Source organism: Arvicola amphibius, chromosome X, assembly GCF_903992535.2.
Source record: "Arvicola amphibius chromosome X, mArvAmp1.2, whole genome shotgun sequence".
Lineage (NCBI taxonomy): Eukaryota > Metazoa > Chordata > Mammalia > Rodentia > Cricetidae > Arvicola > Arvicola amphibius.
The window spans coordinates 86975088-87030852 of record NC_052065.1 but is presented as its reverse complement, the minus strand read 5'-3'; the positions used below and the strand labels follow the sequence as shown (position 1 = coordinate 87030852).

At 42.8% G+C, this 55765-nt stretch overlaps 2 protein-coding genes across 4 annotated transcripts; both read right to left on the bottom strand.

Moving 5' to 3' along the window:
• Positions 1-9696: 9696 nt before the first annotated feature.
• LOC119804359 (protein ARMCX6-like) lies at positions 9697-10998 on the bottom strand. Its single transcript, XM_042054340.1, has 2 exons — positions 10716-10998; positions 9697-10250 (listed from the first exon to the last, which is right to left on the bottom strand). Exons 1-2 carry the CDS (start codon positions 10996-10998, stop codon positions 9697-9699), a joined length of 837 nt encoding a protein of 278 aa, XP_041910274.1.
• Positions 10999-31842: 20844 nt separating this feature from the next.
• Armcx1 (armadillo repeat containing X-linked 1) lies at positions 31843-35519 on the bottom strand. 3 transcript variants are annotated; one of them, XM_038316888.1, is made up of 4 exons: positions 35387-35519; positions 34441-34524; positions 33634-33721; positions 31843-33368 (listed from the first exon to the last, which is right to left on the bottom strand). In XM_038316888.1, the coding sequence occupies exon 4, from the start codon at positions 33235-33237 to the stop codon at positions 31846-31848; it is 1392 nt and encodes a 463-aa protein (XP_038172816.1). In that variant the 5' UTR covers positions 33238-33368; positions 33634-33721; positions 34441-34524; positions 35387-35519; the 3' UTR covers positions 31843-31845. The 3 variants fall into 3 exon arrangements, with proteins under 3 accessions (XP_038172816.1, XP_038172815.1, XP_038172818.1); XM_038316887.1 differs by having other exon boundaries at positions 34445-34524; XM_038316890.1 differs by lacking the exon at positions 35387-35519 and adding an exon at positions 34625-34709 and having other exon boundaries at positions 34445-34524.
• Positions 35520-55765: the final 20246 nt, after the last annotated feature.

The following is a 55765-nucleotide window of genomic DNA, read 5'->3' as shown; positions in this document are numbered from 1 at the left end:
ATATAGGTGTGCTTGTGCATCTCTGCTTATTGCACTATTCATTCACGGTAGTTAAGGAATGGACCCAGGGATGGTGAAGATAGCACAGTGGGTAAAGGCACTTGCTGCCAAGCATGACTACCTTAGTTCAATCCATAGGACTCATAAGGTGGAAGGACAGAATCAACTCTCACGAGTTGTTCTCTGACTGAAACATAAATGTTGCAGCACACATACATATGCAGAAAAAATTATGTTAAAAATTTTTAAAAAGAAATGGAACTATCCTAAATTTTCCTCAATAGTTGAATGAATAAAGAAAATGTGGTGAGTATACAAAACTGAATTTATTCAATGTGCTGGCTAGTTTTCTGGGCAATTTGACACAGACTGGAATCATTTTGTAAGAGGGAACCTCAATTAAGAAAATTCCCCCACCAGATTGGTCTGTGGGCAAGATGGTAGTGTGTTTCATTGATTGATGATTTGTGTGGGAGGGCCCAACTCACAGTGGCTGGTGCCACCCCTGGGTGGTGGGCCTGGGTGCTATAAAAAGCAGGCTGAGGGTTGGAGAGATGGGCTCAGAGGATAAGCACACTGACTACTTCTTTCAGAGATCCTGAGTTCAATTCCCAGCAATGATATGGTGGCTCACAACCACCTGTAATGAGATCTGGTGCCCTCTTCTGGCCTGCAGGGATACAGGCAGGCAGAACATTGTATACATACTAAATAAATAAATCTGAGAGAGAGAGAGAGAGAGAGAGAGAGAGAGAGAGAGAGAGAGAGAGAGAGAGAGAGAGAGAGAGAGAGAAGGCTGAGCAGGCATGAAGAACAATCATCTATGGCCTCTCCATGGCCTTGGCATTAGATACTGCCTCTCATTTCCTACCCTGCCCAAGTTCTTGCTCTGACTCCCCCAGTGGTGGGCTGTGATGTGGAACTGTGAGCGGAAAGAAACCCTTTCCTCATTTTTTTCTTTCCGAGACAGGGTTTCTCTGTGGCTTTGGAGCCTGTCCTGGAGCTAGCTCTTGTAGACCAGGCTGGCCTCGAACTCACAGAGATCTGCCTGCCTCTGCTTTCCAAGTGCTGGGATTAAAGGCGTGCGCCACCACTACCAGGTGAAACCCTTTCCTCTTGAAATTAATTTTGCCATAGTCTTTTATCAGAGCAAAACAGAAATCACAGAAACTCTAAGACATTCAGCCACAAAAGAAAATAAAATCATGACATTTGCGGTGAAATTAGGCTAAGCAAAATAAAACAGACCCAGAAAGACAGATGCCATGTATTTTCTCTTACGTTCAAAATGGATATTTAAATGTGTATTTGCGTCTGTCTGTGTATGATGATGTTTACTTATGAAAACTGAAAGGAGACCACAGGAAGGGAGTAAGTAACCTTAAGTGGGAAGATGCAAGAGACTATAATGGAATGTGTGTGTTATGAAAAAGATGATAATGGAATCTATGTGTCATGAAAGCAAAAGGGGAGAGTAATTTGAGCGAGTAGGAGACCAGCCTGAGGGGGAAGGGGGCATGAAAGTAAGCGGTGGGAGAGGAGATGAATAAGAAGAAAGTGCCATGGCATCCATGTGTGAAAATGCCATAATGAAATACATTACTTTGCATGCTGCCTTACAAAATAAAACAAATGGTTAAAATACTTGTCCACTGTATGATCAAACAAAAATAATGACACGAACATCAAGGAGAGGAGACGGGATGAATGGTGACAGTACAAATGAAAGGAATATATGTCACTTGTATATCAGGTCATTATCGGTATAAGTGGGGTTTTGGCATTTTTAAGAGTAATCTCAACAACAGGGTTACACAATTTCAAAACTATTAACATTTCTGAGTATAGAGAGATGGCTCAGTGGATAAAGCACTTGCCATGTAAGCAGAGGTGCCAGAGTTTTGATCCCCAGGACCCATTTAAAAGCTAGACAGGCGTGGTGGCCACCTATAATTCCAGTTTTTAAGAATATGTGCTGCTAGGAAGAGGGAAATTCAATAGTAAACACAATAAGTTCTATTCTTCCGTTCATAGGGCTTAATATACAGCAAGCAATGCAGTCAAACAGAAAATATAATGTAGTATGATAAATGCTATGAAAATTAAGATAGGAAAAATACTTCAAATAAAATTGCAGTGTGTGGTTTGAATACCTTTGATGGCATCTCTCTTGCTTTTACTTGGCAGAAACTCAGTTGCATGCACAGGAAGAAGCTGTTGTGATTACCTTTGTTCCTGTACCTTGTGGCAAGAAAGCTCAGGAAGACTGGTAGAAGATATGGATGGTGTTTGCCTTTCTGAGCCTAAATAGGGGTTTTGCCTGAACAAGGCCTCTCAGTATACTGGGCTCTGACTCCATCACAGTCTCCGTAGGTTTGTAAATTGGTTTCACGCTTGATAGTCTGTTCAGTTAATTTCCCAGAAATTCTCAAGCTGCATTCTCTGAGTCAACCACTAGACAACTACAGGGGCCTGAGAATGAGAGGGTGCTTGTACCTTTCGTTAATTAAAAAGAAAAAGAGGCATGCAGCAAGTTAACAACAGAAGTCGGATGGGCTCTGCTGGGTTACACAAGAAATAGAAATAAATTAGGCTAAATAAGGTATCAGAGAGACAGATCATATTTGCAGAAAGTAATTTGTCCACTTGATAACTTTAGAGAAGCAGGATTTAAAGAGAATACATTTCAGATAACCCCACAGCCACCTCTCAAAGCTGCTTCGTATCAGGTCCTTTGCCTTGATGAGCCCTCTTCAAGTACCTTCTTCAAAGCAAGGAATGAGCAGGGGATGCATATGAAGAAAGCAGAGGTACTGCATGAGCAAAGGGGAGCACGACCACAGGAAATGATGGCAGCTGAACGCATACCTGGAAAGGGTTACCTTAAAGTAGGTGAAACTGTCACTAAATAGCTCACACAAATGACGGAAGCAAGCCAGAGCTCAAGAAAGATGGTAAGAGAAGATTAAGATGACATCTTCAGGCCTTGGGGGAAAATGTGGGAAAGGACACTTAACAATCACGGAAATCATGGAGGCCAGATCAGCAGAAGCACAGGCAAGAAAGAACTACAGTAAAAATAAATGTGCCAGTTAGGCAGTTCTGAACACATATCACATATAATAAACATTACATGGACTCTGTGTGTGTGTGTATGTGTGTGAGACAGAGAGAGAGAGAGAGAGAGAGAGAGAGAGAGAGAGAGAGAGAGAGAGAGAGAGAGAGAGAGAGAGAGAGAGAAGTCTAAGGAAAAAGAAGCCATGAATTTGAAGGAGTGGGGTGTGTGTGTGCATAGAGGGGTTTAGAGGAAGGGAAGAGGCAAACAATGTACTTATAATATCAAATTACTTAAAATAAACCAATTAGTGTAAATTTTCTGTTAATAAAGTATTAAGACCAAACAAATGTCGTGATTATGACTACAGACTATGAAGCGATGCTAACCTCGATGAAGTATAAATTACATAATTAAAAGTAATTGATAGAAAGAAAAGATGAGAATTAATTCCCAATGTACTAATTTCATCTTTATAGTTGGGGTCAAGTGATGCCACATTTAGCAAATAAACATAGAAATAAAGATAGGAGTATACTGAATATTCCAAGGACAAGCACTAAGAAATAGAATGTTTAGTTGTTGTTCTTTTGAGACAGGGTTTCTCTGTGTAGCCTTAGCTATCATGGAATTTTTTCTGTAGACCAGTCTGTCCTTGAACTCATAGAGATCTGTCTGCTTCTGCTTCCCAAGTGCTGGGATTAAAGGCATTTGCCACCACCTCCAGGCAAGAAATATAATTTTAAAATTTAGATTGATTTGTTTTATTATTTTATGTGTATGAGTATTTTGTCTGATGCATGTGTGTGTGCTACATATGCACCTGGTGCCCTGGGTGTCAAATCCTCTGCAACTGAAGTTACAGATGGCTATGAGTCACCAGAGGGGTGCTGGGAACTGAACCTGAGTCCTCTGCAAGAGAAAAAAAATACTCTCAACTGCTGAGCTAACTCTCCAGCCCAAGAAATGGAATTTAATCAACTAAAACTGAGTGCATGAAAAGAGAATAGAAAGAAATAAACATATGATACCAATTATTAAAGCAGCATTTATAATAGGAAACAACATAAAGAAAGGAATTCTTAAGCATCTGCGAACGTGGTGGCTCAATCCTAGCACTTGGAGGCAGAGGTAGGCCAGTCTCTGTGAGTTTGAGGAAAGCCTGGTCTACAGAGTGAGTTCCAGGACAGCCAACAAACGGAGGGGAAAAAAAATCCACAAATAATCGAGTCACTAAATAATTAAGATATATTAATGCAATAAAACACAATTCAGCTATTAAAAATCAAGATGTTTAGCTATGCAGTGGTGGCGCACGCCTTTAATCCCAGGACTCGGAAGAGAGTGGCAGGCGGATCTCTGGGAGTTCGAGACCAGTCTGGTCGACAAGAGCTAGCTCCAGGGCAGCGAGAACTGTGACATAGAGAGCCCCTGTCTTGGCAAATAAAAATTAAACAAACAAATCAGTATGCTTGTATAGTGGGGTGAGGAATTGGCGAGGTTATTGACATACTTCTAAGTGTATGTGTTTGGCTGTGTGTGTCTAGAATGGGTATGGACACATACTGTGTCCTTTCTTTAAAAAGATGTATTTATTATGTATACAGTGTTCTGCCTGTGTGTATACCTTCAGGCCAGCAGAGGGCACCAGATCTCACTAGAGACAGCTGTGAGCCACCATGTGATTACCGAGGATTGAACTCAGGACCTTTGGAAGAGCACTGATTCATCTCTCCAACCCCATACTGTGTCTTTGAAATAATACACAAGACACTGTACAACAACATTGCCTCTTGTGGGGAAGAATTGTGGATTGCTGAAAGAAAGGAAATGGGAGATTTTGATGGATAACATGTTATTTGGGGAATTTTGAGCCATTAGGATGGTTGTGTAATTGGCATTCTTAGAGCAAATGAGGATAGTCTAAAAGAGTCCCTCACTCTGGCGATCTGGACCATTGAAAAAAGGCACCCCAGAGAACTAGACTAGACTTTTTCAGAAATCTCAAGCTGGGGGAAGGAAAAGGCTGAATGAAGCCTGGTGCTAGCCAGAGAGGGAGAAAAGGGATTTTTCATAGTGTGCACAATTTGTCAGACCATCTTATAAAAGAGAGTGAAACCCAGACAAAGGTGCTTCTATGATGGTTGGGACCACACCTTGACCAGGGCTGCTTGATTATGTGCATCCTTGCCTTCAACTTAAACTTTACTGTCATGTCAAGGCCCTGAAGAAAGATTTGGCAAAAGACCTTGTGTGTCTCTTTGTCACGCATTCCAGTGTGCTCACACCTGTTTCTGCTTTTCATTATTAATTTTGCTCTTTTAATTGGCTTGTTTAAGATGATTGGCAAGCTTGCCTTGTTAAGGCTGCCAGGGCAGAGGCTCTGGCTCTAATACAGGCAGCAAACTGTCTATTTAAACAAAAAGCACCTTTGAATTTAAAATGCAGTGGAAGGAGCTTCTTGATCTGTTATTGTCCAGGCGTGTTCATAACATGTTATGTGAAATGCCTGATCATGTTTCCTGATTATGATCATGGCTTCACATATATTTCTCCTTCTTAGGACTGAGATAAACATATAGTGCAATATCCTGATTGATGATGTGGCCCCCGTACCCCTCCTCATTCTTATTATTTATCATCAAGCATAAGTAAATAGACTAACACTCTTATAAAAACAGAAGACCTTGACTATATATCATCCATAACTTTTGAGTTCTCAAAAGTAATTTTTAAAATCCATAAATCATCAATTAGAAGTTTTTGTAATTTATAAAACCCGCCATATCTGAAACTGGCCTTGGCCCTCCTTTATTCTATAATAAGAATATTTTTCTTTATCTTATACAAGTCACAAATATTAAGAATTCAGCACTTAAAGGAAAATTCTGCCAGAGAGGAACTTTATGGACAGGAGAGAGGAAATAAAGGAAAACAGCCAATTTCATGTCTCCTGCCTCAAATCAATTTACAAATGGAAACCTTAGAAAATGTGGCTATTATATATGGCCATACATGTTCCTGAAAATTGAAGAGCATCATGGTAAGTTTTTCCAGACACAAAACTGAAATCTTGTAAGTCCAGCATGGGACAGCTCAAGCTGAGAGACAAGTCTGATGTCTTAGTTAGGGTCACTGTGGGGGCTGTGGCTTCTGGGGGAAGAGAACACTTGCAGACTAACTGAACCAAATGCATCTTTGTTACCACTTCCTTCCTCTTTGAGAGTAGCCATGTTGAAATATTTGGCCATTTCCAATTGTCACTTGCTGTTCCCATCAATAGCAATAAAAAGCACATGTATGCAAGTCTAAGAAACATAGGATTAGAGAACACATTCAAGAACATGTCAACATAAATAAAACAGGTAATTAAAAGCACTGGTCTTGTTCTTCCCTCAAGGAAGTTATTTTTATTCAAGGTAATAACAAAGTTACACCCCTTTCCCGCAAATACATTATCCCTGTTGCAACTGCATGTCTGAAGTCTTGTCTGTGTTTCCAGGAAATGGAGTGCAGGGGCCTCAATGCACCAAATCCCCAGGAGCAACAGGTGGCAGAGGAGGGCTCCAGAAGGAGGGTGGAGAAGCAGTGCCCTAGGGCACCACACAGGAAGGTACTCAGGAGCAGCAGCAGCAAGCCCAGGGCTCTTTCAGGAACTGAAGGCAATCTGCGGCAGGCTCACACGACAGAGGAGGTAGATCAGGCCAAGCAGGGTACAGATCTGTAGACGGGGGCGGCAAGGCAGCGTGGGTGACCTAGTTCAGTGTTTGTGGGGAAAAAGCCCAGCGACAGACAGGCACATTTTGTGATCCAGAGCTATTTTGGTCTTGCGTTGTCTGTACCTATAAGGATGGGGTCTCGGGGGTATTATTTCACGACTCCATTCGTTTTCCTCCTGAATCAGAAGCCCCCCCCCTTGAAACTGGCCTCCTACTTAGGCTCCACACCAGGACCACTCAAGGGATGAGGGGGCAGACAAGAAAGCTCTGCATGAACACTCAAGCAACGTTTTCTGGAAGGCACTACCAGCAAATGAACAGGAGGGGGCGACATGAGCCAGGACCATGTATGTGATGGAGCAGCTTTGGTCCCAGGTGGCTTTCCTGGGGCACAGCTGCTCACGAGGTGTGCTAGAAGCCTCCGAGGTCCTCCCTGGGTTAGGAGACAGCTGCACTGTTCAAGCCTCAAGTGCCTGGGAGATGCTTGACCACGGCACGCGATCGGGAACTGAGAGTCTGTGATGTGCAGAGATGTAGGGAAGCGCATGCTAATTTGGGCCAGAAGCTTCAGCAAGGACAGGAGCCTGTGCCCTGCCTCTGTGCTGAGGTTAAAGAGGCCTGGCAGTGAGCTGTCACTGAAGACAGCACTGGCAAGGCAGACTGGACCAGGACAAGAGGATGCAGGTGTGTGCACAAAATCCTCCTTCGATGCATATCACCCAGTCAAAACGTGGAACTCTAGGCTCAAAGGGGATGCAGATGGTTGTGGTGGGGATGCCTGCTGGGGGAAGAATCCTCCAGCAGCTGTTGAGAAGCAAGACAGTGTCCCTCAGCCAGCCGAGGCAGTCCAAGGCACGAACTGTGATGGCTGTGTGGTGTGGCAGTAATCACAGGCCATTGGCCTCATCCAGCTTCCCAGGACCTTGGAGATGGTCAGTATCCACTCCTGGTTGGACAACTTCCCAGAGTTGGTCCAGGGGCCTGGCAGGCACCCCAGCTTACTGGCCAGCATGGAATGCTGCTGGGAAGAGGATACAAACAGGAGACTTGGAACCTAAATGGTTTATGGAGGCAGAAGAAGAAATGGAAGCTATGAAGAGACGCACAGAGGAGAGCAGGCTGAAGGCAGGGCACTCTGCACACAGACCACTGGTGCACAGGGCACAATGACCCAGAACAGCACCCCATGGTCAACAACCAGTACATGACACCTGTTCTGCAGCAGCAGCAGCAGCAGCAGCAGCAGCAGCAGCAGCAGCAGCATGGCCTCACATAGGAAGCTCGTGGATCTCCTGCTTTACCATGGCTTTGGGAAGCTCTCTGCTGCCTCCTACATGGCAACCATGCAGGGAAGCTAGGCTTGGTGAGGCAGGAGCTAAGGGGAGTGAGACAGAGGTTTGGAAGTGGGCAGGGTGTCTGTGTGTGATTGTGTGTGTGTGTGTGTGTGTGTGTGTGTGTGAGAGAGAGAGAGAGAGAGAGAGAGAGAGAGAGAGAGAGAGAGAGACAGAGACAGACAGAGACAGACAGAGACAGAGAGACAGAGAGAGGACACAGAGAGACAGAGAGAGAGACAGAGAGAGACACACAAACGGGGGGGCAGGCCCAGATGCATGGCTCAGTGCACAGGGGCCTCTTCCTTGTAGAGCTGTGTGCATCTCAGAGGTGGAGCCTGGCTATGTGGATCTCAGTAGGCAAGTCATGAACTGCACTGACAGCATTTGCCTCACTATCCTTGTGGGGAGTTCCTGGATGCTCTACCTCTAGGGAAGGCTAGAGAAGAAAGGAGGTTCCCCCAAAGTAGAGCAGCTGCCAACCCTCTCTCCCTGCCAGGAAGCAGTGCTTGGGACCCCGGGGAAGGAAGGGGGCAGGAAGTGGTTTTGACAGCATCTTAAGGGGACAGATAGATACGAACCTAGCAGGGGCCAGTCAAGTGGCAATCCCTCCTGGGAGAAGCCTCCACTAGATAGGCACAGGTGGGTGGCACAGCCACTGCGGGGTACACAGGAGTCCAGTCAAGAAGACCTCTTGCTTAAGGGCTTCCTGTACTCAGGGCCCCAGGGTGACTGCTTCAAGGGTGTTGTCTCCCCTACATCTGCACACAGGCCTTGAATCTACCCCTGCCCTTGCCCCTCCCCTGAGCCCCTCTTGCAGCTCCTTCACCCCTGTGCAGCAATCCCTTTCTGCCCCTGCCTCCTTGAGCACTGGCAAGTGCACCTGTCAGGGAGCAGGGGCCCCAGGCAGCTGGACTCTATGGTGCATTTTGTCTTCCCTGCTTGTGCAGACCAAAGTCAAAGATGAGGCCCGTGCCCCCTTTCAATTTTCTTGCCAATCAAAGCACACGAGTTTATTGATGATACACACAGGTGGGGGCTTGGGTGGAACAGGGTCAGTAGGTACAACGGACAGGAGGGGGTGCATTTTTTTGATTAACATGCTAGCCATTCATCAGCTAGTGCAGGAAAGAGGAATGGGGGAAATACTTCAACCTTAGCAGCGGCAGCAGATGCAAGTTCGACACGAGCTCCCATGTGGGTGTCATTTCTGCTAAGTGGTCCTGCCTAGACAGGGAGATCACCACGGGCAACGACAGCACTGGTGATGCTGTGATTTGATGTGCGTTATCTGCAGCTAGCAGCCAGCGGTGATCCCTTTACCTTTTACCACAGGAGGAAGACTGCAAGGGAGCAATTTACAATGCACTTTTCCTGCAGACTACAAACCCCACAAGTTGCCCACAGTTCCGGGGAGCCGTTGCCTGGCCAAGAAGAGTGTGGCCCTCCTTTTAGCTATTGGAACTTTTGCCCAAGGAGGAGCTGACTGGCTAAGGCTGCATCCTTGCTTACACCCACTGCAGCTTCTCTGCCCTCAGTAAACTGCTGGGGCCCTGGGTGGATTCAGTCTCCTTCTGCTGGAGACAGCCGCTTATGTGGAGAGGGCTTCCACGAGCATCTCTCTAAAGGCCTCCAAGAGCATCTCTCTGTTCCCACCTCTCATAAACGGGAGCACGAAGGAGAACAGCATTTGGGCAGCCAGCACTTCCCCAGCCAACACTGGCTTCTCAGACAAACCCAGCAGTGCTTCCAAACCCTGAACCTTTGCACATCCACTGCCCTCGGATATCAAAGGAAACTTCAGGTCTAAAACCGGCTTGGCAAGCATGTTATTAATAACCGTCATGCTTATTAGCAGATTTAATCCGCCATGCTCCAGAAATGTCTTGCAGCAATGTAACACCGTGTCTCGACACACTTCATCGATGGACATCTCAATCTGGCCCTGATTTCCAATACTGGTGTTTGGGTTTTCTGGGACACACAAAGCCTTCTCCCTCACAGTGGTCTGTGGGGTGGGGATCCTGTTTGCAACCACTGAGAGGCTGGCCCAGTGCCTACTGACATTATGGCTAAGGGGAAAGCCAGCATTTGTGGGCTTGGTGAACATCTTTTTTCCTTGAATGAAAGCACACTTGGTCAGGTCTAGAGCTCAAGTAAAAATTTCTAGGGTTCAGAATTCCAAATATCAGCTTCTCGGTTGGTCAAGGGGTTGATTGTTCTTTATTGATAAAATAACTTCTTTGTCACTTTCTAAATCCTTTTCACAAATTATTTAATTCTACATCATCCTTGGGACTTTGGCTTTTTTTCATCCTTGTATTGAGACTAATGCCTTTCATCAGCCCTGCCTTAGCAACACAAGCTTTTGGTCTTTTTTATCCGATTAGTCCTTTGCTGAGGCTGTGGAACAGCATTCTAGCCACTTTAAGACCTGACCTGCAAACCAGCTTTTTGTAGTTCAGCAACCGAGCATATCTCATATCCATGGAAACTCACTGATAGGTCTCATTGACAATGTTATCTAGTGACAGTATTCTTGGTCCCATAATACTAGTCGTGTCTCCTGATCACAGTCTGTTAATGCCATAAAAGCAACACAGGACATGCCAACACTTAATCTCCCCGCTGCTCTCTCTCTCTCCCCATCCCTCTCCCTCTCGAGTTCTCCCTCCCTTGCTGCCTTCCTCCATTTCTCCCTTACTTGCTCCCTCATTTCACAATCTGAACTTGCAAATATTTCTCTCTGAAATTTCTTCTCACCTGTAACACCTGCCTTTTTCTGGTCCTTAAATAAAAAGGAGTGCTGGGTGAGGGAAGAAAAAGACTGAGCGAGGCATAAACAGAGTTGCCTCTGGGTCCTGTGCTCCAAGTTGTCATGACCAATTCCCATACTTTCTCCATGATGTCACACCAAATAAAGGAATTTACTTCCTCCCTTTTCTCAGATTATCTTCAGGAAAATGATCAAGAACGAGTCAAGTCTGGTTGTGCACAGAAGTCTCGGGGATGCCTCCTCTAGATTCCAGCTTTAGAAGTTGGCCATTTAAGCCCAGAGTGCTAGATGCCTGCATGAAGATATAACTAACTGTGGAGCCCATTATTTCTTACAACTAAAACACGCTCATAAAATGAGCAAGATCCAGTGATATATGTGAAAATCTCATAAGAAATACCGTTAATTTGTACACAAACTAACTAACTAAAATGAGATATTGTCAGCACACCGTCCACCTTGTCTCCCAGTGAGTTTTGGTCCTGTGTGCTCCTCCACCACTGCTGTGTTAGTTTGTTCTGCAGCTTCCCAACCCTCTTTCCATAGCTGATACTGCTTCTGTACTCACGAAACCAAAGGGAACCAGGATTAGTGGACACTAGATGTCGGTTCTGTCCTCAGAGAACCAAAGGAGACTAGGATTAGGGGACACTAGATGCCGGTTCTGTCCTCACAGAACCAAAGAGGACCAGGATTAGGGTCACAAGATGCCGGTTCTGTCCTCACAGAACCAAAGGAGACCAGGAATCGGAGACACTAGATTCCAGTTCTGACCTCACAGAATCAAAAGGGACCAGGATTAGGGGACACTAGATGCCGATTCTGTCCTCACAGAACCAAAAGGGACCGGGATGAGGGAACAATAGATGCCAGTTTTGTTCTCACAGAACCAAAGGGGACTAAGATTGGAGGACACTAGATGCTGGTACTGTCCTCAGAGAACCAAAGGGAACCAGGATTAGAGGACACTAGATGCCAGTTCTGTCCTCACAGAACCAAAAGGGATCAGGATTAGGGAACACTAGATGCAGGTTCTGTCCTCACAGAACCAAAGAAACCAGGATTGGGAGACACTAAATGCCGGTTCTGTCCTAACAGAAGCAAAGGGGACCAGGAGTAGGGAACACTAGATGCCAGTTATGTCTTGACAGAACCAAAGAGGACCAGGATTGGGGGACACTACTTGCCAGTTCTGTCCTCACAGAACCAAAGGCTGACAAGAAATCGGGAACACTAGATGCCGGTTCTGTCCTCACAGAAACAAAGGAACCCAGTATTTGAGGACACTAGATGCCAGTTCTGTCCTCAGAGAACCAAAACAGAGGAGGATTAGAGGACACTAGATGCTGGTTCTGTCTTCACAGAACAAAAGAGAACAAGGAATTGGGAGCACTAGATGCTGGTTCTGTCTTCACAGAAGCAAAAGGGACCAGGATTTAAATACACTACATGCATGAGGAGAGGGAGCCAGAAAAGGCCAGATCCTATAGCCATACTGATGAATATCTTGCATATCACCATAGAACCTTCATCTGATGATGGATGGAGATAGAGACAGAGCCCCACATTGGAGCACTGGACTGAGTTCCCAAGGTCCTGATGAGGAGCAGAAGGAGGGAGAACATGAGCAAGAAAGTCAGGACCGTGAGGGGTGCGTTCACCCACTAAGACGGTGGGACAGAACTAATGGGAGATCACCAAGTCCAGTTGGAATGGGACTGATGGAACATGAGACCAAACCAGACTCTCTGAATGTGGCTGACAGTGGAGGAGGATTGAAAAACCAAGGACAATGGTGATGGGCTTGGACTCTACGACAAGGACGGGCTCTGTGTGAGCCTTGTCAGTTTGGTTGCTCACCTTCCTGGACTTAGGGGAAGTTGGGAGGACCTTGGACTTAACATAGTGTAGAGAACCCTGATGGCTCTTTGGCCTGGAGAAAGAGGGAGTGGGGGTATGGGGGAGGGGATGGGAGGGAAGGGGGAGGAGGGGAGGAGATGGAAATTTTTAATAAAAAATGAGAAAAAATACACTGCATGCAGTTTCGGACCTCACAGAACCAACGGGGACCAGGATTAGGGGACACTAGATGCCGGTTGTGTCCTCAAAGAACCAAAGGGGACCAGGATTTGAGGACACTAGATGCCATTTCTGTCCTCACAGACCCAAAGGGGACCAGTATTAGGGGACACTAGATGCTGGTTCTGTCCTCACAGGACCAAAGGGGACTAGGATTAGAGGACACTAGATGCCGGTTCTGTCCTCACAGATCCAAAGGGGACCAGTATTAGGGGACACCAGATGCCGGTTCTGTCCTCACTGAATAAAAGCAAACTAAGATTTGAGGGCACATGATGCCGGTTTTGTCCTCACAGAACCAAAGGGGACCAGAAATCAGGGACACTAGATGCCGGTTCTGTCCTCACAGAACCAAAGGGAACCAATATTAGGGGACAATAGATACCGGTTCTGTCCTTGCAGAACCAAAGGAAACTAGGATTAGGAAACACTAGACGATGGTTCTGTCCTCACAGAACCAAATGGGATCAAGATTAGGGGACACTAGATGCTCATACTGTCCTCATAGAAACAAAGGGAAGTAGGAATTGGGGACACTAGATGCCGGTTCTGTCCTCACAGGACCAAAGGGGACTAGGATTAGAGGACACTAGATGCCGGCTCTGTCCTCACAGACCCAAAGGGGACCAGTATTAGGGGACACTAGATGCCGGTTCTGTCCTCACTGAATAAAAGCAGACTAAGATTTGAGGGCACATGATGCCGGTTCGGTCCTCACAGAAGCAAAGGGACCAGGATTAAGGGACACTTGAGGCCAGTTCTGTCCTCACAGAACCAAAGGGGACTAGGATTAGGGAACATTAGATGCCGCTTCTGTTCTCACTGAACCAAAGGGACCCAGTATGTGAGGACAGTAGATATTGGTTTTGTCCTCACATAATCAAAGTGAACCAGGATAAGGGGACACTAGATGTCGGTTCTGTCCTCAGAAAACCAAAGGGGACTAGGATTAGGACACACTAGATGCCGGTTCTGTCCTCACAAAACCAAAGGGAACCAGGATCAGTGACACTAGATGCTGATTCTGTCCTCACAGAACCAAAGTGAACCAGGAGTAGGGGACACTAGATGCCGGTACTGTCCTCACAGAACCAATCCAGACCATGATTGGGAGACACTAGATGCCGGTTCTGTCTTTACAGGACCAAAGTGAACCAGGATTAGTGGAAACTAGATCCAGGTTCTGTCCTCACAGGCCCAAAGGGGACTAGGATTAGGATACACTAGATGGCAGTTCTGTCCTCACAGAAACAAAGGGAACCACGATTTGGGGGCACTGGACTCTAGTTCTGTCCTCACAGAAACAAGGCAGACTAGGATTTGAGGACACTAGATGCTGTTTCTGTCCTCAGAGAACCAAAGGGGACCAGGATTAGGGGACACTACATGCCAGTTTTGTCCTCACAGAACCAAAGGGGACTAGGACTACGGTACACTGAATGCCTGTTCTGTCCTCAAATAATCAAAGCAGAATAGGATTTGAGAACACGTCATGCTGGTTCTTTCCTCACAGAAGCAAAGAGGACCAGGATTAGGGGACACTAGATGCCGGTTCTGTCCTCAGAGGACCAAAGCGGACTAAAATTAGAGGACACTAGGTTCTGGTTCTGTCCTCACAGAACCAAAGGGAACAAGGAATTGGGGGCACTAGTAGTTGTGTCAGTCCAGACAGAACCAAAGGGGACCAGAATTAGGGCACATTAGATGCCGATTCTGTCCTCAGAGAACCAAAGGAGACCAGGATTAGGACACACTACATGCCGGTTCTGTCCTCACAGAACCAAAGGGGACTATGATTAGGGAACACTTGAATCTGGTTCTGTCCTCACAGGACCAAAGGGGACTATGATTAGGGGACACTAGATGCCAGTTCTGTCCTCACAGAACCAAAGAGACCCAGTATTTGGGGATAGTAGATGCTTGTTCTGTCTTCACAGAACCAAAGTGAACCAGGATTAGTGGACATTAGATCCCAGTTCTGTCCTCAGAGAATGAAAGGGGACCAGGATTACGGGACATTTGATGCCAGTTCTGTTCTCACAGAACCATAGGGGACCTGGATTAGGGGACACTAGATGCCGGTTCTGTCCTCACAGAACCAACTCAGACCATGATTAGGAGATACTAGATGCCGGTTCTGTCTTTGCAGAATGAAAGTTAACGAGGATTAGGGGATATTAGATGCTGGTTCTGTCCTAACAGAACCAAAGGGGACTAGGATTAGGCAACACTAGATGCCAGTTCTCTCGTTACTGTACCAAAGTGGACCAGAATTAGGGGACACTAGATGCCAGTTCTGTCCTCAGAGAACCAAAAGGAACCAGGATTTTGGGACACTAGATGCCAGTTCTCTCCTCACAGAACCAAAGTAAACCAGGAATAGGGGACACTAGATGCCGGTTCTGTCCTCAAGGACCAAAGTAGACTAGGATTAGGGGACACTAGATGCTCGTACTATGCTCACAGAACCAAAGGGAACTAGGAATTGGGGGCACTAGATGCTTGTTCTTTCCTCATAGAACCAAGGGGACCAGGATTAGGGGACACTTGAGGCCAGTTCTGTCCTCATAGAACAGAAGAATACTAGGATTAGGGGAGACTAGATGCCGGTTCTTTCCTCACAGAACCAAAGGGAACCAGGATAAAGTTCACTAGATACCGGTTTTGTCCTCACAGAACCAGAGGAGACTAGGATTAGGGGACACTAGATGCTGGTTCTGTCCTCACAGAAGCAAAGGGAACCAGGATTTGGGGACACTAGATTCTGATTCCGTCCTTGCAGAATCAAATGAACCAGGATCAGGGGACACTAGATGCCGGTTCTGTCCTCAGAACCAAAGTGAGCAAGAATTTGGGACACTAGATGCCGGTTCTTTCCTTACAGAACCAAAAGGGGACCAGGAGTCGGGGACACTAGATGAGGATTCTGTCCTCACAGAACCAAAGGGAACTAATATTAGGGAATACAAAATGCCGGTTCTGTTTTCACAGAAGCAAAGGGGACCAGGCTTAGTGGACACTAGATGCCGGTTCTGTCCTCACAGAACCAAAGCGGACTAGGATTAGTGGATACTAGATGCTGGTTCTGTCCTTACAGAACCAAAGGGAACTAGGAATTGGGGGAACTAGATGCTGGTTTTTGTCATCACAGAACCAAATAGGACCAGAATTAGGGGACACTAGATGCCGGTTCTGTTCTCACAGAACCAAAGGGGACTAGGATTAGGAGACACTAGATACCGGTTCTGTTCTCACAGAAACAAAGGCGACTAGGACTGGGGGACCCTAAATGCTGATTCCGTCCTCATAGAGCCAAAGGGGAACAGGATTAGGGGACACTTGATGCTGGTTCTGTCCTCACAGGACCAAAGAGGTCTAGGATTAGGGGACACTAGATGCTGGTTCTGTCCTCACAGAACCAAAGGGAACCAGGATTATGGTGAAAGACCCCCAGAACCTCCCCTCAGAACCCGCATCTGGCCTGCTCCCGTGAGAACATCCTGTTTGTTTGAGAGACCCTCTGGACCCCCTCAGGACCTGCCGCTGGCTGCTCCCTTGAGAACATCCCGTTTGCTTAGGAGAACAGCATATCTGTAGTTGGCACATGTGCCAAACTTAGAATGGCAGCAGTTCACAACAGGAACAGTCGCCCCCACAGATGTTTTCCTTATCACACAGCTATTCTCCTGCCCTGGAATAGACCAATCACTGCTAGTAACCCTTTGAATAAGCCAATACAATAAGTTGGAAAACAACCTACAGGTCACCACTGTTGTGTCTGTGGCTTTGGGCTTTAAAAGATGGACTGTAACAGCTATCGGTTGTCCTTCATATCCCGAACCTGAAGGGCCCTGTCATGACAGAATAAAAATCCTCTTGCTTTTGCATCAATTTGTGGTTATGTTAATGGTGTCTGGATCAACTCCTCCCTGATGTTTGGACTTCTAGTCCAACATTTTGGTGCGTTGGCCGGGAATTGAGTTGCTTCTGGACCCATTCCAGGCCCAGGTGGAGGTAAGATCAAGAGCTCTTATTGTCTTTGTCTGTCTGTCTGCTTTGTTTCTGTGATTATTGTAGTCTGTGTTTGTTGGTATTCTAATGCTATAGTGCTGCGCAGCTTCTGAAATTGTACCTACGTAGGGCCAGTATCTGTACTGGAGGACGCTCCAGTAATCTGTAAATCTGGAGGACGCTCCAGTATCTGAAGGAGCTAAGAGTGACCAGGTCACTCCTCTAGTTCCCAGGAGGCACGACCTCCATCTGAATCTGTAGTGCTGAGCAGCTTCTGATTTTGAGTTTGGTTTTGGCTTTTTGTGTCTTTGGTTTTATGTCGTGTCTTTGTTTTTGTATATCTGTTTGTACTCGAGTCTAAATCTGGTACCATGGGGCAGTAAGTAACCACCTCTTTGACCCTAACTCTAACTTTAGAGAGAAGCTGCACAGCCAGCTGTGGAAATCCGAAAGAAACACTGGCAAGCAGTCTGCTTCCTGGAACAGCCCACTTTTGAAATGGGCTGGCCACAGGGCAAGACTTTTTAATCTGGCCAGCCTGACCCTTATGGCCACCGGGAGAGCTTGTCCAGAGAACCCCCCCTTACTCTGGGTCAAACCATTTTGTTACAGAGCACGGTGCAGGCACCATGGCCCTCTTCCCTCTGACTTTGATAATGACAGTCTGCCCCTCCCCCGTCTCTCTCCCGGCTATGCCTTGCCAAGGCTGTGCTGCTGAACTGTCCTGCTTGCTGTTGCGATTGCTGGCCGCCAGCCTGCTTTCCCCTATGTCTCCAGGGGTAGGGAGCAGGGCTGGAGGGCTCCCTGGGCACAGCCTGGAGCCAGGCCGGGGCGGGGCACCTGGCCCCAGCCGGGAGCAAACTTCGCCGCAGGGCAGGACATGGGGGGACAGGGCCAAGTCAGAGGAGGGAGCAGCCGCGGCCCCCCCCCCCCCCCCGCCTCTGCGCTCAAGTTCCCGAGCACCATGATGTCGGGTTCTCCCGGCCAGACCCCGCCGGCGTTCCCAGGCCCAGCAGCCTCTTCAACTTCTGCCCACTGCCTATGTGAAAAAGCTAGCATTTCTCAGCGCCACCTCAGCCAGGCCTGGTGCTCCCCAATCCTTGGGCTTAGTGTGAGGGTTCAAGAGGTGCATCCGTGGTAAACAATGTGGCATCCCGCAGGAACTGAGTTGAGGCTTCCAGATGGCCGACCAATCCTGACCTGACAAGTTCCTTAGAATGGATTCCTCATGGGGCCTTTGGTGGTTTACTAGTTTTCCTCCCAGCCTATTGTGTGGGTTTGGACTTACTATGGTGTGTAGGCACCAACCAAGTCAGCCATTGACCATCCCCTCCCCAGTCTCTTTTTGGGGGTCTTTGGGAATGTGCTAGCTAGGATGCTGGGGGTACTGAAGTAGGGTTATGGGAAGCTTGTGGCAGTGCATCTAGGAGCTCACTGTGGATGGCTGAGGCTGGAGCCAGGTCCTGGGAAGATCCCCCAGTGGGGTTCCCTGTGGGGTCTCCTTTCCAAAGAGAAGGCTTGTTTTCCCTGGAAACTGAGGTGCTAGGGACTGAGTGACAGCCTCCCTTCTGTAGGTGCCATGTGAAGCCTTGTGCCAAAGAACTGTGACCCTTGCCCAGGGGAGGTTGCCGGTGCTAGTGCCAGGGTCACGGAACCAAGGCCTCCTGTGGAGGCACACAAGCCAGCAAGGTCCAAGCTGTTGCTAATTCCTCCCCATGGGACCCAGTAAGCCTGGGAACCTGCAGTAGGCTATATCTCTGGGGACGGATACCCTATTAGAAAGCAAAGGTCCCCTAAAGAGCCTGAACCTCTTCATTTTGGCAGCAGGGCTGGGTGTGGCAGCAGATAGGGAGATTGCAAGTAAGTATCCCTGTGGCTGTTGGTAACCGGCGAGTGTGGATTCAGGAGTGGCAGGTAGTGGGGCAAGCCGACATTGGAAGGGCCTACCAGCCCTGATAGCATCGCTCTCCTGGGGATGCTCTGTTCTAGTCATCACGTGCTACATCCAGGGTAGAGCCTCTGGTTTAAAAATTTTAAAAAAACGTTAAGCTGAGTCACTTTATAATAATGGGCTTATAAAAAAACTTCAGATTATTGGTTTCTATATTTCTTACTACGCAGTTATCTCGTACCTATCAGCTATGCTACGTGTTATTCAGAAAGGGTATAAACTTAGTTTGCAAACTTTTAGAACGTTACCTGATAAGGTTATCACACCATATACCCAGGCAGAAATAACTTGGCTGCAAAATTTTGCTAAAGATTGGACCTTGTTTTTATGCACTAATCCCAGCAGGTTTGATAATCATTATCCTTCTGAGAAGTTGGTCACTTTTTTTCAAAAACCATCCAGTATGTTTCCCTCAAGTTATTTCTTTACAGCCTCTGACAGGGGCACGGAATGTGTTTACTGATGGGTCTTCCACCAGGAGAGCTGTGGTAGCCTCCCCTCCTGATTTTGATATTCAGCCTGTTAATGCTAAATCTGCTCAGGTTGGCTGAATTGATTGCTGTACAAATGGCCTTAGAGAAATATGCTGATATTCCATTTAACCTTTTTACTGACAGTCAGTATATAAGCAAAATTCTTGCACCTTTGGAAACTGCCGCTTATATTACCTCTGTATCTCGAGACCAGATGCAGTTATTGGCTATTCAAACTTTGCTTTGGGCCCGATCTGTTCCCATTTACGTAGGGCATTTACGGGCTCATACTGACCTCCCTGGTCCATTGAGCGAGGGGAATGCATTAGCTGATCAGCTTACTCTACAAATTTGGGGAGTTAGTCAAGAATCTTATGAAGCTGCGGAAAAAGCTCATAATCGTTTTCATCTCAATGCTGGGTCTTTAAGATTTCATTTTAAGATATCTCGGGAGCAAGCCACTGATATTGTTTAAAATGCTCTCTATGTACAGAACCTTTAACTGTTCCCCATTTGGGAGTTAATCCTCATGGGCTTGCTCCTAATCATTTATGGCAAATGGATGTTACCCATGTTCCTTCTTTTGGGCGTTTGCAATATGTTCACGTAACCATGGATACATATTCTTATTTTTGCCTCAGCTCATGCAGGAGAAAAATTACGGGATGTTAAAAGTCACTGTCTCCAGGCTTTTGCCTACATGGGAGTTCCAAAAACTATAAAAACTGATAATGGGCCAGCCTACACCAGCACTGACTTAGCTAATTTTTGCTCTGAGTTCTCCATTTCTCATAAAACGGGAATACCTTATAATCCTCAAGGACAAGCTATAGTGGAGCGAGTGCATCATACACTCAAAGCCTATTTGCATAAAACAAAAAAAGGGGGAATATGGTTCCACCCCCAGAGACCATTTATCTTTTATTTTATACATTTTAAATTTTTTGACTGTTGATGCTCAATCTCACACCACTGCTGACCGGCATTGGCAGCCAGATTCTACCGGGATGCCTCATGTCAAATGGAAGAATCTAGCAGATGGCACCTGGTATGGTCCAGATCCTGTACTGGTGTGGGGAAGAGGGGCTGTTTGTGTTTTCCCACAGGATGCTGACAATCCAATATGGGTACCTGAGCATCTGGTGCGTGCTGTGGGTTTTTCTGTTCAGAAGCCTGAAGACAGGACAGAACCAAGAGATCAAGTAGACACTGGCTTGTCAACTGAAAAGTTGCTGGGATCCTGAGGCTGTGGTGGTCCGAATGCCAAGGATTGTTCCTATACCTATCAACCCATCCCATGATATTGGCAGCTATTGCTGTGGCTGCCAGAGCAGCTAGGGCTGCTGGATTTTCCATTAGTCAGTCAGTTGCTTCTGCTAGCACAATGGATACCTTCTCAGGGCAGGTTGCAAATGCCTTGGCCATTCAAATTGAGCTAAATTTGCAAATGAATATTGCAGTTAATTTTGCTGTTGGTTTTGGTTGAAGACCACTGCTAGATTATACAGTAAAAGGCTTATTGCTGTTATTTACAGACCCTGGAGTACACAATTTACAAATTGGCTATTAAGATTATTCTAGTTTACTATACCAGGGTTCCTCCCACCAGTGCTGAGACCTTACTTAAAGGGCTCCAATTTGGGCAGACTTACTAAAGACTGAGCAGGCAAAGTCTCCTTAAGGAGTGCTTATATGTGCTGGAGCATCATCTTCATGGTTTCATGGTGCCAGAGCCATAGACAAGCTCAGGTCAATGTTGCCACGTGGCATGTCCTCTTAGCTATTGCCCCAGAGAATCTTTCAGCACAAATCTGGCTGAACTTGGTGATGGGTGACCAGTGAGCCAATGACGGGAAAGGTTTTTGGGGGGCTGCCCCAACCTAAGACAGGAAATGTGTTTTGACCTGGATGCTTTCCCATAATGGGTAAGGGGTATTGCCTGATGTCCAATGCCACCCAAGACAGGCCTAGTCATATAATTTATATAAAAGGGGGACCTGTAGGGCCCGGATCTGTCCTTGTTCCTGGGATTCATCTTGAGGACAGTTTCTGGTCAGCTAACTAAACATTCTGTTTGTTCCTGTGCTCCCTCTGCCCCGCCTGGTGATTAGCTGTAGGGCATTGTTGACTCCATCTTTGGTATGGTAATTTCCCACCTGCCTGGGCGGAAATCTTTGTGCAGCAGCGAGGTATATAAGGATTTCCCCAAAGTTGAATAAACAGCATTTGGCTGATCTCCTTTCGAATGACCCAGATCTCTTTGTGTGTTTTTTCAATCTCCAGGCCCTTGTCCGACTCGCATACGGTACAATGGCATGCAAACTGTACCGAGGGGGTAACACAGAATCGGGTGTTACATCACAGAACCAAAGAGGACCAGGATTAGGGGATATTAGATGCCAGTTCTGTCGTCACAGAACCAAAGGGGACAAGGATTAGGGGATACTAGATGTTGGTTCTGTCCTCACAGAACCAAAGAAAACCAGGATTAGGGGACACTAGATGCCCGTTCTGTCCTCACTGAACCAAAGGGGACTAAGATTGGGGGACACTACATGCCCGTTCTGTCCTCACAGTACCAAAGGGGACTAGGATTGGGGGATACTACATGCCCATTCTGTCCTCACAGTACCAAAGGCAACCATGATTTGCGTACACTAGATGCCAGTTCTGTACTCACAGAACCAAAGGGGACCAGGATTAGGGGACACTAGTTGCCAGTTCTGTCCTCACAGAACCAAAGAGGACCAGAAATCGGGGACACTAGATGCCGGTTCTGTCCTCACAGAATCAAAGGGATCTGGTTTAGGGGACACTAGATGTTGGTTCTATCCTCACAGAACCAAAGAGGACTAGGATTAGGGCTTTTCTGGGAATGGGAGTGAAAGAGCAGGTTCTACTACACAGCTTCACTTCACCCCAGGTCTTCCCACTGGCTGCAGAGCCTATTGTTTCCTTAAAAGAGTAAAAACTTCATTAGTCACAAACATCCTGAACACGACTTCCTCTTCCCTTCCTTTGGTGTGTGCTGCCCTCTAGAGACAAACAAACAAGCTAGCATCTATGTGTAAAGTCCATCGTTGTTTAGGGCTGGATTACAGGCTACAGGTCTAACCTTTTACTAACTTATGACTTTGTAGAACATTTCCCACATATCAACCCCATATTCCCAAACCAGTTCTGCCCCCTCAACTTCATGGACCATTTACAGAGCTAAAATGAGCTCGGCCCACCATGTTCCCAGGTAATCACCATTTTCTTACCAAATTATTCATAACCTGAAAAATTCCTTTTTTTCTTTTATGTGGCCATAAAAACCATCTTGTTGAGGTCAACAAGAGCTGATAGCTGGATCAAAAGAGCTTTGCCTCCACCGTTCTTCATCCACCAAGGAGCGGGCTCTCCAGTTTCCACTCCCACCATCTTTTGTCTCTCTGGTCGTGCTGGGTTTAAAGGCAAGGCCAGCACACCACACCTGGCCCTGTGTTGCTTCCGTCAGAGTATTTTACTATAGCAACAGAGATGGAACCAGAGCGCTAGGTAAAATAATACCCCTCTCCCCAGTTTGGAGGTACAGATAATGCCAGTCACAAGTAGCTTGCTTAAAGCAGAAGGTTCCAGAGCCAATAGCTGTAGGAGCAATTCAACCATAATTTTGACAAATTGATTGATCCTCGGTATGAACTAGTTGGAAAATAAAAACTCCTAGACAATCCCTCTCAGAGAAGTATAGAAGAGGGCATACTAACACAGAATGTCTCTCCTCTTCTCTCTCTCTCTCTCTCTCTCTCTCTCTCTCTCTCTCTCTCTCTCTCTCTCTCTCTCTCTCCTCTTCTCTCTCTCTCTCTCTCTCTCTCTCTCTCCTCTTCTCTCTCTCTCTCTTTATATCTCTTTCTCTCTTTTTTTCTCTCTCTCCCCTTCACTTATAAAGAAAGGGAGGTATTAAAAGTACACTTTAATTGATTTTACCTCAAAACCAAAATAAGTTTTTTCATTGAAGATAAGAAGAAAAAGAAATCCATTCACGGTTCTTGGCAAGGTGAGACAAAACTAGCAATTGTAAAGTATTGCCCTAATGATGGTCCTCTATAACGAAAGGTTGGCCATGTCATTTGATCTGGAGCAACTGGCCAGCTCCAGCAGCTGTTCTCTATCAAAACCTGAGGTGCTGGGAAGGCTCGCACCTTGGAACTTACTACTCAGAAACACAGAGGGGCTTCCCTGTACAGATGCCCACATCCATGACAAAAGCACAGGCAACTCGGGAGCAGTAATTCTGTTATGAAGAAATACACCTGTTAATCAAGAAAATGCTGTAATAAAATGGCAGTGTATAAAACTCCCAAATCCCATTTCTATAGAAAAGCAGTGCAAGATGGGTAAATCTGTCAGAAACAGGTTTATTGGAGTTGCAGAAACTAATCAAAGTTTTATGCCAGTCAGAAAAGTCAAGAGAGGATGAAGAGCTGAACTTCAGTAAAAGAACGCAGTAACCTTAAAGAAACCTGCCCATATTCCCCGACAGTGTCCCTAGTCCTAAAAATAGCAAAACAGACTATGTTATTGAAAATCTGTGACTACTGATTTCTCTTGTTCCGGTGACTCTCTGAAGAACCAGCTCAAAGGGCTTTTCTTTCATTCAGAACACTTCCAAAGATGAAATGTTTACTTTAGGGACATTCATTGAAAATGTGTAAAGGCAAATATTTTTATTCACTAATACCTGGGGTGTGGAACATCAAGTAAGGTTTAAAAAAATAGACTGCATCAGTTGAGTGGAAATCCTGGGGAAAAGGATGTTCTGAGGAAGAAGATGCTGGTAAAGCTCCAGCCAGCTTCTGAAATCCATAATGCATGCAGAGATCTAGGGGCATTATTGAGCATGGTGGCAGAAATGTTTAGTACCATCCCTCCAAGCAGAAGCTGGTGGATCTCTGCAAGTTTGAAGCCAGCCTGCTCTACAAAGGAAGTTCCTGGCCAGCCAGGGATACCTAATAAAACCCTGAATAGAATAAAAATATAAATAAAAAGACCAAGATGAGCCTAATATCTCACTTCTGGCTGACCCTTAGGTGCAGAATGCAAAACATGCAGAAGTAAAACCCAAGGAAAGGTTCTAAATTATGCAAATGAGTCTTTAAGGTGTGCCCACAACACACATGTTCATGTGAAAACAATAGCATATTTTGTTGATTTGATTGGATTTGGTTGCAAGTGTTGAAGGAAATCTCTATTGACTCAGTAGCTGAATGTTATACTAATGGAACATGCATTGAAGTGGCCTCAGACAAAAAAAGGAATATAGTTTTTTCAGACCAGTTTAGTAAAATGAGCAAGCAACAAAAATCACCATATTTCATGGCAAAATAAAGCCCTGTGAAAGAAGCATCGTCTCATTTCCAGTTGCAAAAATAAACCATAATGTGTGTTTGGGGCTTTGTTTTCATTTTTAAGAAAAAAATATATTGAAAGGCATGAAAACATGAAACAATCTGCCCAACGCACAGGAAAACAATAAACTAACAGAAGCATTCCAGAGGAAGCCTGCCACTAGACTCGTTAAACAAAGACTGCAAAGCCACGACAAAGGAAACTAATGCCGCTTTCTCAGTAAACCCAGAAATTCTACAGAGATAGAAACTGAAAAAGGAGGAAGAGGAGAAGGGGCAGGAGAATGACAGGAATGGGGGGAGGAGAAGGGAAGGGAGGGGAAAGGAACTCTGAGATCAAACATTTCAATAATTACAATAAAATAGAGTGATAGCAATGCATCTGCTTAGGCTTTAAAAAAAAGATTTGGTGAACATAAGGATGGGAAAATTGAAATTATGAACTCTGAGTAACAGAAAGCAAAGAGAAGAAAGGAACCTGGACGCAGCCTAAGCAATCCAAGGACCACCATCAAACAAACACATGCATATGGGAAACTCTGAAGGAGGAGAGAGAAATGCAGTTCTATTACTCAGAAAATGAAAGGCAGGGTATCTCGCACGTTCAAATCCAGGCTGGGCTTCAGAGTGAGTTCAAGGTCAACTCTGGCCTCTTAGTGAGATCTTTCTCGAAGTAAAAAGTACAAAAGAGGCTTGGATATGTACAGTTCCATCTCTTGCCTCATACGCATGAGGTCCTAGTTTCTACACCCTGTATAAATAAGTCAGTGTTCTTCTTTATTTGGAAAATTCTTCAAACCATGATGTTTTAAACCTGAAAACTAAGAGGAATTTAAGAAGACCAAAATAATTGAGAGGGTAGACCATGATACTGGACTGGTAAACTAAACATCATGAATACATTTGTTAGCCAAACTTCTCTGCCGATGCAAATAATTCCAATCAAACCAAATTAGACCAAATAAAGGATGCCCATGTTTAATAGATTACCTTACTCCCAGGTGATCCCGGAAAAACAAGGCGAGGAAAACAGAGAGAAGGGGAGACCACACAAAACCCAGAGACCATGTGTTCATTCTCTGGAGGGCAATTTAAATAGCCTGTGGGAGTGGTCCTGACCTTCCCTGGGTCGGGGCTATCGTTTGGTGGGCTTTCTTGATCCTCCCTGGGAAGGAGTCACCATTGGGCAGGCTTTCTTGGAGATGGGCTTTGGACTGAGGCAACTCCCCAGGGGAGGGGGCTTATGCCAGGAGCTGGGGTGAAGCCCCCAGGCAAACAATCCAGACTTTTTGTATAAAGGGGTATTAGGGAGCTGGGGTGATGCTGCCAACCAAACCACATTAATTTTTAACACATTGGTCTGTGGATTCAGTGCAATCCCAATAAAAATCCTAAACTGTGTGTGTTTAACAAACATTAAAGTCTATGTAGAAGGATCAGAGTGATATAGCCTTGGCCTAGCATGCCTGAGTCCCTGCATTCAATCCTCAGTTCTCAAAGCAAGAACCTTATGTGGAAATGGAAAGGGCCAAGAATAACCAAGATAATCTTAAAAGTCAACAATCAAGATAATCTATAGGATCAAATTTATATTATAAAACTACATTAACTGTGACAAGATGCAAGAGCATTGGTGTAACGATAAAGGAATAGGAAGTCTAAAATACACACACACACACACACACACACACACACACCAACATAAGCAACACAAAAGTGACTTGGGAATGTAGTGGAAAAAGAATGCTACCCTCCAGAAACAGTTCTGGGTCAAGCAGATAGCCACTCAGGAGAAAAATACAATCAAGATGCCTTACAAAATAAACTGCAAGTGAATTATAAAGCCAGATTTGAATGGCAAAACAACAAAGCTTCTATAATATAATGTATATAATCTTCATGGCATTATAATATGGGAAACTTTTGAAGAGACTACAATTCAATGAAGAAAAACACTGATAAAATTTCTCATTATTGAGGGTTATTTCTGGGCTGAGCATGATGTTGTGCACATGTAATCCCAGCACTCTGAAGGCTGAGACAAGGGGATATCATGTTTGAGTTTCAGGCCAGTTTGGACTACATAGTGAAACTCTGCCTAGAATGGAAGGGAAGAAAGGGGCTGGAGAGATGGCTGAGCAGTTAAGAACACTGGCTGTTTTTACAGATCATCTAGGTTTGATGGCCAGAACCCACATGGTGGCTCACAACCATCTGGTAATGCCCTCTTCTGGTGTCTCTGGGTACCACGCACTCATGGTGCACAGACATATATGCAAGCAAAATATCCATGCACATATATACGCAAAAAATGTTTTTCAATGAGATAGCTTTCTATATATCAAGATAGAGATATGATATGTATGTGAAAATCGAGCAACACAACCTAATACCAATACTTGATAAAAATGATTTAAAACTACTCATATCTTCAAGATTCAACTATGCTTTAGTTATTATATTATAGTGTCTATTCTTTGTAATGCACGGATTGACAGCATACATATTATATGTTGGGTAAGAGGACTAGCCAACAAATTTTATAATACTCAAATGTGCTGATTAGCACATTTATCGTAATGCTTCCTGAAGGGAAAATCGTATATATGAGCACTTCAATTGCTGACTCCAAAATTTTGGTCCAGACCACTTTCCCAAACTAAATAATTTTCAAAGCCCTAAGTGTAGTGTATCCTATCTTGTGGTCCTTATAGAACCCTTCATAATGGACTCATAATGTGGTAGAAGGAGGGACCCCTAGAGGGCTGCAAGAAAGAAAAACAAGAAACAGCCACGCGGTCTGGTCAGTGTCCAGCACAGGCATGTGTGCAAGCTGTCACGTACTCGACTGACCACATAGCCCCCTGAAGCCCCTTGCCTTTGCCCTCCCTTCTCATTCTAGCAATAACTGCCTCCTACTCTAAAATAGCCAAATCACAATGTATTTAACTAGAAGACACAAAAATGTACAAAAGCCCCAATCTTTGAATAGTGAAGGGTTCAGAATTTTGAGACTAATATGCCCTGGGCCTTGCTGTACACGTAGAGTGAAACTGTTTCCCAGAACACAGCCTGGGCGTTTCTTCCCTTGGTCTCCCACAGCAATCACAACACTGTGAGCATGATGGCATCTCCTTCCTACTTCAATTTATGTGCCATCCTAGGCCCATTTGACTTTTGCCTAATCCTGGAGACTGGTTAACTGCTTTATTTTCTAGCCAGAAGAAAGAAAACAAAGATTCACATGCTTGGACATTCCTAGAGCCCAAGTCATTGCCACCCTGTTTCCAGTTCCAGCTAGAGTTGTCACATGACATGGTGCCACCTAACAGGTAATGGAGGCACAAAGCGAGCCTGAACCCACCCGTGGCCATACACAAAAATTAATGTCCTCTAAGGCAGACTTTGACCAAGAGATCAGATGCTTGGGAAAGGTGACAGAGGCTTGGGAATGTGGCTCAGTGGCAGAGCGCTTTCCTGACTTTATCAAAAGCCCTGGATTTTCTCTCTAGCACCACATAAAATAAACACATACTCACTTTACATTTCCTGCCTCTGACCCTGTTCTTGGGAATCACAATTTCGTCAACTGTGCTTTGAAACATTATGTCTAGACAGTAACTAACTTTCGTGCTTGCTTTTCATCTATCCTTACCTTACTTCCCCTTTTCCTTTACTGGTATTTCTTCATATTGCATATCCGACTAAGGTGTCACCAGGTAAGGTTTTGTTTCTGGCTCTATTTTCAAGTCCTGAGCAAAGAAACCACCAGACTTTTAATTTTTAATGAAATGAGTTCTGTGGTAAAAGACAGAACTTCACTGTTCCTCAAAGGTAGCAAACATAAAAAATAAGGTTTCTATTATGGAATAGAGCAACATGTCACAAAAAGTCAAAGACTTATGAAATATAAAAAACCCTCCATAGAGTAAGCCCTTTGTCCGGGAAATTGTATTGAAAACAGATGTTTACTTATAATATACATGTTTAGATATAACCAAGATTTTATTTTTTATATTTATCTTATTTTATGTGTATGAATATTTTACCTGCATGTATGTCTGCATCATGCGCATGCCTGGTGTCCATGGAAGCCAGAAAGGGTGCTGGGTCCCCTGGGACTGGACTTGCAGATGATTGTAAGTCATCATATGGTTGCTGGAAATCACACCTGTGTCCTCTGGAAGAACAGTCAGTGCTTCTAACCACCGAGCAGTCCCATAAGCAATATTTTCAATAAAAACATTAAATACTTTTATAAAAATAATAGTATATTTTATGAAGTCCTGGGGATTCTATAGTATGACCAAAACCTAGAAGCTGAAAAGAGAAAATAAGGAAATGTCAGTCACTAATCACATTTTCAGGAAAAAGAAAACATAAGCAAAGCTAAATGAAGCAGTTCTCCACCAAGCCTCCTACTTTGATGGGAGCAATATCTATCGAAATTGCCCAAATTCCAGGCTGTTAAATAAACAACCTTCTATGAAGATGCTGATCGTAATCTACATTGATCTTAGGGAGAAAATGTTATATAAGCAGGAAACATTAAGAACCTGTTGTGTTTATTAACTCTATTTCGCACAGTAATAAATTGCCATTCTGGGTTTTATTTTGAAAAGGAAGTCCCATTTTATTTGACAACATGCTATCCCCTCTGCAAGCTCAGCTAGGCTGAGTAAATGAGGAGGCCACAAGCTCAAACAAAGCTGCCTTTATTAGAGCTCCTCTTTCACCTTTCAGGATGGTAATGGTCAGCCCACTCTCAATAGGGGATCAAATTACAGTTGCAGGAACCTATGCAGACAGAGTTAGCCCTCCACCAGGGCTTCCATCCCTGGCCTTCCCTCCCAATCCTCCCACACCCCTCTTCAAGCACACACATTGCCCAAGCTCTCAACACAAACCTGACAAGGCCCCATTGGAGAGGGTGAGGCACTGTAGGTTGTAAATACCCCTTCCCTGCCCCCACCTCGCCCTCAGCCTGAGCACACAGGAGACCTAACAATAGAGCTGAGACTGCTCTGGCTTAAAAGCAAGGAAGAACCACAACTTAGACAAACCAGGGACAAACTTCAGTCTGGGATGTGGTGTAAGGGTAATGTAAGTAGCCAGCATGAAAAAATAATCTTACGCTGGAGTTTCTTTAGAAACAAGGCCGATGAAGTATGAATTAAAGAAAGAAAGCCTGTTTCTTGAGTCTTGAAAAGTTCGGCTTTATGGGGAGAGGGGACAATTTAACCAAATGAGACCCATTATTAGAAAATTATCCTTGAATACACATTTAGATGGACACAGATCCTAAAACTGTTTGATGAGAAAATCAAAATAGCAGGCTATCCCCCGAGTCTCTTAACATCATCCTATAGTGGCATATTTCACTTGTGTTTTAATAAATAAAGCTTGTCTAAAGATCAGAAAAGTAAAGCAGCCACACTGGCCAGCCTTCTAGAAGACCAGGCCGCAATAACACACACCTTTCATCCCAGTAGCCACACTAGTTTGCCATAGAAACCGCGCATGCCTTTAATCCCAGCACTGGAGAGGATTATAAAGCGGGAGGAGACAGCTCTCAGTCACAGTCTCATTCTGAGATTCCTGGAGGCAGGATCACCATTTCGAACCAAGGTGGAGGTAAGAGCCAGTAACTGTTTTGCTTTTCGGATCTTCTGGTTGAATCCCAATTTCTCTCTCTGAGTTTTTATTAGTCGTACTTCATCATCCCTAAAAGAGAAGAAAGTGACTTCTCCCTGACCTGCCCCATGAGCTCCACAGACAGTCACAGGCCAGGATGCTGCTCTTGCTCAAATGACTGAGAGCTGCAACCTTCCAGGGAAACGCTGGGACGTCAGGAAGTGGCCTGGCCCACACTAGGCTCACCCAGCACTTGTTGGATCCAGCTTATCCTATAATCAACCTGAATAAAAATAAAAAAAAATAAAAATGAAACACCAGAGAGAGATTAACCAAAGAATAATTATTCTTATTTGAGAGTAACAGGGGACGTTACCACTCGAACCCACAGAGCACAGTACACCGTCTGTGCACAGAGTCTGAGGCGAGGCAAGAATAATTCCTGGCCACAGTGATTGATAAGAAGTGTAGCATCAATCGAGTGTTGAGCAGAGGGCTCCTGGGCAGGCAACCTTCTTAAAGGGCTCTTTGTGTCAGCTTTAGCAGCATCTACATATGCCTGTGACACTTATTCTGGGACAACTGTCTGTAAGAATCCTTCCCTAATAACCTGTCAGCTCCATTGACATTTTATGAATATGTCTATAAGGACCTCCTCTTTAATCCTGACATAGGTTCACCAGCCTGCTCTCTGAAGCTGGAGTCCCACCTCCAGGCCATTTTTCCACCAGTCCGCCCTCAATAATTTTCAGACCCTTTGTTTCTTATTCTTCAAACTCACCCTTCCCCTTGAAACATTCCCAGGGCACCACTGTATACAGTAGTTTCTGCTGCCTCTTAGCACTGATAGGAAGCGTTTGCCCATGACTAGAAGATATTCCAGATTTTATAAACATACAAAAATAGTCTTTAATTTTATGTATTCTCTCTCTCTCTCTCTCTCTCTCTCTCTCTCTCTCTCTCTCTCTCACACACACACACACACACACACACACCTTGAACCCAAGGACGAAGACAATGCCTTTTCTTTTCTCTGTTGCTTAAACATAACTTTATTGATAAAGCACAACTTTTAGATGAACAAATTTAAATCAATACAAAAGTATAGCTCATTTATGACATATAGTTACCTCACTGTCAGTTTGGGCAACCAATAAAAATATCTCCACCTAGGTAAGCAAGTTGAATTCATATATGCTTTCTTTGTGTAAGTTCTAATGTGTATTTGGCATATTTAAGATGGCTCAGTCTAAAGCCAACATCAACGGCTCTTGATAATCTGTGATGCTCACTCTCCCTAAATAGCAGCTCAGAGAATCTCTTTGCCACGCAAGCACAATGAAAATCGGAGACGTTACAAAGCACATTGTCCCCACGTGCAGACTGAAGAAACATTACATCAGCAGGGCTTGGGGCACACGACCAATCACAGTTTGGTTAGCACTTTGAGAACTTTCACTTTGACCACCAGATCCTTATGATTGGCTAATGCTCTGATTTTCTTAACACAAACTCCAGACTCCTTGAATAAAAAAAATAGCGAGCTCCTGCTGAATTCTTTCCGTGAGGATGCAAGCCCTTCGCTTTTTATGTTGTCATTTATATTCTCAAAAAGGGTAAGGATGTTAAGAAGAATCTCTCTATCCCATTCCTTGTTAAAGAGGGAAATCAATTCTGACGGTACTTTACAACTGACCAGCTCTCTTGTCATGGCTGGATTTTCAGTAAAGTTTATAATTAGTTTCATAGTCTGTATCTTGGTGAAGTGATTTCCCAGGAATAACAAGGCAAAAAAGTCTGGGAAAGAATAGGAAAGCAAGTGCTGGTAATGATTGGTCACAGTCATGTTGGTCAGCAGTCTTAGTCCAGCCATCTGCACGGCTGAGTCCAGGCGACAGATCATGGTGTCATCGCACACTTGACTGATGTAAGTCTTAATCTTGCCCTGATTTTCGGAATTAACACTCAAGTTATTAAGGGCATTGTAAGTCTTTTCCCTAATAATGGGGTCTCTTGTTTTTATCAGTTTTGCGATAATTGGGACCCCACCCAATTCACGTATGGCATTTTGATTAAATGAATATGCTGCATTGTTACCCAGTGTGACCAAGGCCACCTCCTGAGTAAAAGGGTCATTCGTTCTCTCCAAGATGTTAAGGACCTTTTGAAGGTCAGGAGCACTCAGAATATCATCAATTTTATAGGGAAAGTTGAACTTGCCCCTGCGTACAGGCCACGTTGTGGCTGGAGTCTTGGTGCTCTTACTTCGATTCTTTTTCTTCGGTTTTCCACTTGCCCTGCTTCTAGCCCTAGAGCCACCCCTGCCAGGGTGGCAACCTCCACCCCTGCCTCCTGGGCAGGGTAAACTCGATGTCAGGGTCCTTCTCCCATAGATATTACTAAACTTGATCCCTCTGCCTGCCTTTGCACTTGCCTGTTCCTTCAGGATCTTGAAAAGGGCCTTAGCCTTAGCTTCTAGGCCACCTCCACCCTGGGATTCTGGCTGTGCTTCCTTCTTTACATCTGGACCATTCTCAGGTCCCACATCTACATCAACCTTGGCCTTTGAGCCATCCTGAGGTTTGCCTCCTGCCCCCACCCCAACATTAGTCTTAACTCCTTTCTCAGTGTTGCCCCCAATTTCCAGTTTGTCACTACAAGACTCTTCCACCTCTTCCTCCTCCTCTCCCTCCTCTTCATCATCCCACAGTTTCTCATTCTCGTCTTTTCCCCAGGTCAGTCTGTATACACAGTAGCAGGCACCAGCCCCAATGACCATGCCCGCAGCCACACATCCAGCTTCCCGGGTGCGGCCCATGGTACAGCTGGGGTGAATTCCTTAACCTGGATATAAAGCTGGCTTGCTCTGGTCCGCAATATTCCCAGGTCAGGGGTAAAGTCTTCCGATTTTGTAGGTACGAGAAGCTACAACAGCAGATACAGTGAGACCTGGAGGGAAAGAAGATTTCAGACTTGTGATTTATCCAATTGTGCCTTTGTACATAAGTAGACTGGATCACTTGCCTGCAAACATACCAACATACAGAGATAATGGCTGGCATTGGGGACTTGGTATCTTTTTCATTATTACTTTCCTTTATCTGGAAGCAACTTTGGGAGTTTTCCAGACACCCAGATTCTCCAATCTTATGTTTTTCTACCCATCCCAAGAATGCTAAATTGAATAAATTGATATGTTGTTTATGATCTTTACCCTTCTGGATGTCCTGAGTCAGGGTCACCCTCACAAATACTACCAGAGATCCCAGTAGTCCCTTCCTTCTTTCCAGCTTCTTGCAGATCTGTAAGCAAAAGAATACAGAGGTCTGACCTGAGAATTCAAGAACCAGATAAATCACACCGAACACAGGATATATATTCATCTTCCAGGCCCTTGCCCTTCGCTGCAGTCCTTCTTAACCTCTATTACCTTCCTCAGTGCACAGGAATGTGGCATTATCTCCTTTCTCCCCTTCAGTGGATGATCAATCTCCTGCCCCCTCCCTACTACTCTGCCACTTCTTCCAAAGATGACAACATGCACCCTGCCTTGTAAAGAAATGGACAGCAGTACCTAGAAATCAGAGAGACTGTAAGTACATCCACACTTGCTTCTGCCACCCCAACGATCTTAAAGACAGCCTCTCACTCGATTGGATGATTATATATCGCTTTCCACCGCTCTGCGAGATTTCTTTCCTCCCTCATCTCAGTTTCTAAGTTCACCAAACTTAAGCACTAACAAACTGGGTGCCTATTAGACCAACACCAAGGACACTGTACCACACAGTATTTTATAATAATGTCTTCCCCATCTGCAACCCAGCACTCTACAGTTATTCCCACCTAACCATCTCCTCAGCTTCTTATCTGCAAAATGCTTCCCTTGGTAAGCTCAGGACTAAAGTAAAGAGATGCAGGGAAAGTCTAAATCCACTTGAGTTCATTGTCATCATTATCGTCTATCCCAGTAGCCCTCCCCCCCCTGCACCCCAAACAATGTCATCACGTTTCCTCTGACCTACTTGATTCTGGAAATCGTTCCTGCCTCCCTGCTTCTCGTTCGGACTGGTCTTCAGGAACAAGATCCAACAGATACAGGCCCCTAAGCAGAGACAGAACACAAAACTTAGACCGTCTAAATGCCAGCGTTCCCAAATCTGGGACCTGGTTGATCAGACAGCTTTCACGTTTTTATTTCTCACCCTACTCCCAGTTCTCTGGACTCCTCTGACACCACCTTGGCTCTATACTACTACATCCTGGCATTCCTTTATGCGGTGGTCGGCCATTTTCCCAGCAAAAACCACACCCCTTTGGGAAGCGCAGGGCTGGAGGCGGGCCCAGCGAGTAAGGAAAACTCGAGCTGTGGAAGATGACAGATCTCTTATGTTCTCCCCAACCCAACCCACCCCCAAAGATAGGCATTTTTTTCTGTAGGACTATGAGAACTGTTCTTTTTCCTGAGGCGGGGACATGGGAGGACAGACACATCGATTGCTAGAGTCAATAATGATCCCAAGCTATGATAAAGCTCTAAGCCATCACCCTTTTACAGTCCCTGGGCAATCTCAGCTTTAGACTGACATGCAGAAATTCGATGTCGATTATCCCTTAGCTCCTAAAGGTACTGCACTCTACTTAATAACAGAGAATAACAGTCTTCACTGCTTCTAAATTCTGTCTTCGTGGATGGATCCATGCACCAATCCATAATAGTTGCCCTTCCAGATTCAGAACATTCCAAAGACCGCCCCCCCCCCAGCCCCAAACCCTAATCTGGGGTCTCCCCTGAAATCTCTCCCTCCAATGTCCACCGTTTTTTGTTTGGGGTATTTGGTTTTTTGTTCTAAGAGGGTCCGAAGACATTGCAAGTGCGTGAAGAAAGCAGACTGAGTGGCTAGCATCTCTGTCAACAGCTACCCACAAGAGAGCGATCCCAGACATCCCTCATCGGCAACACAGACCTGTTGGGGTCCAGGCAACTTCTCCTGCTTCCGCAGCACGCCTGCCCGCTCAGCAGTAACACAGAGAGAGCAAACACCAAACGTAGACCAGAATTAGAACGATGTCTGCACACGTCGGCTTCTGCTCACGTGAAGGTTACGTCACCAGTGAGATCCCGACACCAACTACACTCCCACCAACACTGCGACAGGAGGCAGCATTTCCCCTTCTTTCCCCGCCACACCAGGTCCTGCTATTCATTTCCTCTTTGTTTTGTTCCCAAACTAGGAGCTTCTTTTGTGGTTAGAATTTGCCTTTCTATGGTTAACACAGAGGCTACATTGGCCTTTTCTTCCTCTTCTAGGAATAATCCTGGCTTTTCTTTATTACTGCCTCAAACGCTTTTTCCATCATCCCTCCCCCTTTCAGCTGGGCAAGCCTAACGTTTCCCTGGGCACTCCTATACCAAACAGGATTTCAGAAAAGGAGACAGGGAGTAGAATTATGTTTCTTAACATTTCTGCCCACTTGTTAAAAATCAGCTTTACTTTTACACTGAGGATATAAAATTATGTTTTTCATTTGTGTGAAGAAAAATTGAAGTAAAAGAGGAGAACCCAGGGGACCTAACTAATTGCAATATATATGCAGTTATCACACAAACATTTTCTACTGATTGCAGACAAATAGTTGCTTTCAAAATACACTAATTTGTTTTTAAAATTAAAAACTAGAATGTTTTGAATGGCTTATGAATATTCTAAGAAGAGATGGCTAGTTGTCTGAATTGACCCATTTTATACAAACTGCTCCATTTTTTTTCTACTATTGCCTCAACTTGCAATTTGGTAAAATAAAAGCAACATAATCAATCCTAACTTACTTAATTAAAGTAAAATATGTATTTAAGTACCCAACATCTTTACTGCTTGCTACAAGAAAGGTTTGATGGCGCTAAACACCTGCCCCTGGATTAGATTGCAGTCTACTGAAGCTGAGACAGCTGAGAGTGAGAGAGGATGGGGGGGATCCCATTCTCCCTGCCTTACCCAGTGAGGAATGTGCTACCTCCTACATTCCAGAGCCTCTCATTCCCTGCATTCGAGCAGCTGTTTGTTGCTCAGTCCAAACACACACACACATACCCATGCATACACGCATGGGTAACTACAATAATATATGCCACCTTTATTCAGATAACACACTTAAGTAAATATATCTGGCTCCTTCAATACCTTTTTCCCCAAATTCCCAATAAGTATCTACGCATTGCACAGGAGATCTTACTATTTTTGCCTCCCTCTCTGCCCTTATTCATGGTGCTCCTGGTCCTGCTGCTATCAGTACCTGAGAACAGCTTGCTAGGCCTCTCTGGCCTCCTGAAGTCCCAGAGATCCTGGAAGAACCTAAGCTTATTTCAGGGTCACTGCCAACAAGTTCACAGTCACATTGATGACTGCTTGGCCAAATGTATTCCCAGGCCTACTGCCAGCACTGACCACACTTAACCTAGAGCAGGCAGTTTCATCTGGACAACTGTTACCTGAAGTTGTGTTGAGACTCTGTGTTGTTCATTTAACAGGGAAAAGAATCAGAGCTTTTACCAGACACTTACAGAATTACAGACAACTGGAAAACCCCTAAACCCAACCACTCAGAAAAATATAGATACATATCTCCTCATAGACTTGCTGATCCTATGTACACTAATTTCCTTTAAATCTGTGCAAAAGTGTAATACTATAGAGACATTCCTAGTTCTTTCCTTGTGCAAATAGAAGGAATTAAACGACCTACAGAAAGGAAGTTGATGCGGCACTTCCAATAAACCTGCATTTTAATTTGAGAAGTGACATCTTTTTAAAATGGAGCCTTTCTGTAACACATTTATATCAAGAAAACATAAGGAACTCAAACAATTCAGAAATAGGGGAAAATAAAATAGATAATCCAACTGTTTAAATAAACAAAGAATCTGAACAGACATTTTTACTTAAAAAAGATTGAAATATCCAACAGATTATATGGAAAAATGCTCAGTAACAAGCTGAGACATCACCTCATTTTAAGTATGAATTGCTCTTCTCCAAAAGAGAAAAACTACTGGGAAGGATGTTGAGAATTTGAACCCCGGTACAGTACTCTGCTGAGGAATAGAAAATAGTGTAATAATTATGGAAATCAGTAAGAAGTTGTTTCCAACAGTCAAAAAATGTAATTAATTATTGTCTTAGTTATGTTTCTATTGTGATAAAACACTGACTAAAAAATATATAAGAAAAAGCAGTCAGCAAAGTCATTGTATGTTATTTAAAAGCAAACAAAAAAGAACACTTACTAACTTCCAACTTGAGGAAGAAAGTGTTTTTCCATGTTCAAATTTTCAGGTATTTGAGGAAAGCTAAGATAGGAGCTCAAGACAGGAACTTAGAGGCAAGAACTAGCTGAAGCAGAGAACATGGAGGAGTGCTACCTTCTAGTTTGCTCTCCATGGTGGGTTGGATCCTCCCACATCAATCAGTAATCAAGAAAATATCCCCACAGACATTTCTCAGTTGAGCTCCCCTCTTCACAAATATTTCTAGATGTGTGTCAAGTGGACAAAAACAACTAACTAGCACACATGTGCTCATATATACATGCACACACACGTGTGCGCACACACACACAGATATACAAGGGAGAGAGAGAGAGATTGCAAAGAGATAAAGATATGTCTGCCTGCACTCTGATGTTCATTGGAGCATCATTCACATTAGCCACAATATAGAAACAACTACCAGATGAATGAGAAAAGAAAATGTAGAATACACAGCATGATAGCAGGGTATTCAGCCTTAGAAAAAGAAGGGAACTTGCCATATGTGATGATATGGATAGCTCTTAGAAAGATAATGTTAGGTAAAACAAGCTGACAGAAGGACGAATAGTGTGGGATCCCACTTCTAGGCAGGATCTAAAACAGTCAAACTCATAGATTCCGAGAGGTTGTCAAGGGCTCGTCAGAAGGGAAAAATAGGGAATTGTTCTTAAATAGGTAAAATGCTTCAGTTACACGACATGAATAAGTTTTAGAGATCTACTTAACAACATTGTGCCTAAAATGAACAGAACTGAAAATTATGAACAATACATCATGGATAATGGCTTCTTCACTAAAACTGTGAAAAGCTGACCAAAAGACTCACAGTCAAAGGAAAAACACCTTTGTCGCATTTAGCCAAATAAATGTGAATTTTATATATCACAAGTTAAAATAGAATGACTAACGTGGATTTTGCAATTTTCTCACAATTTTTATTTTCTCTTTAGCTGATTAGCTACTAGTCCAAATTGCTGTTTTCTGCTGCATTCCCAGGAACTATTATTTGTACATTTCAATGTTATACTATTTAGCAAAGTTTCCTGTTATATATTCTTATTGAATCATAATATTTTAAAATATAAAATAACTTTTTGTACTATTTAATTCATTTTGCTTAGTTTATTTAAAATTAATTTTAATAATCCTATTTAAATTCTCATGCTTTTGATCTTTTCCCATTTCATTTTCAGTCTTTCTATGTCTATTTTTATGTGTCTTGTAAAGCATAGTTTAGTTTTTTATAAAATCAAACTGAAAGTACTCTAGTTGGGGGATTCAGCCATCCATATTAATTATAATTGCATATTTGAGGCCTTATCCCTGACATCTTATGTTGTGTTTTCTATTTTGTGTAATTTTTTGTTGTTGCATCTTATGGGGTCTTCCTGATATGTGCCTTTCCCTTTCGCCACTGAAAGCTTCTATACTACAGAATAATTTTATTGGTAGTTACAATCATTCATATATATATGTATATATATATTAGTAAAAGTGTATATATGCTTGTAATATTATATTTAATATGATATTATATACATACATACATACATACACATAATTTTTTGGTTTTCCAAGATAGGGTTTCTCTGTATAGCTTTCACTATCCTGGAACTTTATCTGTAGACCAGGCTAGCCTCAAACTCACAAAGATCACTCTGCTTTTGTCTCCTGAATGATGGTATTAAAATCATGCACCATCACTTCCCAGCAACAATTATATTTTCATCAAGAACGTAAGCATATTTCTCCCAATATCACAATTTAATCACTATCAACAACTACCCTAACCTCCAACAAGATATGATTTTTAAAGATTTGTTGTTATTATTTTTAAACATATTTTCTCCCAATATCACAGTTTAATCATTATCAACAACTACCCTAACTTCCAGTAAGATATGATTTTTAAAGATTTGTTATTGTTATTATTATTATTATTATCATTATTATTATTATTATTATTACTGTTGGAGGTAACACATGTGTATATGACTACAGGTGCCCTCAGAGGTCAGAAGTCTCTGATATCCCTGGAGCTAGAGTTACAAATAATTGTCAGTGGCCACAAATGGGTTCTGGGAACTGAACTCAGGTACCTGCAAGAGCAGTAGTTGCTCTTGATTGCCGAGCCATTTCTTCAGTTCAAGATATGTCTTTTAATATGCTTTTGATTGTATCCTAATTCCAATTCCAAATTTGTTTGTATCATTTTGAGTATAGAGGCATAATAATATCATTATATTATTGTAGTACATCATTATAATTTTAGAAGTTCTTTCTCAACAATTATATCAAGCTTCATAGACTATTTCTGTACTGGCTAGTTTTGTGTGTCTACTTGACACAAATTAGAATCATCAGAGAGGAAGGAGCCTCAACTGAAAAAATGCCTCCCTGAGATTCAGCTCTCAGGCAGTTTCTCAATTAGTAATCAATGAGCAAGGGCCTAGCCCATCGTGGGTGGTGCCATCCCTGGGCATATGGTCCTAGGTTCTGTAAGAAAGAATGAAGAGAAAGTAGCAAGAAGGATAAATAACACTGTGGATGTTTGAAGAAGCCATAGGAAGGAAATTTTATTAGGCATATTTGTAGATGCTCTTTTAATATATTTCTACACTCTGAAAATTTTGTTGAAATACAATTCTCCTTCACTTTCCTTCTCTAAAGCGTGAAACATATATAACATACCTCAGGAACACTTGCCCATCCATATTTATTGCTTCATTGATTGATACAAGTAGTCAAAGGAACCAGTCTTCTTGACCATCAACAGATGAATTAATAAATAAAATGTAATACATGTACATGGTGTGGGAAGTTCTTCTGTCTATGTGTTGCTTTTATTGGTTAATGAATAAAAAAGTTGGCTTGGACTGTGATAGGTTAGAGTAGATCTAGGTGGGGAAAACTAAACTGAATGCTGGGAGAAAGAAGGCAGAGTCAGAGATGCCATGTAGACCCACCTGAGACAGACGCCAGGGACAGAACTTTACCCGGTAAGCCACAGCCATGTGGCAATACACAGATTAATGGAGATAGGTTAATGCAGGATGTAAGAGCTAGCCAATAAGAAGCTAGAGCTAAGGGCTGGAGAGATGGGTCAGTGATTAAGAGCATTGCCTCATCTTCCAAAGGTCCTGAGTTCAATTCCCAGCAACCACATGGTGGCTCACAACCATCTGTAATGAGGTCTGGTGCCCTCTTCTGGCCTGTAGGCATACACACAGACAGAATATTGTATACATAATAAATAAATAAACAAATAAATATATTTTTAAAAAAGAAGAAGCTAGAGCTAATAGGCCAAGCAATGATGTAAATAATATAGTTTATGTGTGGTTATTTCAAGGCCGAGCAGCCAGGAGCAAACAAGTAGCCTCCTAAAACATGTACACAATGAAATTTTATGTGACCTTACAAAATGAAATCATGATATTTACAAGTAAGTGGATGGAAATGGAAACTACATTAGTCAAAGAAATCAAGATTCAAAAAAAACTACCATATTTACTTTTATATGAAGAACTGAGATTTCAAAGTGTGTGGGGGGAGGTGATGTTAGGGGATCAGGAAGAGGATGAAGGAGTCGTGAAGGAAATGGGAAACAGAGAGGGTAATGGAATACATGTGACAAGAAAGGAGAAAAGAGGGTTTTCTAGAGGCAAGAAGGGAACCAGACAGACAGGAACAGGGAGAAAGGGGAAGGCTGGAGGGAGGGAAACAGGTAAGAACCAAGTACAATGATATATATGTGTGAAGATGTTGTGATGACACCCAGTGCTTTATATACTTAGCTGAAAAACAATTTAAAAGAAGTGAAAGAGACACAATTTTGACCTTACAACTAACAAAATTTTAATTATGCCCTATTCATATGATTTAAGTAACAATATTGTTTTATCATCAAGTAATTAAAATAATAAAGAATTTCAAAAAAGTAAACTCAAAAACACATCATTGAAATGAATATATTCAGAGCTACAAGTAGGAGCCCACATTCAATTTGGGAGTGAAGAATATTATGCTAGGAAGGATCAAGTGTTACTAGAATTGCTTCTCTTTAAGGAACTAGGAAACCAGGATTAAGCATAGTAGCACTCGCCTTTAATCTCACCACTTAGGAGGGAGAAGCAGACCTATCTCTGTGAATTCAAGGTCAGCCTGATCTTCATAGGGAGTTCCTACATACTGAGACTCTGTTTCCAAAAGAAGACAAAGAGAAAAAAAAGAGAGAGAAGGAGGGAGGGAAGAAGGATGGGGGAGGGAGGGAAGGAGGAAGGAAGGAAGGAAGGGAGGGAGGAAGGAAGGAAGGAAATTGGAAACCTTAATATCACGTTTATAGAGGGTCATAGATATTAGTGCCACCATCAAAGATGTGATGAATAAGTAGTGATTCCCTCACATTCCCATTTAGCTTACTTATATGAGTCTTTCCCTTCTACCAGCCAGCTCCCAAATAATGACACAGAGACTTCTTATTAATTATGAAAGCTTGGCCTATAGCTTAGACTTGTTCCTAACTAGCTCTTATAACTTAAATTAACCTGTTTATATTAATCTATGTGTTATCATGTGGCATTACCTCTCTTTCGTCTTGTATCTCCTGCTTTCTGTCTGTGTCTCCTGGTATTTCCTATGTGCCTAGATTTCCCCCCTCTTCTTTTCTCTCCCTGGAAATCTACCTAGACCTCCTGCCTAGCTACTGGTGGTTAAGCTTTTTGTTATACCAACCACAATGGAAACATCTTCAGACAGTGTGCAAATGTCCCACAACACTTAGCCTATTTGGCCTATGCAGAAAACAAATCTTGGAAAATGACAGCAGACTGTCCTAAAGTAGACTAAGTGACGACTGCAAATGCAGCTGCTGCTTCAGGTTTGCTCGAATTGATTGAGGACATTAACTCATCCCTTGGAAACTTGTATGCAGCTATTCATCTAGAAAATGCTATTTTTTTCAAAAGTTTGAAAAGACTACCAGAAATAGTCTTTCATCTGCCAAAGAACAGAACTACACCTTAACTAACTGTTTCAGAGCTAGGTCAGCTCGGCCGTTTTGTTTCCTAATTTTATCTGCAAGGGCCTTGGCCTCCTTTCTCTTCCAAATCTTACAGCACTGCTCCATCATGTTGATGACATTGGGCAGATCAAACAAAGTGAGGGAGAAATGGCAATGACTCGAGACTTAATTGAAAAGGCACTTGCTTTGTTTGCTTGGGACTTAGTTAGGGTTACTATTGCTATGATGAAACACCATGGCCAAAAGCAACTTGAGGAGGAAAAGGTTAATGTGGCTGACACTTCGCCATCACTGTTCATCACTGAAGGAAGTCAGGATGGGAACTCAAATAGGCAGGAATCGGGAGGTAGGAACTGATGCAGAGGCCATGGAAGGATGCTGCTTACTGGCTTGCTCCACATGGCTTGCTCAGCCTCCCTTCTTATAGAACTAAAGGTGACATCACCCATCATGGGCTGAGCCCTTTCCCAACAATTACTAATTTTAAAAATTGTCCTACAGTCGGGCAGCGGTGGCGCACGCCTTTAATCCCAGCACTCGGGATGCAGAGGCAGGCGGATCTCTGAGTTCGAGGCCAGCCTGGTCTACAAGAGCTAGCTCCAGGACAGGCTCTAGAAACTACAGGGAAACCCTGCCTCAAAAAACCAAAAAAAAATTGTCCTACAGCTGGATCTTATGGCGACCTTTTCTCAGTTGGGGCCCTTCCTTTCAGATTACTCTAACTTGTGTCAAGTGGACCTAAACAATTCAGCACAGTTTATTTATTGTTTGTTTTTGAGACAGAATCTCTCTATATAGCCCTGGCTGTCCTGGAACTTGCTATTGTAGACCAGGCTAGCCTCAAATTCAAACAGATCTGCCAGCCTCTTCCTCTTGAATACTGCAATTAGTCCTCTCAAGCAACCAACCCAGCTATCTTAATTTAGAAACATGGAAATAAAGGCTTACTTTTCTTAAGAAAAAAAAGAAGAAATGGCATTTTCATGTTGAGGACTGAATAACGAATTCAAGAGCTTTCAAATGTTCTAGCGATCCAGTGACCATATGAAAGTGTCTCCTTTAAGGTGGATAATACGTGATGAACATGGCCACTCCCACAACTGAAAAAGAGCCACAGCATCCAACGTTTTAACTTCTTATTTTTGAGGTAGCATATTCTTCATATGCATGTGTTACTGTGTCACATTACCTGAATAACCCTAAAAGGCTATCAGTGTTGAGTGAGGGCCCACAAAAGAAAGATGGACAACAGATCCACACCGTCAGGCAAGCTACTCTGGTACCTGAAATCTACAATCCAGCAGGTCAAGTCGTGCTCCAAATTTTCAGTGCAGATATAAGGTTTGGGTTTTGGCTTGGTTTGGTTTTTGTTTTGTGGGTGTTTTGTTGTTGTTGTTGCTGCTGCTGCTGCTGCTGCTGTGATGTATTATAGACACACAACAGTCCAAACTCATGCAGCTTTGGGAAAGAACCCTGTGACCTTCTGCAGATGGCAACTTTTCTTTAAAGAAATGGATTCTGACTTGTCAGTGGACCTTAATGGAAACTGAATATCAAATCACAGAACACCAAGTTACAATGTAACCTGAATTGCCCATTGTGAACTGAATGTTGTATGACCTAGTATGCTGCATCAAAATAGGGCTCCAACATGCCCATAAAGTAAAAGTTATATGAGAAGGTTGGTCAAATGTTCATGGTTCTCGCTTCTAGTAAATTCATTACATTATCTTTCCTAGCCTGTAACTGGCCTCATGGAGATTTCCCTACAATTGACTGACTGAGGAAGAATAAAGTCTTGTCTAGGTTACAAATGGGTGTGCATCATCTTCAAGTATCCCCCCCCATAGGTGTAAGACATTATGATCCTGTGATGGTTAGGGTTCATTGTCAGCTTGACAGAATCTAGACTCACTTGGAAAGGCATCTCAATGAGGGTTTGTCTGGATCTAGTTGTCCAGTGTGCATGTCTGTGTGTGTGTGTTGGGGGGGGGGGTATCTTGATTATGTTAATTGAAGTGAGAAGACCTGCCTACTGTGGGTAGTAACATTCCCTAATCACAGGGTTTCTGAACTGAATAAAAAAGAGAAAGCTAGCTCAACACTGATCTCCATTATTAATCCATTGTTCTGGAGTCTTAACTGTGAATGTGATGTTGGCAGTTCTCTCACGTTCCTGCTGCTGTCGCATCTTTGACACGATGGACTGCCACTTGGAACTGCGATCCAAATAAAGCCTTTCTCCCATGAGCTGCTTTTGTCAGAGCATTCCTTTTTTGTTGTTTTTGTTTTTTAATATTTTTTTATTTATTATGTATACAATGTTCTGTCTGTGTGTATGCCTGAGGGCCAGAAGAGGGCACCAGACCCCATTACAGATGGTTGTGAGCCACCATGTGGTTGCTGGGAATTGAACTCAGGACCTTTGGAAGAGCAGGCAATGCTCTTAACCTCTGAGCCATCTCTCCAGCCCTGTCAGAGCATTTCTATCACTGCAACAGTAAAGGAAAATTAGACAGCTCCATTCTCGAACAATCTCTGAGGGGAGTTATGAAGTTAAGTTGTAGGTAGAACTTAAGCAGTGCTTGTGGTTGTTTCTTTTTCTCAGAAAGAAAATGACGGCCAATACAAGCTATTACCAGTGCTCTCTGGTACCCTCTAGAATTTGACAATAATACATTATTGCTGAAGATACCACATGTTTGAGTCATAGAACATGGAGAAATCAGTCTGGTACTCAACTAAAGGCTTCATTGCTGCTCATTAGCTTCATAGTGCTCGTAGGTGCCATGATCACTATGGGGAGGGGGAAAGCAATTATCAGTCACACTCAGATGTGACTCCTGTGGCCTGAAATAATGACTGACCCTACACACAATATCCCCATTATTGTAATAGGGGCATGAACGTTAGTGGAAGTTAACTAATCACTTTCTGATGAATCTAAGGTTTGCTCCGTGAAATGAAACCCATTCCCGGCATTAACGGAGCAAGAACTTTTGGCTAGATAGGTCATACCACAGGAAAGAACTTAATATTGCGATTCTGCTAACTGATATACTATTAAAACAACTCCTAATTACTTACTGCTATGCATATAGATTAGAACATCTCTCATCTTCATCAGAGAAACTTCTTGCAGTAAATGGCAACTAACATTAAGTCGTCAACATGCCAAGAATTAGAGACTGTGCCATGCTCAGTCCTAAATGGGACATCTATGTAATACTCCTTACCCTAAGGCTCAGGATCATTGAGGAAGAGGGGGTAGAAAGATTATAAAAGCCAGAGGTGTTGAATAACTGCAACAGAACAGTACTTTCAGGCTATAACAAGACACTGTACATGTAAACTCATAACTACGGGGATAACATGTGAAAGGCCTATACAAGCTCAAGGAAGACAGATGCCAGCATGAGGGTAGTGTGACCATGAAATCTCACCACTGCCCGTGGAGCTATTAGCATTTGATAGCTGCTGAGTGGAGGAGAGTCACTTTTCTCCAATGTGAGCAAGGCCCCCAATTCTTCCAATCAATTTAGCAATACAAATTGTACTTGATAGGTTTGAAAAAGAAGAAAACCTGAAGTTGGGTAGATAGGGAAGTAAGGGTGAAGAGGGTGGATCTGGAAAGAGCTGGGCAAGTGGGGGTGACTATTATCAAGATATGATTATGACATTCTCCAAGTATTAATAAAAATATTTAAATAAGTAATGAAATTTTTTAAAAGAGAGAAAAGGAAAATGGCCATGTGATATATTGTGTTACAATTTATGTGTTTCCATCGATTTTGCTGAGTGGTAGGAACTTCAAAGAAACACAGTTGGAAAATTGATGGCTAAGAATTCTGGGGACATGTATGTACATAGGCCTTTCTCAGTGGGTAGAGATATGAAGATATTTGTGACCCATGTGAACATTCACAAAAGGGTGACCTCAGCAGAGAAAGGCCTTAATAATCAGTGGACATTCCGATCTGTTCAGTTGGTACCAATCAGCCTCTTTCTGCAGCTCTCTTACACGTTTTGCAATAAGCTTATTCACAGAGCTGCCACTGTGATAAACATGGGCTCAGCAACACAGGATTCTATTCCCAGAGACCGACCTGCTATAGCCACTACTGATTGCCCAATCCTTATGTACCGACGATGAGTCCAATGTATGGCTTCTTCCCTCAGAATAACCAGCCAGAAAAAAAAAAAAGAATAACCAGCCAGATACCAGGTGACAGGCTTATTACATTGAACTATAGCCATCATTCTGAAAGAGCATGTATTTTTATTCTTACTGGAGCAGATGCTCACTCTGCATATGAATTTGTCTTCCCTAGTTTCAATGCTCCTGCAAAGCAATCATCTGCAGACTTGCAAAATACCTCGTGCATCACTATAGTATCCAACATAACATTACTTCTAATCAGGGAACTTACTGTACAGCAGATGAAGAATAGCAACAGGCTCATGCTCGTGGAATTCATTAGTCTCATGCCAAAGTGGAATGGCTTTTTGAGGATTCAGTTACAGTACAAACTGGGTGGCATTTCCTTACAGGTAATTCCATATGAGAGTAATATTATCCAAGGAGCTGAATGTGCTGCAAATCAGTATCAAATTTATGGTGCTGCTTTTCTAATAACCAGATTTCATGGGTCCTGGAATCAAGGAGGGACAGTTCTGTCATCTCTATTGCTCCGCTAGTAAATTTTTTGTTTTTTAAATGCTATATCCTGCTTTCAGCAGCAAACTTAACAGTGACTCCAGTGAACTGGGCATTATAACTGCCACCTACAACTTCGGCCTCCTGATGTCTCTGACTCAATAAGACTTGTGATAATACCTTGTGTTGTTAATCCTTATTAATAAGGAATTGGATGAAAAACTATAGGTAATCTAATCCACAGAGGATTAAAGGCTCATACCCATCAAGAATGAAGGTTTAGGCCACCTCACCTAACCAAGAACCATTGCCAGTTGAGGTACTTACCAAGGGCAGAGAGAGAGTAAAGAATAGGTAGTTATTGAATAGTTATTGAATCTGGCAATAACCACAACTAGTTGCAAATATGTTTGGCTTCATCCCTCCTTTATTATTTTTATCGTACAGCATAAGATTTATTAACTTTATATCCTGCTATTTAGGTTACAGGATATCAAAGAGAAGTGTAAACATCACCCAAGGACTTTGTATACTCTGGAAAAAGCCTCAGTGCATTTTCAGTGATACAGAGGATTTTCGTATTATATTAAAGAAACAAATCACTATAATGGCATTTTATTTATGTTTTAACAAATAATATTAAGTTCCTGTCCATAGTCAAAACATCCACTTTATTTGAGCTGGAAAACTCATTAAGTGAAAAGCAAAACAGTTTTTAAAAATAGGCTTTTTTCCCATACATAGAGGATTCAGTTCTTCAGCCAAAAATATAGTTCTCAAAAGCATTGGCTTGGAAATGTTATTCTACTTTTTTAAAATAGTATTTCTCTTTCATCCACAGTTTCAATACTGATATTTCATGGATCTGTGAGTAGATTTTAACATTTACGTTAGTCGTGTCCTACTGCAGTTCAAAAATATAATGCAAAGTTCCACGGGTAGGTTTTAAATAGTTTTGCCATAAAGTATTGTGATTATATATTTGTATATTATATGATATAAATTAAGTATCACTGTTATTTTTTATATTATTATTATATTTATTTCTTTGCATTGATGTTTTGTCTGCATGTATGTCTGTGTGAGGGTGTAGAGTATGCTGTTATTGAAGTTCCAAACAGTTGTGAGCTGCCATGTGGATACTTGGAACCAAACCAAGGTCCTCTGGAAGAGAAATCAGTGCTGAGCCATCTCTCCAGCCTCCAATATATTTTTACTTTATGATTTGTTATCGTCATTAATCTCTTTATGACACTTAATCAATAATATACACATAATATATGCTGCATATATTTATATAGTATGTATATGTGCAAATACATGTAGTATTGATGTTGTTTATGGCTTTAATAATCCACTGGTATCTTACAAAAAAGTCCTCTGTAGATTGATAGGTGGCTACTGCCATATGATTTCTAATTAGGTGCTTTCTTCCCACTTCTGTGCATTTATTCCTATGAAACATGTGTTAGTCATATTAAACTTTATTATAGTTTCTGCATAGCTAAGTGGTTAGACCTGACAATGCCTTGGAGTAGCCAAGCATCCTCTGAGATTTTAAATCATGACTTATTTTATACTGACATGTTTCTGCAACCAAAACCCAAAAGTAAATTACTAATTTCTTTCTGAAATATGTCATCTTAATTCAAAGTGTGAGTGTTCAGCTCCAAAGTAAGTAAAAGTCCAGGAAGAATAAAATCAGGAAAAATAAAATAAAACTGGTTTTATGACAGTTAAAAATGTGCCCCCTAGGCAAAGTATCTCTGTATAAGTGCTCAAATAATTACACATACTTTGAAATTTTTATGCAAATTTTAGTTTACAGATAAGTTTTTGTGTATTGTGGTGAAAGCAGTGTCTCAGAGACACTAGGCCCACCATTGCACTCATGAACTCAGCATCTGTGGTTACCTGCAGACCACTGGGTCCATCAGCAACCCATCATGGATAGGGAGGGAGCTCATGAGCCCTTCCCACCTTGAAGAGCTTTGGGGCAATTAATGGCTGCTTGGAAAGAAAAAATTATTTTTTTTTTCAGTATTTTTTTCAGTATTTTTTTTCAGTAATGCAGTCACTGGTAATTGCTTGTCCTCGAGTAATTAACAACACACATGCTCATGTAACTACCTAATTTAACTCAGTGGGTTACAAGAAAACAATAATAAAATAAAGACATGAAAGTTAGAGGGGAACTCGTTGAAGAGAAGGGGTTCCGCAGCAGGAAGGAGATGAGAGAGGGTAATGAGGAGAGGAAGTGACCAAAATACATTGGATTACATGCATGTGTGAAATTGTTTAAAAGTAAAAAATAAATTTTAAAAAGGTATAGCCATGCTGGGCAGTGGTGGCGCACGCCTTTAATCCCAGCATTTGGGAGGCACAGGCAGGCAGAATTCTGTGAGTTTGAGGCCAGCCTGGTCTACAAGAGCTAGTTCCAGGACAGGCTCCAAAGCTACAGAGAAACCCTGTCTCAAAAAAAAAAAAGTCTAGCCACAACAAGATATAACTATTTATGAATAGACATTTTTACTAATCACCAGATGCTGTCAAAGGCATTAATGGAATATATACTGAATCATTTCTGAGTCTTAGACATATAATACCTCAATGTTAAAAAATTTTTTGAGGGGCAGAGAAATGACTCAGCAGATAGAGGTGCTTGCTACCAAGCCTGTTGACCGGAGTTAGATCCCTTAGATCCACATGGTAGAAGGAGAGAACCAGTTCCCACAAGTTATCTTCTTACCGCCACATTTATGCCATTACACACACACACACACACACACACACACACACACACACTTTTTAAACTTGTATTTTTGAATGTCTGGTAAGAATTAAACAATTTTTTTCATAGACATGCTAACATGTTAAAGCTAAAAGCCACTTCACAATCTCTTTTTTCCAGATACATAAGATTTTTTTAAATGACCTTTTAGATTAGCATTAAAGATAATAGTTTTTGTTGTGGCATTTTCATATGTAAGCTTCATATCCCCTCCTCCACCAGCCTCCCTACACTTACCCACCAAAACTAAAATTGTTTCTTATGTATTTGGCTGTGAGTGAGGGGTGGGTGTGCACACCACAGCACTTGTGCGGAAATCAGAGGACAAGTTTTGAGGAGTCAGTTCTCGCCTTCCACCTTTACATGGCTTCCAGGGACTGCACACAGATGGTCTTAATCCCAAAGAATGGAGGAGAAAGACCAGCAACTCAAATCATCGTGCCCAAATTAATTAAAGTAAGTTTTGTATTTGTGTACATAGGCTGCCTCCCCCAAAGGCAGGGTTTGAGAGGTCAGCATTGGATGTGTGGAAGACAAGCCTTTTATAGCTCAGGGGTAGAAGGTTTTCAAATTGGGGATTTGGTGCACAAAATAGGCAGGGTTACAGGAGTAGAAGATGCATAACAAGTTAGTGCTGACGACCTCCTGAAACAAAGACATGGTCGCAAAGTGGGCATAACAAGGTAGTCATAGCAAGGTCATCATAGGTGGTCATATAACCTTTGAAACAGAGATAGGGTTGCAAGTGGTTATAAACAACTTTCGAAAGAAAGACATGCTTCTGTTCTTGTGACAGGCAGTACAAAACTATTTGTAGTTAAGGTTGCTTACATGTGGGGCATAGCCCAATCCGTGAGAAACAGAGGTTTAATCATAAACAGGAATGAACCCAGTTTCTTTACTATAAGATGGCTTTTAAGCCTAAGATGGAGGCAAGCTGGTTCTTCTATTGCTCTTGTGCTCTTCTAAAAGAAGACACCAAAGTGTTGACAGAGATTTCTGTCCTGCCCGGTCCTGCAGTCCCAAAGAAACACACAGAGGTCTACATTAATTATAAACTGGTTGGCCTATTAGCTCAGGCTTCTTATTAATTAATTCTTACATCTTAAATTAGCCCATTGTCTGAATTAGCCACGTGGCTTGATACATTCATCAATGAGGCATTCTTTGTCTTGTGTCCTCTGAGTTTGAGTGACAACTGCAAAACTGACCTTTTCCTCTTCCCAGAATTCTCCTGTTCTTGTCACCCTGCCTCTCCTTCATGCCTGGTTGCCCTGCCTATACTTCCTGCCTGGCTACTGGACAATCAGCATTTTATTAAAACAATACAAAAACATTGTCCCACAGCACCAAAGAGCTCCTTTTCTCTCTCCCCCACCTCCTCTTTTGTCCTGTCTTTCCCGAGTGCGTCAAGAAAAGGTTGTATTGAGGACTTGGCGAGAAGGCAGCCTTGAAGAAAGCCCTCCCTAGAAACTGCTGACATCTTGACTTCAGACTTTCCAACTTCCAAAAATCAATTTCTGTTGTTTAAACTACCAGTTCATTATGTGTTGTTTTAGTAACCTGAACAGATAAATACAAAAACATTATGCTAGGTGAAATCAGCTGATCATAGAACAAATGTATGACCCCACTTATATGAAGTTCCTGCAGTAGTCAAATTTATAAAAAAAAATAGAAATATTTATATCCTTTATCCACAACTCCAGATTATCCAGCCCTTTCTTTGAGGGGAAAAATTAATTCACATGATTCCCTTAAGAAGCCCTTCTTGTCCAGGAAGGAGGGTTGCATTTTCTTTTTTATAAGTGATAGTAAATGTTTCTTCACATGTGCATAATCCTGCAAAGGCCAATAAACCAAACCTTAAACTAAGCCCTGAAACCAAGGCTACTACTGAAACATTAAAGTAAAACCTAAGGATCTGAAGCCAGTATTGAATGCAGACTTGGCTATGAGACCTCTTAACTCTCACGGAATGTTGTCCACTAATGTCTAAGCCCCTCCCTCCCTCACCATTACACTTAAAACCCTTAGGGCTGGTCATAGAAGCCTTAATAAATTCCATGCTTGTGCTCTCTTTCTCTGTCTTTTTCTCTCTCTCTCTGTTTCTGTCACTCTCTCTGTCTCTCTGTCTCTGTCTCTCTGTCTCTCTCTCTCTATGTCTCTCTCTCTCTCTCTCACACACACACACACAATTATTAAGGAACACATGGATGCCTGTGCCACGTGGATTTTGATGCTCATTGTTAGCACAGTGTAACTCTTAACTCTAAACATTTACAATTTGACACAATGTTTGGGCTCTAGGGAAATGCCTCTTTATATCTAAACAAAAGGCAACTGTGTCCAAATGGCATCAAGATTTGTGAATTATGTCACTCTTCATATAAAAGATAAGCATTATTTCATGCTGCAGGAAACAAAAATTCAAAAGGTGAAAGATTTAAGGAAAATACTAGCTAACTTTCTGAAACCAAAAATTTATGAACATGATGCATTTTTGCTTAATAAACTATCATTCCCTAGTAATATACAGTGTCTTTTTATTGTTTCTCTGCATTTTCCAGCTTTTCTTGCACAATCAAAATTGGTGCAATATTTGCAACATACGGAGGAAAGTTGAAGAAAATTTTGCAATATTAAACAACCTGTGTAACTCTTGATTTTAAGACCTATACATAAATCAACAGACAGACAAATAGACAGACAGAAAGACAGATGACAGATAACATTGGTAAAACTTTATCAAATTGTGTTCCCCCAGAAAGCAGATTGTGAGATGATATTTTGAGGGAATACTGAAATCAACCATTATGAGAAGGGAACAGGAATAAACTATAAGAGAAATCAAATTTCATTGCACAGGTAGTGGAATTTCTCAGCGCACTCTGTCAAGAATTCTGAAGAATGGGATAAAACTTCATAGATGCTCCAAATTGAGTCCTGGCATCATCAGTGGGACACTTTATGACAGCATCAGAGGGTCACTGGATATGTGCCATCCTGCAAATAGGATCTACTCATAAATTAGGAAACACTCTTCAGATAAGGCCGTCCCCGGAGAGTGCTGGCAGCTACGTTCTCTTTGGTGGCAACATTTCCAACAAATGAAGGGAATTTTAAACAGTACCACACTCTTCTTCTTGTAAATTCTAGATCCACTTCGTATAAGTTCTGTGATCAGTTCATCAAGGATCAGGTGAAACTAAGGACAAAGTACATCCCCCATCTCTGCATTGTCTCAAAGCTACAAATAGCTATCTCTCTTTGTTGCTATCAATTATAGATCAACATTATTCTTAGACTTTGTGTTATGTGACCAGATTTTCAGTTCTTGAACACAGCCCTCTCAAGCTAAAGTTCTTACATTGTCTGGTACCTACACAATAAGCTTACTAATCTATGAACAGCACTTGGTTTTTTTTTCCTTTCTTGGAAAGTTGACTTTTTAAAGATGTATTTATTATGTATAATGTGTTCAGTTTGCATGTTTGTCTGCAGGCCAGACAAGAGCATCAGATCTCATTATAGATGGTTGTGAGCCACAATGTGGTTGCTGAGAATTGAACTCAGGACCTCTGGAAGAGCAGCCAGTGCTCTTAACCTCTGAGCCATCTCTCCAGCCCCCGGGATGTCAATGAGGCCATAGGCAACAAGGCAAAAGAAAGGTATTAGAATAGCAATAATAGATGTGTGTGGAAGACCTGAGATTATTAGGCCTTCTACATTCACGGGTATGACGTGGCCCAGCTCAAATTAGCCATTTGATTTCCTGTAATCATGCATGTATTCCGTCTCTACTAGCATGCAGTAGCATACCAGGCACTGTTTTGAAAAGGTCTGCTATCCTCCCCTGTATGTAAAAGGGCTCTGCTCCAGAAACTCAGCTAGACTGTAACTTCTCCACGAATGCTTTCTTTATCAACACACGCAACACTGATACCACATACTAGAGGATCTGTCTTTTGTGGGGGCCAAGTGTCTGGACTTCTTGAAACTTTACTTTAAAACCTTCTTCCACTCCAGGCCCCACTTAACGTTGGAAGTTTCTTTTGCTCCCCAATATGCAAACTGAAACAGGGAGGAATGTGCTCCTTCCAGAACCTAAGAGGCCAGTCAGTCAGATGCTGAGCTGCTTTCTTTGTGAAGAACTCTGGGAATTTGTCCCTTATGTAGCAGGATTCCTAACATTCCCCAGACCACTCAATCACTAAAAGACACACTTAATATGGTCAGTCTCTGGTCCTTTCTGGTGTTTGGCTCTTATCTCCTATAGTGTATGTGTCTTGCCAAGGCCACCAACATGCTACCTCTTTTGAAAGCATTGTCCAGACTCCTTTAGACTGTATTACAACAGAAGATATGAGAGTTAGCAAAGCCTTGGGGGAAAATGAGAAATGGAGGGTTGCCTACTCTATGTGAGTACAAGCATTTTTTGGTTTTAATGATTGGAAGACAAGCATGTTTTTTCCAAAGAACTGAATGCCATATGCAAAGACCATGATAATCAACTCTAACCAAAATGCTACATATATCTGATATGGGTTTGGAGTTGCCTTAATATTTGGTTGCGTTGACAATAATTTACTATCATCTTCCAGGCACCATCCACATTTTGCAGGCCACAACACTGACTAATTAAAAGAAAGCATAATGGAGATTGCATCTCTATATTTTCTAGGTCTTTGGAAGAGGCACGAAGTTGTGCCACACCCCCTCCAGGATGCTATAAATACTAAGTTGGCTAGGGAAAGCATAAACAATTTCAGAAGCAGTCACTTGGTCTTTTCCTCTACTAATAGCACTGCTCCAATAGGCCAAAGAACAATGGGGCTGGGACCAAATAAACCTTCAGAGATCACGAACGTAGCCCCTGGGTCAGGCTCTGAACTCAGTAGACCCTACTGTGAGAGCTGGACCTGCGACTTGATCTCTTTAATACCTAGAGTCCATATTCTCATGGGAACCTGGGTACTATAATGACATTTTGGGTCTCTAAGTATCCGTAGCAGGCAATTGAAAACCAATATTTGTCCTCAAAATATTTGGTCATTCGTCTTTCCTCAGCATGTAGTTACCTGAGTCATCGCAAAGAACTTATGAAGCATTCCTATGAAGTCCTATGAAGGACATCAAGAGATAGTTATTCCAATAACATAACCTAGAGCAAAAGCTCTCCATAACTTAGGACCACAAACTGGACAGGGACTAGCTTTTTTATTGATCTTATTGAGCTCTACATTTTTCTCTGCTCCCCTCCCTTCTTTTCCCCTCCCCTCAACCCTCTACCATGGTCCCCATGCTCCCAATTTACTCAGGAGATCTTGTCTTTTACTACTTCCCATGTAGATTAGATCCTTGTATGTCTCTCTTAGGGTCCTCATTGTTGTCTAGGTTTGGGACTAGCTTTTTATTAAAGCAACTTTCTTCAGACTCCCAACCACCTTTGATTTCTTTTGAGTAGCTTATTAGCTGATTATTGACTGTGTATGCCTCATTAATCATGTCTTAACTGCAGTAATATTTCATTTGTACTTTAATAAATAAAGCTTGCCTGAAGATC

Bases quoted from the DNA above. Each gene is read 5' to 3' on its own strand.
- LOC119804359 (XM_042054340.1), bottom strand. From the start codon at position 10,998: ATGGGAATTGGTCATGACAACTTGGAGCACAGGACCCAGAGGCAACTC. The intron at 10,251-10,715 runs GCATGTCCTGTG...CTTGAGCTCTAG, and splicing joins AGCGGGGAGATTAAGTGTTG to ACCTGACCAAGTGTGCTTTC.
- Armcx1 (XM_038316888.1), bottom strand. From the start codon at position 33,237: ATGGGCCGCACCCGGGAAGCTGGATGTGTGGCTGCGGGCATGGTCATT.